This window comes from Triticum urartu, chromosome 4 (genome assembly GCF_003073215.2).
Source record: "Triticum urartu cultivar G1812 chromosome 4, Tu2.1, whole genome shotgun sequence".
Taxonomy (NCBI): Eukaryota; Viridiplantae; Streptophyta; class Magnoliopsida; order Poales; family Poaceae; genus Triticum; species Triticum urartu.
This window is the reverse complement of record NC_053025.1, coordinates 53356896-53428984: the sequence shown is the minus strand read 5'-3', so window position 1 is coordinate 53428984 and position 72089 is coordinate 53356896. Positions and strand designations below refer to the sequence as shown.

At 46.1% G+C, this 72089-nt stretch overlaps 1 protein-coding gene across 1 annotated transcript; it reads left to right on the top strand.

Moving 5' to 3' along the window:
* The first annotated feature begins 24483 nt into the window (after positions 1-24483).
* On the top strand, positions 24484-37422 carry LOC125550606 (exocyst complex component SEC3A-like). The gene is made up of 25 exons (XM_048713629.1): positions 24484-24798; positions 27633-27709; positions 28081-28161; positions 28253-28320; positions 29136-29238; positions 29431-29597; positions 29898-30015; positions 30180-30284; positions 31774-31875; positions 31962-32099; positions 32445-32573; positions 32667-32747; positions 32843-32917; positions 33215-33388; positions 33470-33620; positions 33708-33772; positions 33954-34124; positions 34230-34309; positions 34951-35032; positions 35287-35384; positions 35520-35628; positions 35717-35785; positions 36165-36230; positions 36812-36901; positions 37025-37422. Exons 1-25 carry the CDS (start codon positions 24627-24629, stop codon positions 37133-37135), a joined length of 2682 nt encoding a protein of 893 aa, XP_048569586.1. The 5' UTR covers positions 24484-24626; the 3' UTR covers positions 37136-37422.
* Positions 37423-72089: the final 34667 nt, after the last annotated feature.

Sequence of the window (72089 nt, the reverse complement as noted above, 5' to 3'; positions counted from 1 at the left end):
ACGAGGCATTGCATGACAAACTAAGCATACACCCAGCAAACAGACATGACATAGAAGCTAGACATGGCAAGAACAACATCATAGCATGCACGTATCAACAACAACAAGCTTGGCAAAATTGCAAAACATGTTAACAATCTGCCAGGAACATTTTATAGCAAAAGTAGAGCTCGATTGACTCAAGCTAGGGTGCTCCATAATTGCAAACAAAGACATGGATGGATAGAGCACCACAATATCTACAAAACATCCTTACTGATCATGCTCAAAAGAGGCACGTATCACTCGGAAACAACATGAACATATGGCATAAAAATAAGGACAGGGCAGAGACTTAGAATATTTCTAAGTCCTTGAAATCAGCAACATTAAGTAAGCTACTTTGCATGCTTGTGCTAGTCACCACAAAGATCACAAAAATACATGGCATACACCCCTATAAAGATGGCATGGCATTCTTCAAAACACATGTAGAGCTCAGGATCATAGCGTGCACACATAAATCATGGCAAAAATGACAAAAGAGCAAATGTTGATACGAATCTGAAACTAACATCACATAGCCCTCTTCCAACAGCATTTCGGGATCAAGATGAGCTCAAATGAAAATGATGCAGTGAGATGAAATGATGTACTCGTCGAGACGAACATTTTGATATGCTACACGCACGAATCGGAGCTACGATGAGGAAGTTATCGCATGCCAAAGTATGCAAAAAATATCAGGAGGAGAGGGGGGAAAGTCAATCGGATCTAGGGTTACTGTAGCTCCCGATCGGATCCGGCGACGGGCACTGTAGCTGCCGGAGTTCGAGGATGCCGGAGGTTTGGCCGGAACAGGGGCACGGTGGCCGGCCTTGGAACCACCGGAGCGAGGGAGGATGGATCCGGCGTGGCGGGGGAGTTGCGGGCGTCGGGCGGCGCTGGAGGCCGGCGCGGTGGCGCGAGCTCGCCGGCGAGGGGCAGCTCCGGCCGGTGCAGGCGGCGAGCACTCCGGGCGGCGGCGCGGGGTACGGAGGAAGCGGCGCGGTGAGGGGCGCCCAGGCGACGGGCAACGGGGCGCATGTGGGCCGAGAGGGCTCCGCGCGGGCTGTGGCGGGCCGTGGCGGTGGAAGACCCAACGGGGGACATGTGGCAGCCCCTCAGTGGCTGCAGGAGGCGGCGACTGGGGTGTCCGGCGCGGCGGACATTGTCCGGCGGCGGAGAGGGGATTTTTCTAAGGTTAGGGTGGTAGGAGACCCGGGATTTTCGAGGGGAGGCCTATTTATAGAGGTAGAGGGAGCTAGGAAAGTCCAAATGAGGTGCGGTTTGCAGCCACGCGATCGTGATCGAACGGCCTAGGTGATGGAGGAGGTTTAGGTGGGTTTTGGGCCACTTGGAGGGGTGTTGGGCTGCAACACACATGAGGCATTTTCGGTCCCTCGGTTAACCGTTGGAGTATCAAACGAAGTCCAAATGGCACGAAACTTGACAGGCGGTCTACCAGTAGTAAACCAAGGCCGCATGACAAGTCTCGGTCCAATCCAAAAACGTTTAACACCTGCACACAAAAAGAGGTAGAAAGGGACACCGGGTGACATAGGAGCGCCGGATTGCAAAACAGACAACGGGGAAAAAGCTCAGATGCATGAGACGAACACGTATGCAAATGAAATGCACATGATGACATGGTATGAAATGCGTGACACGCAAGCAATGACAAGGCAACAACATCGAATAACTGGAGGACACCTGGCACATCGGTCACGGGGCGTTACACCTACCCTGCAGAATAATAGCTCGGTGAATTCGGAGCAGGACTAGCAGTTCCGCCTCCGTCACTCGCCCCATGTAACCGCAACATATGTACCACGTGTGCATAACTACAGACTTAAAATACCTTGGGCAACAAGAGAGGCACAATGCGGGCAGGGTCTATAGCGCGGTTTAACCCTATTTTGACCTCAACCCCTTCCTTTTTCTTCCTTCCCCCCCCCTCTTATTATAGGTTCGTTAAAACCTCATCTCCTGACAGTCGCACAAGGGCTCCTTCACATGCCCCTTCTATACATACGATCATCGATTTTTTTCCTCTCAAAGGATTCAACACCAAGGCGATAGTGGCGCAGACATGCGGCAGGGCGTTAAGGGAATCTTCAAGAATACCTTTTCTTTTCGGCCCTGTATACAGCTTCCCCTTGTGTACAAAACTCTCGGCATGTAAAATAGCTTGATCTTTATGACATTATCTGTAATAGCACGTCTTGACGTATCAATCAGATTATAATGGAAACAGTTTTTCACAAACCCCTATTCAGTATTGGTTTATTTCATAAAATTTGTATCCCTTCTTTGTCGCCAGATCGCCATATATACTTTTGTACGGCTTAAATGCCAGGGGCTCTATTCGGCCATACATATTTCCAAAAAGTCCAAACACTTCTAGAGTATACTTCGGCGTCCCGAATATTGAATTATATGCATTAGCTTCGAATTATGTCTTTGGTCAATAGTTGGGTTGCCCGGCTCCTGTGATTACTACCTTACGTTTTGCTTGTTCGGCTAGGGTAGTAAAGGGAGAACTACTGCGATTCTGTTTCTGGTTCGTCCGGTCAAACACCTTAGTAGAGAAAGCCGAAAACTGACTGTCATGATACGACGAGAGTTGGTCGGCGATTCGGGGACTTGCTATAAATCTCTTGAAATTTATTTAGTATTATACGAAGGACTGGCCTTCGTCCAGTCACACGCCTAAGGCATCCCAGTTCGGATGGCCTCATACGCACCAGGGGCTAGTACTTAGCCCCACCGTCAAACTCCTATGGCTAAGTGAAAGTAGTAAAGCCGCATAGTCTGATTGCCTGGTTCGCCGCGTAGACACCTCCTTTATGGACCAAGACATTGGTCAAGTGTGATCATGCGCTACCCCGAACACCCCTGTAATATCTACGTGGGGGCTGAAGCCGACGACTGGCAAACTTTCAGAATTAAAAACGGCCGCACAGAAGGAAAATAATTTCAAATAAAGACATAAATATATTACCAAGCCTTGGATCATAAAACAAAGTCTGGACAACCCGGATAAATTCATTCAAACATGATATCCTTCGAGCATTGGCCCTCTACTATTTGGACACCCTCCAGGACATCATCAAAATATCACTCCGGCTTGCGGTGGTCCTTGCCTTCGGGTGGGCCCTCGGTCGCCACGATGGTGGCCTTCATCTTCTCCCAATGCATCTTGACACGGGAAAAGGCCATCCATGCACCCTGTATGCACGCCGAGCGCTTTACAGCTTCGACTCGGGGTAGTGCGTCAGCGAGTCACTTCACCAGGCCAAAGTAGCTGCTAGGAATGGGTTCGGTTGGCCACAGTCGGACTATAACGTCCTTCATGGCCAAGCCGGACATCCTATGCAGCTCTGCCAACTGCATCATCTGGTTGTTCAATAGCGTTGGACGCTCCGATGCCAGGTATACTGTGACCAGAAGAGCTTCTCCGTTGTGCTCCCCTCCCGGGCCCAGAAGAACTCCACGGCATCGGCAGCGCTCTTTGGAAGATCCGCAAAGGTATCTAGAGAACTCCACAGTCGAGTGAGCAAGGCATATCTCTGACCGCCAAATACACTCTGCAAAAGAAATGGCTTACCAGCCACTATCTGTTCGGCCTGCCGGATCTCCTCCCGAGCTGCCCGGGACTCGGTCCGCGCCTCCTTGGCCTAATTGAGGGCTTTGGCAAGTTCGGCCTCTTGGGTCGAAGTCTTCTCCTCCAAAGTCTCGCATTTTTTTTGATAGAAAGATTGTAAGGGAACCCCATATAGTATAATTGGTGCAACAAACCCAAATTGCAAGTACCATGCCTTGAACCTGGGTGGGTGGGAAGGCATCAGCCCCTTCCCACCACTAGGCTACGCCTTAGTCTCGCATTTACTGATGGTGTCTTTCAACTCCTGCTCCACTTCGGCCACCCTCTCTTCGTGCTGGCGGTGGGCGACCTGTTCGGTCTTTAAATCCGCAGCCGCTTATCAGCGGCTGCTTTGCTCGCTTTCGCCTCCTCCTTGGCTTGGGCAAGGGCGCTCTTGAGGGTCTCGACCTCGGCTGCGCTACCTGCAATCATAATCATAGTAGTGCATGAGTTTAACTCTGAATTTGCATATCACTTCAGGCATATAAGAGCTCTTTTAAACATACCTTGCGCCTCATCGAACCGCTTATTAATGCGGTCGATCTCATCATCAGCCAACTTCAGCTTCCGATTGAGTTCGGAAACTTCAATGGCATGGGCGGTCGCTGCCAACAGGGAAGCCTGTCATCCAATAGACAAGTACGTCACCTCCTGCGATTACTACTCGATCCTTTGTTCGACCTTTTTCAAAACCAAACAGAGTCTCAGGGGCTACTATCTACATACAGGCATATTTCCTTCATATGAAAAGTGTCTAAGAGTATTACGTCGCATACCTTGAAGCCTGTTAGTAGGCTGGTCAAGGCTACGTTCAGCCCGCTCTTTGCGGACCGAACCTTCTCAACCACCACACCCATCAGGGTGTGGTGCTCCTCCACGATGGCAGCACGTTGCAGTGCCTCCACCAAAGTATTCGGTGCCTCCGGATTGGTGGAGGTCGTCGTCAAAGCCGACGCTCCCCCTCCTTCGAAGGGGGTTGCTTGCTCGATTCTAGAGCCGCATGGGTCTCCGAAATAGTGTTCGGCTGGGGGGCGGACTGGTCAGGGCCCCTGCCGTCGGTCTCCATGGAGGTTGCACCCCCCATGTTCTTGGCAGCCGAGGCCTCACCCTCGGGTGCCGTCGTGGCAGCCTCGCTCACCCCTCGGTGGCCTGGAGAGGTCCTTCGGGACAACACCTCGGTGTCATCCGTGGTGGTAGGCGGAGAAGCTTGCGGAGGCGTCTCGCTCTCTGCCATCTCGGGTGGCAGAGAACTCCCCTCAGATAATGAAGGGTTGGGGAGTTCGCGAGCAGGGCTGAAATACACATAACATGATATGTTATATTAAAAGCATAGAGGACCGAATACTCGTAATGAAACCTTTGGTACTTATGATTCGGTCAGGGGCTTCGTCCTGGGGCGCCTCTCGGGGATGTGTTCGGCATGTGAATCCAAACCATCCGAGAGGGTTATCTTCCCCCTCTTGGACACCCCCTCCTCCGAGTCTATGGAGGCTGCCCTTTTCTTGTTCCTCCCCTTGAGGGGAGAGTCACTTTACGCCTTCTCCTCCTCTTCATCTTCATCTCCATCATGGGAGGAGGGGACTTCGGTCTCTCCGGACATCGCGTACAAAGTACCCTTACGACGGGGGCCGCCCTTGGCCTCCTTGCCCTTCTTCTTAGCCTTCTTCTCCGGTGCCTTATGATAAGGCACCGGGACCAGCATCTTCGTTCGCTGGGGAAGGGCCAGATCTTCAGGCAGCGGAGCTGGACACTTGATCCGCTCCGCCTTCGCTATCCAACCCTGTGAGAGGGACGGAGAATTCATTAGGCCTAAGGATTCATGGAACAAAGGTATGTTTGGGGAATAATACACTTACCGGAGTGGCTGGATTCTCGCTGTCAAGGCCGATGTCGTCGGTCTTCTTCGGCCACGTCTCCTGGGCCTTGAAAAGCAGCTTCCAGATCTCTTCGTGCGTTGTGCCTAAGAAGTGATGTAGGGTCCGGGGACCTTCCGGATTGAACTCCCACATATGGAGAGGCCGGAGTTGGCAGGGGAGGATCTACGGAAGAGCATCACCTGAATCACATCAGTGAGACCGGTGTTCTTGTTTATCATGTTTTTATGTGCTTTTACAGCATCAACACTTCCGCAGTCGACCCCCAGTCCAGACCCTTGTTGGTCCACGATGTAAGCCGCATAGGGGGTCTGGATCTAAACTCAGGAGTGGCTGCCCATCTGGCGCCGCGGGTTTCGGTGATGTAGAACCACTCCTATTGCCAGACCTTGACGGTCTCCACAAAGGCCCCTTTAGGCCAAGTGGGGTTGGGGAGCTTGCTCACCATGGTGCCACCTCAGTCCGCATGCTGCCCGTCGACCACCTTCAGCTCCACATTGAAGACTTTTAACCATAGGCCGAAGTGTGGGGGGATGCGGAGTAGCGCCTCGCACACGACGATAAACGCCGAGATGTTGAGGATAGAATTTGGGGCTATATCATGGAAGTCTAGCCCGTAGTAGAACATGAGGCCACGGACAAAGGGGTGGAGGGGAAACCCTAGCCCACGGAGGAAGTGAGGGATGAACACAACCCTTTCGCTGGGCTTCGTGGTTGGGATAACCTACTTCTTGAAGGGAGCCTGTGTGCGGTGTCCGCGGACAGGTACCCCGCCTCCCGGAGCTCCTTGATGTCCTTCTCCGTGATGGAGGAGGCCTCCCACTTGCCCTTCGAGCCGGATCCAGACATGGTTGGTGCGATTGGTGGTGGTGGGAAAGATTGAAGCTTGGGCGCTGGAGCTTGAGGATGGGAAGCAGGAGAAGGAAGAAGGCGTGGGGAGGAAAAGAGGGATCTTTATCCACTTATATAGGCAGTGAATATCAAGCGCCCCCCCCCCACCTTGAGCCTTAAAACTCGCCTGTTCCCAAGGGGTTGTGCGAATGGCACGATTGGATTACCCAAATCCGTATTGATGAGGATCCCACGATAGCGGACACGATCTCTGTTTTGATAAGACGTGTCAATAGAGGCCGCGCCTCGAAACGCGAAGCGGGAGGCGAACGGTTCAAAATGTTAAAGAGGCCAGATGTGACGTTTCGCCGAAAAGTTGTCAGTTGATAGACATTATTTTGATTAGATATTTTGCCTTCGTGGTTGAGGGTTGTGACTGTCATGTAGAGCTGGATACAGTTCTTTTGTTTGAAAGATTGCTTTGATATATTCGGAGGAGGAACCCACCTTGCAATGTCGAAGACAATCTACGTGCCGAACATATCGTCATTGAAGACTGATTCAGGGGCTACTGAGGGAGTCCTGGATTAGGGGGTCCTCGGGTGTCCGGGCTACGTGATATGAGCCGGACTGATGGGCCGTGAAGATACAAGGTAGAAGACCTTCCCCCGTGTCCGGATGGGTCTCTCCTATGCGTGGATGGCAAGATTAACGTCCGGATGTATAATTTCCTTCTTCTGTAAACCGACTCTGAACAACCCTAGGCCCCTCTGGTGTCTATATAAACCGGAGGGTTTAGTCCGTAGAGGCTATCAAAATTCATATAGACCGGACATCTAGGGTTTAGCCATTATGATCTCGAGGTAGATCGGCTCTTCTAGCCCCTATATTAATTAAATACAATCAAGCAGGACGTAGGGTTTTACCTCCATTAGGAGGGCCCGAACCTGGGTAAACATCGTGTCCCCTGTGTCCCTTGTTACCTTCGATCCTTAGACGCACAGTTCGGGACCCCCTATCTGAGATCGGCCAGTTTTGACACCGACACAAGGTGGCCCAATCCTTTTTATAGCAAAGGTAAAGATGAACATTCTCTTATATTAAGCAAATCGTTCTTGAGGACACATGGGAATTCTCATCTAGTCACATTCATCATGTTTAGTTGATTCACGTTCGCTACTTTGATAATTTGATATGTGGGTGGACCGGTACTAGGGTGTTGTTCTTACTTGAACAAACAACCCTCTGATGATTATCCCCTCTCGCAAGCATCCACAACTACGAAAGAAGAATTAAGATAAATCTAACCATAACATGAAACATATGGATCCAAATCAGCACCTTACGACATAACACATAAACTAGGGTTTAAGCTTCTATCACTCTTGCAACCCATCATATACTTATTACTCCCCAATGTCTTCCCTTAGGCCCAAATATGGTGAAGTGTCATGTAGTCAATGTTCACATGACACCACTAAAGGAAGAACAACATACATATCATCAGAATCGAACGAATACCAACTTCACATGATTACTTATAACAAGACTTCTTGCGTGTCCTCAAGAACAAAAGTAAACAGTTATAAATCATATTCATGTTCAAGATCAGAGGGGTATTGGATATGCTTAAGGACCTGAACGTATAATCTTTCACTAAATAAATCAACTAGCATCAACTATGAGATGTAATCAACGCTACTAGGAACCCACATGTACCGGTTTGAGGTTTTGAGACAAAGATTGGATACAAGAGATGAACTAAGATTTCAGAGGAGAAGCTGCTGGTGAAGATGTCGATGAAAATTGGTCCTCCCAAGATGAGAGGATCGTTGTGATGTCGATGGCTTCGATTTTCCCCTCCCGGAGGGAAGTATCCCCGACGGAATTGCTCCGCCAAAGAGTAAAAGTGCTCTTGCCCGGGTTCCACCTTGAGACAGCGGCGCTTCGCCCCGAAAGTCTTCTCTTGATTTTTTTCTAGGGAAAATAGCATCATATAGGAGAAGATGGGCCACAGAGACCTGCTAGTGGGGCCACAAGCTCAGTAGGCGTGCCTCCCCGGAGGGGGCACCCGCTGAGCTCGTCTCTCTCTAGTGGCCCCCTCCTGGTATTTCATCTGCCAGTATTTTTTTAATATATTCCAAAATAATTCTTCACAAATTTTCAGGTCATTTGGAGTTGTGGAGAATATCCATCTCAGTTGTAGCTTTTTCATGTCCAGAATTTTCAACTGTTGGCAATCTCCCTCTCCATATGAGACTTGCAAAATAAGAGAAAAAATGCATTAGGATTACATTATAAAGTGAAATAATGACCCAAAACATAATAAATAACAGTAGGAAAACAGATGCAAAATGGATATCAATGGACGCCACAAGATATGGTATTTCCGCTGCATAATGTATCAAGTTAGCCTTGAGCTGGCAGGTATGTACTGTATTAAAGATTGGATCTGCGATGTAATTCTTTGACAAGTGATATTTTCTGGTATTTCATCGTGAACTGTGCGTGCCAGCAATTGATCCATGGTCTGGCACATAGACCACAAAGATTCAGGGCCCCTCTCGGGACCAGGCCGTGACATTTAGTCTGCATGCGTGCGTTCATAGATGTGAGTGCCTGCGTCTGTACTGTGTTTAAAAATGATTGTCAGGCGATGCTACTTGAAAGATCTCACATGGAAGAATTAGAAAATGGGTATAGAAAAATATAAATACTTGAGGGATTTCAAGTTGCTTTAGGGCTCAAACACCAATGCTGTTGATCATTATCAAATGTAGGCTTTATGATTAGAGGCTCATGATTTGTGAATAAGTTAAAGTTTGGTTGTGCACGATAACAAGCCTATTCATTCGGGGCAAGAGCAATAAGTTCAAAAAAAAACAATTGTTAGGTATGTCATGCGAATGTGGACCCTAAAAGTATATGTTTCATAACATTCACATTAAAGTGATATAATGTAGTGATATTTATGCCCTGTTTCAACACACGGGCAATTACCTAGTACTATGGCCATGGTTACTCTTGTTATTATGCACAATCAAAATTCAACTTATTCGCAATTATAATTAGAGGCTCATGATTTGTGAATACGTTAAAGTTTGATTGTACATGATTTATACCGAGTACGAGATAAATAAGAAGTGCTCATAGGGGAGACGGCTGCCCGGTTCCACCGCAAGTCCCACCAAGTGAACAGCTAGGGTGAGTGTGGAAGGAAAAACGTGTGGAGTAATAATAGAAAAAAGAGGAGGGGGGAGATGGAAGTGGACAGCCAGGGGTCACCGAAGAAAATCAAAGGGAACGAAGCAAGCACCCAAGAAATGGAGGGAGTACACACCGTTTTGAACGCGGGACTATCGGGTCAGTCCTGCGAGCAGAAATGAGAACCATCACATGGAATTGTCGGGGTTTGGGGAATGGCCTGGCAATTTGAGGACTCCTGGATATCCGGGAGAAGGAGGACCCCGACGTACTCTTTTCGTCGGAGACGAAATTGGTACGTAGTAGGCTGGAGTGGCTGCGGTGGAAGTTGGGCCTCACAAATATGATGGTTAAGGACTGTGAAGGTCAGAGTGGAGGCTTGGCTTTATTCTGGAAGAATGAGGTGAACTTGAGAGTGGTGGGCTTCATGTCTAGATATCACATTAACTCGGAGATCACGGAAGAGGACGGGTTTGTGTGGCGATTCACAGGGATATATGGGGAGCCGAAACATGATAAAAAAGGATAAAACTTGGCGTCTTATGAGCAACCTGAAGGTACAAAACAACAAACCGTGGCTTTGCTTGTAACACCCCGAGACCGATGTGTCAGGTGTCCTCCAGTTATTCGATGTTGTTGCCTTGTCTTTTGCTTGCGTGTTGCATCTTGTCATGTCATCATGTGCATTGCATCATCATGTTTTCGAAACTTGCATCTGTCCCGGCCTCCCCGTTCCTTCCGTTGTCCGTTATGAGTCCAGACACACTTGCACGCGTCCGCGGCACGTCCGAAATATTATTTTATAAGTGTCCAGAAAATGTTCTCAGAATGGTATGAAAGTTGGCGTGCGGTGTTTTTATGTTGTAGGTAGGCCGCCTGTCAATTTTCGTCGCATTCGGAGTTCGTTTGACGCCCCAACGGTTAACTATAGCGGCAATATAGTCGGTCTAACGTCGGACGTTTTCGGTCTCCGGGAACAGTCGCCGGGCCTCCCTCTCTTCTCTTCTCTCAGCTCGAGAACGTCTACATAGCCCACTACCTACCGCCATGTCCAACCTAACCTCTCTCGTCAGCCCGCGGCCCTCCTCGCGCGCGCATCCGAAAGCTATCCCGGACCCGACCCGGACTGTTGCTACCGTCGTGTCCGGATCATCCCCAAACATCTACAAAACGTCTCCATTTTGTTAATTGGACTTCCTAATATTTTTTTTTGTGATCGTCCGATTGCGATCGGAGGGACAAGTTAGCCCCTAACCCAAAAACTCATCTAATATCAGATCAAACCCTAGCCTATCCTGTCCCATCCTCCAAATCCCTCCGCCGCCACTCTCTCTGGTTCCCCTCGGGATCATCCCAGATCCACCTCTCCAATCAGCCTCCGATCACCTCCCTGTTTTTCCGCGCCGCCCAATTTCCACCCGCACGCAACCAGCCACTCCCTCCTCCCGATCTGCCTCCGTGCCTCCTCTCCCTCCTCGGCACGATCCCGAACGGAACACGAACACCGAGCGGCTGAACCAGGCCAGTCGCGCCACCTCCCTGTTTCGCTCCTGATCGAGCAGGACAACGAGCACCTAGCGCGCACCCCTGCATCGTCCTCTCCACCAAGCTCCGTGCATCGGCTTCCCCGTGCGCCGCAGGAGACCAGCGCCACCGCCAGGCCATTGCCCTCTCCCTGCTCCCCGTGCTCCCTCCTTTCTCTTCTTCCCCGTCCTCACTCCTCACCATCTACTCCCTCTCGCCTCTCTCTACAGGAAGCCACCAGGACGCCGCCACCATGGATGGGTGAGCCCCGTGCCGAGCCGCAAGCCCCCGCACCGCCCGGATCACCTGCAACCTCGGGTCGCCCCTGCTTCGTCCTCGCCGCCGTTGGTGCTCTGGCCGCCGCCATGGCCTCCAGCTCCGCCCGTGCGCCTGCCTCGCGAACTGCAGCGCCACCACGCCTCGACTGCCGGATCCACCGCCGCACCATCCTGGAGCCCCGCCAAGTCCCTGGAACCGCCGCCCCAAGTCCAACTCTGCCTCGCGCCGGCGTTGACCCAGCCGAGCGCCTCCTCTGTTGACCTGCGACCCCTACGCTCTGCTGAACCTGTCGGCTCGCCAAGGCCAGTTTCTGCTGCTTGTTCCTCTGCATCGAGCGAAGCAGGTTCATCTGCTTCGATTCCGCGTGGTCAACGCAGCGCAGCGCAGCGCCAAGCTCCTCCCGCAAGGCCCAGTGACAGGCCTTCTCCGTTTCAGGCCATGTGGACCAACGTGAGCAGTCCAGATCAACCTAATTCGGTCCCTGTTCCAGATCCGGCCTGTGTAGTTTTTTTAGGTTCTGTGTTTTAGCTATTTTTCCAGAGAATGCAGTTTTGCAGAAAAGTCCCTCAGCAACATGCATTTAATAACTCACAAACCATGCATCATTTGTAAAAACTTTATATATGAAAAATGCTTAGAATTTTGTGTAGATTAATAATATGCCACTTTCATCCATGTTTGAAATGCTCAAAATGGTGTTTGTTTAAATTTGCTCAAATAACTTGTTAACAATGATTTATTCCATAACTTAATAACCGTAGCTCCAAACCTAACAAACTTTATATGTAAATGGGGTAGAAAAATGCCTAGTTTATCATGGTGTATTTACTTTGCATGTTTAACAACTATAAAATATGGTTTAGGGCAGAACAGTACCAAACCTAATATATGCATATGAGGATTTTCCGGAATTGTTGTTCGTTGTTTCCGGCCTCATTTAAACTTGACTAGATAGGTAGTTTTACTTTGCTTCACCCTCTTGCCATGTTTAACAACATTTAATATTGTTGGGTACATAAACGAGATCAAACTAAATACTTGAATGTGGTGTTTCGTCAATATGCAACGGAGTTGCATATTGAGCTCCACTTAATTTGTAGTGTTGTTTGTTGCACTTTGCCATGCCATGCTTCATTAAACCGGACATGCATCATACTTGGTTGTGCATCATGCCATGTTATGTGATGGTTGTTTACTATGTTGTTTGCTTCTTTCCGGTGTTGCTTCTCCAGGTTGGTTCCGATAACGTTGCGTTTGTGAGGATTCGTTCGACTACGTCCGTTTGTCTTCTTCATGGACTCGTTCTTCTTCCTTGCAGGATTTCAGGCAAGATGACCATACCCTCGAAATCACTTTTATCTTTGCTTGCTAGATGCTCGCTCTTTTGCTATGCCTATGACGCGATACCTACCACTTGCTTATCATGCCTCCCATATTGTTAAGCCAAGCCTCTAACCCACCTTGTCCTAGCAAACCGTTGTTTGGCTATGTTACCGCTTTGCTCAGCCCCTCTTATAGCATTGTTAGTTGCAGGTGAAGATTGAAGTTTGTTCCTGGTTGGAACATGGAGATATCGTTCCTTGTTGGAACATGTTTACTTGTTGGGATATCACAATATCTCTTATTTAATTAATGCATCTATATATTTGGTAAAGGGTGGAAGGCTCGGCCTTATGCCTGGTGTTTTGTTTCACTCTTGTCGCCCTAGTTTCCGTCATATCGGTGTTATGTTCCCGGATTTTGCGTTCCTTACGCGGTTGGGTTATAATGGGAACCCCTTGACAGTTCGCCTTGAATAAAACTCCTCCAGCAAGGCCCAACATTGGTTTTACCATTTGCCACCTAGCCTTTTCTTTCCCTTGGGTAGGCCTGCCCAAGGGTCATCTTTTTAAACCCCCGGGCCAGTGCTCCTCTGAGTGTTGGTCCAACTTATCAGCCGCCGGTGGCCACCAGGGGCAACTCTAGGCTGGCCTACCGGAAGTTTGGACAATCCGGTGTGCCCTGAGAACGAGATATGTGCAGCTCCTATCGGGATTTGTCGGCACATTCGGGTGGCTTTGCTGGTCTTATTTCACCATTGTCGAAATGTCTTATAACCGGGATTCCGAGCCTGATCGGGTCTCCCCGCTAGAAGGAATATCCTTCGTTGACCGTGAGAGCTTGTGATGGGCTAAGTTGGGACACCCTTGCAGGGATTTGAACTTTCGAAATCCGTGCCCGCGGTTATGGGCAGATGGGAATTTGTTAATGTCCGGTTGTAGAAAACCTGAAACTTAACTTAATTAAAATGCATTAACCGCGTGTGTAGCCGTGATGGTCTCTTTCCGGCGGAGTTCGGGAAGTGAACACGGTGTTGGAATTATGTTTGACGTAGGTTGTTCTAGGATCACTTCTTGATCATAGTTTCTCGACCGCACTTTGCCTTCTCTTCTCGCTCTCTTTTGCGTATCTTAGCCACCATATATGCTAGTCGCTTGCTGCAGCTCCACCTCATACCTTTTACCCTTCCTATAAGCTTAAATAGTCTTGATCGCGAGGGTGTGAGATTGCTGAGTCCCCGTGACTCACAGATACTTCCAAAACCAGCTTGCAGATGCCAATGATATCGTGCAGGTGACGCAACCAAGCTCAAGGAGGAGCTCGTTGAAGATCGTGTTCATTATGTTGTTCCGTTTCCAGTTGATCAGTAGTGGAGCCCAGTCGGGACGATCGGGGATCTGTGTAGCATTCGGGGTAGTCTTCTTTTATTTTGGTTTCGTAGTCGGACCTTGAGTGTATCTGGATGAGTGTAATATTTTATACATGTACTGTGTGAAGTGGCGATTGTAAGCCAACTATGTACCTCTTTCCCTTATTGTATTACATGGGTTGTTTGCAAAGACTACCTCACTTGCGACATTGCTTTCAATGCGGTTATGCCTCTAAGTCGTGCTTCGACACGTGGGAGATATAGCCGCATCGAGGGCGTTACATTGCTCAGGAGACTTCAATGAGGTTTTACACCCATGGGAGAAGGAAGGGGGGCACCTAGATCACAGAATTGCATGGACAAGTTTAAAGCTGCACTTGAGGCGTGTGAACTTGGAGACTTGGGCTTCATAGGAGATGCATTTACATGGCGAAATCACAGCCATACTACAGTTAATTACATAAAGGAGCGGATTTACAGAGCAGTGGCTACACAATCATGGTGCAACCGGTTTTCTGCTTTTAAGGTCACTAACGGAGATCCTCGACACTCGGACCACAGACCAATCATCATTGACACACAAGGAGGAGCTAAGAGACATCAAGGCGCGACTCGGAGCTCTATGTTGAGGTTTGAGGCGAAGTGGCTGGAGGAAGAGGACTGTAGGGCGATGGTAGAAAATGCTTGGAAGAAGGGAGTGCAGTTGGAAGGAAAGGGGGTGGCAGCAGCTGTTAAAGGAGTCATGGGTGAGTTAGTGGACTGGAGTAGAAATATTTTGGGGGACTTGGAGAAAAGAATTAGCAAAACAAAGAAGGAGTTAGAGAAGTGTCGAAGGAGCAGCATTAGTGCAGAGTAGGTTTGGAGGGAGGAACTACTTAGATTTAAACTGGGGAGGCTCGAGGATCAGAGGGAGTTATATTGGAGACAGCGGGCACATGTCCATTGGATGAAGGGAAGCGACCGAAATACGAAGTTCTTCCATGCAGCAGCCTCGGGTAGAAAGAAGAAACACCACATTAAGAAATTGAGGAGAGAAGATGGTACTGTAGTGGAGGAGAAGGAGGCCATGAAGGAAGTCGTGACTAACTATTTCCTTAATCTGTTTACGTCCCACACAGCAACAAGAATGGAGGAGATGATGAGTCAGGTTGATGCACGTGTTACCCCGCAAATGAATGAGGTTTTAAAGGAGCCCTTCTCTGAGAAGGAAGTGTTTGAAGCTCTCCAAAGTATAGGTGACCTGAAGGCCCCTGGACCCGATGGCATGCCATCTGTGTTCTACAAAAAAATACTGGGACATTGTAGGAGAAAAGCTGGTTGCGGAAGTGCTTGAGGTGCTGAATGGGGGACCCATGCCCGAGGGGTGGAATGAGACTTGTGTTGTGCTGATTCCTAAGGTGCAAAATTCAGAATGCATGAAAGACTTGAGACCAATCAGCCTCTGCAATGTTGTTTATAAGTTGGTCTCTAAGGTACTTGCAAATGGGTTGAAACAAATCCTTCCAAACATCATCTCACCTAACCAAAGTGCCTTTGTTCCAGGCCGATTGATCACGGATAATATTTTGCTTGCTTATGAATGTACACACTATATGCAGAGAACGAGAAGAGGAAAGGAAGGGTTTGCTGCAGTGAAGTTGGGCATGAGCAAAGCCTATGATAGGGTGGAATGGGATTTTCTGGAGAAGATGATTTATAAACTTGGCTTCGAGGAGACATGGGTCAAACGGATCATGCTTTGTGTGTCCACGGTGTCATACAGATTCAAAGTGAACGGAGAGTGTACCGATGTGGTGCTGCCCCAATGCGGCCTCCGTCAGGGTGACCCCCTCTCACCGTACCTCTTTCTCATTTGCGCAGAAGGGTTCTCCTCCTTACTGAACATGACAGAAGTGAATGGAACTCTGACTAGTATTCGTATTTGCAATGCAGCCCCGAGTTTCAACCACCTATTGTTTGCAGACGACTCGTTGGTACTGATTAAAGCTACAAGCGAAAGTGCCAGGTATCTGCAAAGTATACTACATCTGTATGAGGTGTGCTCGGGACAAATTGTTAATTACGATAAGTCATCGGTCATGTTCAGCAAAAACACAAGGAGGGAGAGGAAGCAAAGTGTCCTGGCTGAGCTACATATCAATACAGAGGCTAGATCCGAAAGGTATTTGGGGTTACCTGTTTATGTGGGATAAGATAGAGCAAAAACCTTTCAGTATCTCAAGGAATGAATCTGGAAAAGAATCCAAGGTTGGATTGAGAGATTGTTGTCTAAGATGGGGAAGGACGTCCTAATTAAAGCTTGTGCTCAAGCAATACCTACATTTGCCATGTCATGTTTTGACCTTACTAAATCCTTATGCGAGCAGATGGGGAGCATGATATGCAGATTTTGGTGGGCAAAGCAGGAGAAGCAAAACACTTTGCATTGGTTGAGTTGGGAGACTCTGACAAAGCCGAAGAAGGATGGGGGCCTTGGATTCCGAGATCTATATGGGTTCAACGTCGCTATGCTAGCAAGACAGGCGTGGCGGCTCCTCCATAACCCAACCTCCCTTTGTGCACAAGTTCTTAAAGCACGTTATTTCCCATCTACATCAATTCTTGAGGCTGCACCAGCACCTGGTATCTCATATACTTGGAGGAGTATCCTGAAGGGTGCGCATCTTTTAAAGGAGGGCCTAATATGCAGAATTGGTGATGGGACTGAGCTCAATATCTGGAAGGATCCATGGCTGAATAGGGAGGGCCAGAGATTTCCCATCACGCCAAGAAGAAGGTGCCTTCTTACTCAGCTTTGTGAACTAATTAATCCAGAAACCGCGAACTGGGATAGGGAGCTGGTCAGGAATATCTTTGCTGACGCAGATGCCAAGGTCATCCTTGCGACACCAATCTGAGAAGAGTTTGAAGATTTCTATGCATGGTTCCCTGATAGTAAAGGCCAATTCTTAGTAAAATCTGCATACAAATTGTACGTCAAAGCAAGAGATGCTAGCTCAGCCTCGTCGTCAATCTCAGGTCAGCAACTCTGTTTCCCATGGAAGAAAATTTGGGACATCCCCAGCCAACCAAAGATCCAACAGTTCATGTGGAGATTAGCACACAACAGTCTACCTTTGAAGCTAGCTCTAAAAAGGAGAGGGGTTGATTGTGAAACACTCTGTGTATGTTGTATAAGGTTAGATGAAGATGGGGCTCACTTGTTCCTGAGATGCAAACAGGTTAAAAAGATGTGGCGTAGTCTTGAGCTGGATGAGATTCGTGAAAAGTTGTGTTCTTGCACTGATGCAAAGGAAGTAATACAGGCTGTGCTGGATCTACCTGAAGATCAACGGGTGCTTGTTACATGTATGCTGTGGAGGTGGTGGGACTGCCGCAATAAAATTAATGCTGGGGAGTCTTCAGACACAGTGGAGAGGACTGCAGTGTCCGCCAGGTTCTGGGCTGCTGAATCACTACAACTATGCAGTAATCCCAAATCCCAGTCACAACCCAAGGAACACCGTTTCTGGCAGAAACCGCTCGGCGACTTGATGAAAATTAATGTGGACGGGGGCGTTCAATGTCTCTACTGGGTGTGGCGGTTGGGGATTCGTGGCCAGGGACGTGGCCAGAGACAACATTGGCGACATAAGGGGATCAGGGACTAGTAAGCTTCAGCATGTGGCCAGTACTTTCCAGGCCGAGGCGACCACTGCTTGGGAAGCAATTCACGTAGCATCCTCCTGGGGAATGACGGCTATCCAAGTGGAGTCTGATTGCCAATCTTTGGTGAAAGCTTTGCAGAGTACGGAGTACGACTTGGCTCCTGAAGGTGTTCTTCTAAGAGGGTGTTTGTTTCCAGGGACTTTTTTATGTAGAGACTAGAAAAAGTCCCTCTTAGAGACTTCTTTACCAAACGAGAGGGACTTTTTAGGGACTAAATTAGGCATTTGGGACTAAATGAAGAAGACTCTCAAGGAGAGTCTTTTTGGGACTTTTCCAACAATGCCCCTCCATGCACCCATTGGCCCGCCACCCCATGGTGTTGTTTAATTTTTTTTATATATAATAGGGGCAACATGGTCATTTAATAATCTCTAGGAAGGGATTAGAGACTTTTTAATCTATGGAAACAAACAGGGAGGAACTTTTTAGGGACTAGGGACTTTTTAGTTGGGACTAGAAAAATTCCTAGGACTAGAGAACCAAACACCATCTACTAAAAGATATCCGGTCTTTTGCTCGATTGAACTTTAATTCTGTTGAATTTATGTATGCCCCCAGGGGCTGTAATAAACTAGCACATGCATTTTTTTTGCGGGGGAAAAAGGATTTGTATTAATCAACCTGAATCAAGCTGATCCAGTACACAAAGATTTACAATCCCTTCAAGGCCAGAACCCAGCCAAACTACAGTTTTTATGTCTGTACGAGCTATACGAGCAAGCTCGTGACTAACCTGATTCCTCTCACGTTTAATAGCCTTCACCTGGACCCTCCTATCACCCCTGGTTAGCATTTTGATCTCCTGGACTAGTGCAGCATCCTTAGATCGATCAACAGCAGCTTGGCTGATCATCATTGCAGCCACTGAGCTGTCCGTTTCAATGATAAGAGGCAACGAACTCCATTCCAGCGCAAGAGAAATTCCCTCTTTGCACGCCTCCAACTCAGCTCGTAGTGCATTATCACATGCAAACAAGTGTCTGCATGAAGTGAAGATAATGTTGCCGTCGCTGTTCCTCAGGACCATACCAGCTCCACCATTACCTGCGTGCTCGGAGAAGGCACCGTCGACGTTCAGCTTTAGCCATCCATCAGGGAGAGGCTCCCACTTCTCTGTTGGTCGCGGATCTGCGCCTCTCGTGCTCGGCGCCGGCGCAGCAACTACACCAGCTAGGCATGCCGGGTCTGTGAGCACCATTTTACCTTTTACAACATCTCCCATTGGGTGCTGCTGAATACAGAGAAGTGAAGAAATATAGCTATGCAAGAATCTGCAGGAAACTTCTGTGGGGGGCGGTTCCTTGTCATGAATGATCTCATTATGAACGTGCCATGATCTCCAGAATATCATTAGGGCCACCATGCGAGAAGTATCTGAGAGGGGCTCCAGAACACCGAATAACCACTCCGGCCCCGTGTTCTGGATCAAACTGATGTCCGGAAGAATCCAGTCCTTCGCCATCGCGCCCCATAGGTCCTTTGCCCGTGGACATCTGCACATAGCATGGAAGACATCCTCGCGTTCCACACCACAAAGTGGACACATATCATTAGGCTCCAAAGTTCTAGAAAATTTATTAGCCCAAGTAGCAAGGGAGTTTGAGACCAGCCGCCATGCAAACACTCGTACCTTTGGGGGAGCAGGGCACCCCCATATGGTCTTCCAGATGGCGCGACGACCATCCGGTGCCCTGCTCGAGGCGCTTGCCGATGGACGCTCGCGCTCGTCCATGGCAAAGCGGTAGGCTGACCGAACGGAGAAGACACCAGATTTCTCCGGAGCCCAGGCTAGGACATCCTCCGTGGCGCGTGGAGAGGTCTTGATGCTTGTGATGATGTCGATGTCGACTGGCAGGAAGTGACGACGAAGAAGGTCCAACCTCCAAGCACCTCTCGCATCCATCAGGTCCGAGACCCTTCGAAGTCTACACGTGCCTTGCGAGGTAATGAGCTGGCCTGAGGGTGACCGAGGCAGCCATCGATCCCGCCAAATGCGAATTTGTGTCCCACTGCCGACCCGCCACACCAGCCCCTTTTTGAGGAGTTCGAGGCCGTGTTGGATCGCTTGCCAGGTAACAGATGAGTTCCCAGAGAACACTGTGTCCTCTAGCCGTCCGTCGGGGTAATAGCGAGCTTTTAACACCTGCGCACAAAGACTATTGGGTTTAATTAGAAGACGCCAAGACTGCCTCGCTAGCAGGGCCTGATTAAACACCCTGAAGTCACGGAATCCTAGACCACCGCACTGTTTATGCCTTTGGATCTCTGGCCAAGCCATCCAGTGTGTTTTCTGCTTACCCTCCTTCAAACCCCACCAGAAATTTCTAACCATTCTGTTCAGGTCATCACATATAGACATGGGCAACTTGAAGATCCCCATCATATAAGTGGGAATAGCTTGGAGAACAACTTTGATCATTGTTTCCTTCCCTGCGAGAGAAAGTGTATCTCCCCAAGCAATAATCCTTTTCATTAAGCGTGCCTGTAGGTTTTGGAATTTACCCTTGGACATCCTACCTTCAGGCGTCGGCAACCCCAAGTACTTTTCTTCAAAAGTGGTGAGCTGAACCTGTAGAGTCATACGCACATTTTCCTTATAGATCTCAGGACAATGCTTCCCAAACAAAATGCTGCATTTAGCCGGATTAATTAGCTGCCCCGTGGCCCCTTCATAAGCCAAAATAATATTGCGGATATTCTTTGCTTCTTGTGGGTCAGCCTTGAAGAAGAGCAAGGTGTCGTCCGCGAACAGCAAGTGAGATATTCCTGGAGCTCTTCTGCATACCTTCAGGGATGAGAATTTTCTCTTTTCCTCTCCATCCTTTAACAAAGCAGACAACCCATCAGCAATAAACAGGAACAAAAATGGTGAAAGGGGATCACCTTGTCGTAGCCCGCGCGACGGTGCAAACGAATCCAAGAGGGTGCCATTAAATTTGATAGTGTATCTAACCGAGGTGACACAAGTCATAATCCAGTTCACCCATCGGTCAGCGAAACCCAACTTTTGCATCGTCCGCCTCAAGAACCCCCAGTCAACCCTGTCATAAGCTTTAGACAGATCCAGCTTATAGGCGCAGAAACTTTTCGCTGGGTCTTTCTCCTGCTGAATATGGTGAATGCACTCAAATGCAACGAGAACATTATCTGTAATCAGTCTACCTGGAACGAAAGCGCTCTGTTCTGGTGATATGATGTCCTCCAACATAGGTCTTAGCCTGTTCACTAGGCACTTCGACACCACTTTATAAATAACATTGCATAAACTTATGGGCCTAAAATCAGTAAGCTTTACCGGATTATCAATTTTTGGGATGAGAACAATGGCAGTGTCGTTCACCCCCTCTGGCATAATCCCTGACCGGAAAAACTCCTTTACAGCGGCAGTGACTTGGGCCTTCATGACCAACCAGTTTTTCTGGAACACACAGGCTGGGAAGCCGTCCGGCCCTGGCGCTTTCAAAGGACCAATCTGAAAAAGCGCATCTCCTATCTCCTTATCAGAGAACTCTGCACATAGTTTGTCATTCATACCATTAGTAACACGAGTGCCAAGAAGATTAACTATTGGGTCTGCACAAAGGGATGGATCGGCAGTAAAAAGCTTGGTAAAATACTCAGTGACCATATCAGCCATCTTGGTGCTCTCCGTCTGTACTTCCCCAGACTCATCGGCAAGAGATTTAATACGATTTTTCCGTGCCCGCCAAACCGCCTTACGATGAAAAAAATTAGTGTTCCGGTCGCCTTCTCGTAGCCAGTCAATACGAGACCGTTGCATCCAAATCATTTCCTCCCTATAGAGTAATTCATTCAGGCGGTCTCTGGCTTCCCTGATGGTTCTTTGATCTGCATTCATAGCCATTAGTTCCTCAAGGTGGGTACGTGATTTATTAATCTCTTTTATCACGTTACCAAATTTTTTCTTACTCCACCCTTGCAACGCATGCATGAGCTCCCCTAGGGCCGCTGCAACGTCTCCTAGGTCCCCCATACTACCAGCCGCTGTCCAAGCCTGTAGGATCACCTCCGGCAGTGCGTGGTCACGTTCCCACGCCACCTCATAGTGGCGACACCTCCTGCCCGCCTTCTCCCTAGGCGGTTCAGGAACCCACTGAAGGAGGATCGGGGCATGGTCAGAGGTTGGTGCCACCAAGTGTTGGACTTTCGCCTCCATGAATAAATCACGCCACAGATTATTTGCCACTGCCCGGTCTAGCCGCACCTTGACATTTGCTCGTCCGGATCGCCGGTTATCATATGTGTACGGCAGTCCTGAAAAACCAAGATCACCTAGTCCACATAATTCCAATACATCACGAAAATCAATCATCTGACCTGTCGGGCGAGGAGTGTCAGAGAAGTGCTCGAATCCCTACATGGCCTCGTTGAAGTCGCCAATCACCACCCATGGCATGTCTACCCGAAGGTGAAGATCCCGAAGGAGCGACCACATATGGTGTCGGTGCTCCGTCCGGGGCTCGCCGTAGACGCAAGTGAGCCTCCAAGGTGGCTCACCTGCTACAGAAGTCACATACGCATCAATGTATCGTTCATTCATATCTTTTACATCAACTTGCACAGATTCGTGCCAATATAGTGCGAGACCTCCACTAAGACCATTGCTATCAACTGCCTCGAAACCACTCAAGCCTAATCGAGGGCGATATCTTTTCATTTTTTCTTTTGACTGTCTAGTTTCGCATAAAAAGACAATACAAGGGGAATGAGTTTGCACCAAACTCACGAGATCCCGAACTGTCCGAGAGTTCCCTCCCCCTCGGCAATTCCAACTTAAGGTACTCATCGCTCCTGACGGGGCGCCACTGATGGCCCCGTCAGTTGACCGGCGGCCCTAGGGTCGGTTGCCTCCATGGTATCATCCCTCTCCTTCTCCAAAGCGACAGACGCCGCACAACCTCCCATCTCACCTAGCCTCTGCTTCTCTGGTGTCCCCTCGGGTTTATTCTTCACGCTCACCCTGGCGTGCACTACCAAAGCAGTGCCCAGAGTATCCTGACAACCAACATCCAGAAGGTCACTAGTGTTGTGTTTATCAAGAGTGGATGTGTCCTCTGGCATCTCTGCATCTGCAGCGCGGGCGTTCGACAAGAGGTATTGCAAGGCCAGGATCATATTGGACCTCCAGGGGACAAGTGAGTTGTGCCACTGTTGGCCCGCTGCATACGACTCAAGTTGGATAGCAACGAACGCCTCCTGCACCTGTGTTGCAGCTGCACTTGCCACACTGGTAGTACTAATCTGCTGTAGCATCTCTGTTAGCCAAGTCCACGAACTCAGGTTGAACAGCAACGAACGCCCCCTACGCCGAACAGTAGCTGGACTGCCAAGTCCACGCATCTCCTGGTAAGCTGTATTGGCTTTGTGAACACCTTGCCGGCCTTCTCTACGGCTGCTCCTACTGAAGGTAGAGTCTGCATCAGAGGCGAAACTGAGGCCCCTGTACACCGCCACGGTGGCCAGCGCACATGCACTACCTACCAGGGCAACCCCGGTTCCACCATCAGACGGCTTCGGGCGGGTAGCGTCCACTAGGGGAGCCCCATAATCGCCCCCACCGCCTTCCGGTTTCTCCATGGTTGCAGCCGGCAGGATCGCAAAGGGGGACGCAGCCGGCGACATCGCAACGCATGGAGCTAGTTTGTCCGGCGACCTGCCTGTTGGAGTGGTGCGATCTGGTGGCTTCCTGACCTTAAGGAAAACTGCGAACCTTGCCTTCAATCTGGCTGCATATGCGGTGTTGCTCCGATGCGTTTCCTTAGCAAACGGGTTTAGGGTTGTGCAGCCGCCAAACTCTATCATAGATGAGAGCTGCGGACCGAGCCGATCAGGGAGTCCCGACGGCAAGCGCGCGGACGGGGCCGCAAGGTGTCCATAGGGCAGACGTCGTCTGCACATGGGACGGCAGCCGGCAGGGGCCGAAGCCACGCCGGACCCCGGTTCCACCATCAGACGGCTTCGGGCGGTAGCGTCCACTAGGGGAGCCCCATAAATCGCCCCCACCGCCTTTCCGGTTTCTCCATGGTTGCAGCGGCAAGGATCGGCAAAGGGGGACGCAGCCGGCGACATCGCAACGCATGGAGCTTAGTTTGTCCGGCGACCTGCCTGTTGGAGTGGTGCGATCCGGTGGGCTTCCTGACCTTAAGGAAAACTGCGAAACCTTGCCTTCAATTCTGCTGCATATGCGGTGTTGCTCCGATGCGTTTTCCTAGCAAACGGTTTTAGGGTTGTGCAGCCGCCAACTCTATCATAGATGAGAGCTGCGACCGAGCCGATCAGGGAGTCCCCGACGCAAGCGCGCGGACGGGGCCGCAAGGTGTCCATAGGGCAGACGTCGTCTGCACATGGGACGGCAGCCGGCAGGGGCCGAAGCCACGCCGGACGGGGGCGGCGGCGCGCCGCCGCCATGGTGTCGTCAGGGTTACCTAACCCTAGAGCAGGTTTGGCCATTAGCACATGCACTAGCAGCCGTAGGCAGCTGTGGACCGACGGTGTCCCTGACGATGTATTGGTGTACCTGGCCAGCTATCCTGCTGTGCCTGTGTGATTTATGGAATCGCAGTGTTCCATCTCAAAAAAAGAAGTGAACCAACAACCAGACCCAATTCCGACCCGCCTCGCCCGCTCCTCTCCTGCCCAGAGCGAAATGTAATAAACCGTAAAATGATTGTTGACTACTCGTAGTAATAATCCGAGGCGACACCAGCGCAGCAGCACGGTGCCCGCCACCAACCTCTCCCCTCCCCTCCCCTCCCCTTCCCCACCACCGCGTCAAGCCTCCCCCCTCCATCCTCAGATCGCCGGGAGCCAGGCGCCGGCGAGGGGCGCGCGAATGGCCAAGTCCAGCGCGGACGACGCGGAGCTGCGCCGGGCATGCGCGGCCGCCGTGGCGGCCTCCGGCGCGCGCGGCGAGGAGGTGTCCTTCTCCATCCGCGTCGCCAAGGGCCGCGGCATCTTCGAGAAGCTCGGCCGCCTCGCCAAGCCCCGCGTCCTCGCGCTCACCAGTCAGTGCTTCCTCCTCCCCCCTCTCCTCCCGCGTAGTGGCTGCCGTGCAGCTTACTACATATCGCTGCTTCGATTTTGCTTGTTCTGTGCTGCTGCGGCGAGGGTTTGACTTGGTCGGGGCAGCCTCCGGGCGGTTAGTTCGGTGCTGGTTTCGTTGACCGGAGAGCCCTGCTGCTTCAGCGAGGAATTTGTTTGCAGCCGAATCTTGTTCTTCCCCACTTATGACCCATGAGACCGTTGTTATGGTTCGGCATGCGAGAGTTGGGATCTCGGTAGCTTGGATCCAACTAATGATCGTAGCTGGTTTGGTTGGTTGACTAGGTCACTACACGTTCGCTGGTTTTTAGCTGAATCGGCAGATCCATTTTTTTTGCTTATTTCACGCGGTTAGCTCTGAATGTCCAAAATTAGTGATCTTTCTTGCACGTGGCACTGTAAGCCTAAACAAAATATCACTACATGCTGCAAGGGTGCACAATTTGAAAATAATAATCGGAAGCTGGAGCTGCAGCCGATGCTGAAAGTAGCTTAAATTCACTAGTCGGATCCTTTTCAGGGTGCATAAATACGGATAACTTGTCAGCTAGAGCTCCCACCATGCAGAGCTGAGATCAATGAAGTGCAAACACTGGCACCTGGAGACCTAGTACATGGATCGTTTGCAGAACTTAGCAATGGAGCAGGTGACCTATGGCTAGACTTGACCAAGCGGTGCTAGAGCTAATTGGGTATCTCCTTGTGATGCGGTTGATCAGAGATGACAATGAGCATTCACATCTCATGAGGGCCATCATTGTAGGGCGCAGCCTATCAGGTGTACAAGCCTCAAGAGCGAATCAGTACACAAATTCATCCAAGGCCATCTGATCCCATCCCACCGTACCCCCGCATGGACAATGGCTGCTGCCTGCTCTGCAACAGAAATAAGCAAGTTTTTGCACTCAACTTGCAAAAATCTCGATCATTTGGAATGTGCAGTAAGAAGGAGCAGAATGGCCATGAGCAGAAAACTAAGTGAACGGGAGATGTCAAACTGACCTAGCAGAAAGGAAAATTTAGAAGAGAACTTCTAAGTCAATCCATGGAAGCAATCCAATAGAAAAGTTCTATATTGTGATCAAACTCGCAACGCGTGGATGAAGTGTATCAGTCCATAACGCCACGAAACAAAAAGCAAAGCATGAAATTTGTGTGAGACCCTGGCATTGGAGTAGTACATGCCATCGTTGGTCTTAGGATGCATGGGATTGGATGGCATCAGTAAATTTGTTGATTTGTCATCAACTAGGCCTTGTGCACCTCATGTGTCGCGCTGTTGGAGAGAGACCTCCATAACTTGTCAAAGGACAAATGGCTTAGGACTTAGGAGGTACTTATTTTCTCCCTGTGGATTTAGTGATTTACTTAATTGACCCAGGAGTTCTCCAGTTCTGGTTAACCAGGCAGTCTCTTTCAGCAATCTGTAGTTTTCCCATGCATGAACGCTAGCATATGACGTCCCCAAACAGGCCTTGAAAATCTGTGCATGTAACTCAAGGAGCTGAGATATGTTTTCTCACATAATTTATGTGTTGATCTTTTAGCAGAGATTGCTGGGCTGCTTGTAGGATTGTCAGTAGAGTTTACATTTATGCTTGCTGGGTTGACAATTTTATTTTGGGATGTAACTGTTTGAATGGAGAACATTATCTAGATGGCTCTGATCCCAGTGGTAATGTCTTCTTTTTTGTCCGAAGCACACTATGAGTGCTCAAATTTTCTTTGGATTGGTCCAGTTTCTATTTGGTGCACTACGCCCTTTGTTGCTACTCAATTGTTGGTGCAAGGAGAGGTTCGCTGCAACACTGATTAATTGGATCGATTGAGGAACATAATCTAACTGGAAGTAATTTTCTTTTGAGAGTTAATCCTTTCCTCCCTGGTTAACTAGAGTCAATTATAGTTACATATGTTCGTCTTCAAGACGCCATAAAGAAAGCAATAACAAACTCGAGAGTCACAAAACAGCCTAAGGTTCCTCTGACTCCTGCCGGCACTGACATCGGTCCTCCTCGTCCCTGGTGGCCTTAGGGCCATGGCGGCGCGGTGGACCCCGGCCCTTGCCGGCAGGAGGGCTTCATTTTTAGACGTTCCTTCGAGTTTTGTTAGGGTTTGTGTCCTGCTCAGGAATACGAGATGGCAACGGCTCCTTGAAGATGGAACAAGGTTCTCCCAGCCTAGGCCCCGTCCTGGTGGGGTGAGTCTAGCATTGTCGGTGGGTGTGTGGAGGTGTGTCTCCGGCGGATCTGTCTTTGGTGGATTTGCTCGATCTGGTTGTCGTTCGTCTACGTGTGTGTCTTCGGGTTGGATCCTTCCGATCTATTCTGGTGCGCTGGTCCTATGGGGCCCTAGCACGACGACTTCCCGACTGTCTACTACAACAAATTTTGCCCGGCTCCGGCGAGGGAGGGGCGATGACGGCGGCGTGCCTTCGGCTCGCTTCAGTGCCTATAGTTGTTGCTAGGTGGTCTACAGATCTGGATATAATTTTTATTATTTCTGGTGTTCGTTGTACTATCATGGTTGAAGATGAATTGATCGAAAGTTTTCCCGCAAAAAAACCCTAGTAAATTATAGTTGTATTTTGGTCACCATTGTCCACCCAAACGATATGTACACAAAGATACATGTTAGCTTCTTCAATGGTGAAGATTTACTATTTTTATTTACCTGCTGTAGCTCGGATGACAATCTATTATGGCTCAATTGTTCTGTGCTCGGAAACTATTAGACAATAACTGTTCTATTATACAAGATGTTACAGCATGTGCTAAACAGTACTAACTTCATGCAGCTAAACATTCGTCAAAAGGCGAGGCAGATAAAGCTTTTCTCCGAGTATTGAAATATTCATCAGGGGCAGTACTCGAGGTTTGTTTCCTATATACTGTAAAATCTTCCCTGTTAATACTTCTCCAGTTTGTAACAGGAGTTACAACATTGGCTTGTCTAGTGGCATTAATTATGTTAAAGCTTTCACCTATGTAGATATGCGGTTGTCAACCAGATGAAAAAACTGTTTGGATTTGTGTAGTTTTATTGGCTAATGCTGCATATGCACTTCTATATTTCGATCATTGTCTACCTCATGAATCATCATCATGTCTGCATAACATCCCCAGTATCTGAATTTTACATGCATCGTCAACCGTTCAGATAAAGGATTTTCACTACGTTCTGTGGTACTTTTCCTCTGCTTTTCAGTCTCCTGTTAGAAACTTAACCTGATCCTTTTGTTTCAGCCAGCTAAACTTTACAAGTTGAAACATCTTACAAAGGTTGAGGTTATTTCAAGTGACCCTAGTGGTTGCACATTTGTTCTGGTATAGTTCCCCTTGCATTCTTCTTCTGTGCAGTAGTTAAAGAAGCTATTTGTTATATCCACTTCTAACCATTTAATAAACTGCACTGCAGGGGTTTGATAACCTTAGGAGTCAGACTGTTGCTCCTCCACAATGGACCATGCGAAACATTGATGACAGGTTGTTCCCTAGAAAGTCTGCTTTGTGGTGTTAGATCAGCTACTTTTGGTTAGCCTGTTTTCCTTCCTTTTTTTACACGTTTTTTGAAGTCTATACATTTAGCAAAATGATACTCCCTCCATCCATATATATATATAGGGCCTAATACATTTTTCGAGGTAGCCTTTGACCAATGATAAAATTATTAGTATATAAGATATATGATACAAAATTATATCATTAGAAACTCCTTTCACATATGAATTCGATGGTATGCTTTGTATAACATGCATGCCATATATTATTGTGCTAACCCATGGTCAAAGGTGACCTTAAAAAACGTATTAGGCCCTATATATGTGGATGGAGGGAGTAATAATGTTATCTTACATGCTGTCTACTCTCCTTTGATTTTTTTTTTGCAAAAACTTTTTGTATCTTTTCTGCGCTGTATTTGCCCAACATATGTACAAGAAAAGTTAACTGTACACATGTAGTGCCTGCTTTGCTTTCTATTGTCATGTTGAGTTCTTCAAAAGATTTTTTGCATGCTGTTCTCGCTGTGTTGTATTGCTTTGGCTTGGGCCCATGTTTTAAGAAAATGCCTGGAGCACTGCCTTTTAACTAAAAACGAGAGATTAACCAGAAACAATATTTTGAAGCTACCCAGTCCTTTAGCAGATCTGGAGTAGCAAACTAGTTCTATGTATATGTATTGCAAAAAACTAAATGTAACAGACTAACACTAATCTGTTTGGATGGTAAAGTTAAGGCAGATCACATTGATGTGGTGACCTAGGAGACTTTTAACAATTGTTTGTTTATTTATTTTGCAGGAATCGTCTACTTTTTTGTATCTTGAACATCTGCAAGGAGATACTTAGTTATCTTCCAAAAGTTGTTGGAATTGATATTGTGGAGTTAGCTCTCTGGGCAAAGGTGCATATGGAAACTGTCTCCCATTACCAAGACCTGCTTTTACCTTCCCCATACCCACACCCCCTCTATGTCCCTCAAAAAAAAATACTACAAGTGGACTAATTTTTTCTACAAGCGTCCGATAGATTTATATACAGATTAAGTGACTCCAATTGCCCGTTGGCTTGATATTTTGTAATTATCTCTTTTTAGGAAAATACATTGACACTGGATAACCAAGAGAATAACAACCAAGAAGGGCGAGAAACATCTGTTGCTACTCAGACCGAGAGGAAAGTAACGGCAAAAGTTACTGTTGAAAATGATCTTGTATCTCAAGCAAAGGACGAGGAGGAGGACATGGAGGCACTTCTTGACACGTAAGAAACGGCCATATTACTAGCTATTTCTTGCTGTATTACTTCTTTTAGCAATATTTTCTCGTCAGCTTAATTTATGCTCTTTAAAGCTGCATATTTACTACTCCCTCCGTCCCATAATATAAGCTGCATATTTACACTAGTGTAGTGTAAAAAATGCCCTTATATTATGAGACGGAGTGAGTAATTAATTTTTGTTCTGTTAGTGGTATTTTTTGTTCTGTTCTGTTGCTTGTTTTCAACCTAGCATTCCTGGCATGCTTGTTGGTAGCAGATATTTGACAAATGTAGATAATGCAGGTATGTTATGGGCATTGGTGAAGCCGATGCTTTCTCCGAGAGATTGAAGCAGGAGCTTGTTGCTTTGGAAGCAGCTAATGTCTATCAGTTGCTGGAAAGTGAGCCTTTAATAGAGGAGGTATAACTTTCATTTTGCCGTATCAAATTTCTATGCAATGCTAATGGATTTTCTATGATATCAAACCGCGTTGCTGCCTGCGTGCCACTTTTTGTTAAAATCATGAGTTGATTCTTTTGTCACACTATTTTATTCCATTGACTGGCAACTGCTTGGATTTGTAGGTTTTGCAGGGTATTGATGCTGCTAGTGCAACCATAGATGATATGGATGAGTGGTTACGAATTTTCAATCTGAAGCTGAGGCATATGAGAGAAGATATTTCGTCGGTATGCTTCATAAAAATCTACTCCATCCGATTCATATTACTTGTCGCTCAAACAGATGTATCTAGCACTGAAATACGTCTAGATACATCCGTTTGGTTGACAAGTAATATGAATCGGAGAAGCTGTAGATGTCTTTTCGAAGTAGAAAAATATTCCAATCCATTAAATCGACATGTTTCACAACCGCTATATTAGTTTTCTGAGTTCAAAATTGTAGCCCTTGTAGTGTGACTCTATGAAATAGTGGGGTATGTTTTTTAGTGGCTACTAGCACTAGCTGGAGTATGTTTTTTAGTTACCTGTTGGAACTAGTACAAGACCAACATTGTTTGGGCATTAAATCATCTCAAAGCACACTTAGCGCTCTATCAGAATATAATATGCCCTGAAATTGCCTAATTTTAATCAGTAGCTGGCATGTTCTGCTGATTCCCCCCCTTTAATTTAGGTGTTATGGTTTGGCTTGGTAAGAGTTCGAAGACCGGGATAGGGCAGTCGTCCTCATCTAGTTTCCGCATAGCCTAATCCCTGTGACAGTAACAAGACTCGAAGGTCTAGTTGAACTATTGATTCTTCATTCCTTGATTGAAAGGCTATGGCTTACATGGTAGCCCTTCATTTATATGATTGACTCGATCCACGATCACAACTTGACTCCTAATGAAACCAGAAACCCGAGCTTCCTAACTTTTTTTTTCTATAAAGGAAGCTTTTATTGAACTCAGATCATTACATCAAGATGATACAATCATGCTGAGATCACTCCCGGCCTCTGCATAACTAGGATGCACACAGCCCCCCCACACACACTAGAGTTTTATAACAAGTGGAATAACAGGAAAATACTATGGACCGTCAATCCTTAGACTAGACCAGCTTCCTAACTGAATAGTACTCTTTATAATTTGAATCATGTTCATACAGATGCAAAGACCAACCAACAAGGCATTTGTACACTTAATTTAATCCCTTTCCTATGATACTTTTCGAAGACACGTATAAGGCAGAAATACACGAGCCCACTATGAGGCAGCGGCCTCACATGTGTGCCTTTCTTAATGCACACAAATGGGGTTGCTACATAAACCCATGCTGAGCTCGTGCTATTTATTGTCGCTGCGGGCTTGCCACATGCCCATAGCACTAGATTGTTTCTAGGTCATGGTACTTATGACACTGAAAATGTGATTCTACCCGAAATATTTAGTATCAACGTTTTTTTTAAGGATAGCATCAACCTTATTATACTCACAAATCACAACTGGCAGTAATCTGTTGAAATATATGAGCTGCTTTAACTGCTTTGATTGTACCAATTGGTATATCCTGTTACTGGCCGTAACTGGCCACTTGTAATCAGTTTCAGTCTGGGTAGGATTCTTTCTTGGGTATGACACCGCGATACTTGAAATCAGTTTCATCTTATGCTCCCTCAAAATGTGGAGAGCATAACTTTCTTTGACGAAGTCATTATGCTCATATTTTGCAGATTGAATCACGTAACAATGGCTTGGAGATGCAGTCTGTAAATAATAAAGGACTTGTTGAGGAGCTGGAGAAATTGCTTGAACGGTTGCGAATTCCGCAGGAGGTATGGTTCAGACAGAGAGGATATTCATCTCCCATAGTCAATTAGTAATCCCTAATACTGTGTTACTTTATTGAAATGCAATGCAGTTTGCAGCATCACTAACTGGAGGATCATTTGAGGAGTCACGTATGCTGAAAAATGTTGAGGCTTGTGAATGGTTGACTGGGGCCATTCGCTGCCTCGAAGTGCCAAATTTGGACCCATCCTATGTTAACATGCGGGCTGTAAGCTATCTTATGAACTCTTGTTTCGGTTATTACAACATTAATTCATAGTTTTATACCAAATCCACACATGTATTTTTTTTGTCATGTTAATAATGTAGTATGGGCAACCTGAACGTTGAATAAACCGTGGCTACAACTTGAATTGGTTATATGGGTAAATGAACAAACTGGTAGAAGGTTCTGCTACTAAATGTTTTGTTTCAGAGTATGGTTAATAGATTGAGTCACTGGGACATAATAATTCAGAAACAGATTCAATTTAAGTTCTGCTTGTGATTGCTTTAAATTCAGTCATTATTCTGCAACTCCGAGCCAGAAAAGAAGTAAACTTCATTCTATCAGGTTAGGGAAAAAAGAGCAGAACTGGAGAAGCTGAAAATAACTTTTGTTAAACGAGCATCAGAGTTCTTGAGGAACTACTTCTCTAGCTTGGTGGACTTTATGATAAGTGACAAAAGCTACTTTTCTCAGGTTTAGTGATAGTCCCATTGTTTGCAGTAATTTATCATATTTTTCACTTTTTGGGTGAAATGACTTAGATAATTCACTTTGAACTGAAAGTAGCGAGGGCAATTGAAGCGGCCTGATCATGCAGACCTAAGGTATAAATGCAGGACCTATGCTCGACTTCTTCAGCATTTAAAGGTCATATACCCTTAATTTGTATTCCTAATATGTCATATTATTACATATTGGCATCATTCCCATTTTTACATTTGTGGTTGCTCATTTGTGCGCAGAGTCTGGACAAGAGCTGTTTAGGCCCCTTAAGGAAGGCGTATTGCCAATCTCTTAACTTGCTACTTCGTCGAGAGGTCAGGACAAAGATAATTAAATTCTATTGTTTGATATGCTGCCTATGCGCTTTTACATCCTTCCTATTTGTCCAGTTAACGGCATTTTTTCTGTTCGTTTTGTTCTCTAACTTACATTCGGTGTTCAAAATGACAATAAGTTAACGGCAAACTTGGGAATGATATTATATAATGACACTGGTGTACTTAAGCTTTATTTATTCGCTTTCAGTTATACCTGACTTTTTAATATGCGTTAGCTCTTGTATTTCATGAGTTGTATAATTTAGAATGGTTTTTTCATGTAATTTGATTCAGGCACGTGAATTTGCAAATGAACTTCGTGCAAGTACGAAAGCACCAAAAAATCCCGCTGTTTGGCTTGAAGGTTCTAATAATGCTGGCCAGAATGGCAGTAGTGCTGATACTTCAACAGTATCTGATGCATACTCAAGGATGCTTACGATATTTATCCCGCTGCTTGTGGATGAGGTTATACTTATTTTCCTTGAATGCAGCTCTTATTGTACTTGTTTGGCTCTACAGACAAACTAATGAATATTACATTTGCAGAGTTCCTTCTTTGCACATTTTATGTGCTTCGAAGTACCTGCACTTGTTCCAGCTGGTGCTCCTAACGTTAACAAGCGTAGATCTGGAGCAAATGACCCTGATGATGACGACCTGAGTCTTATGGATCCGGATGGCAATGATATCAAACCAGGTACTGTTCTTATCTTGTGTAGATGAATGTATGCTCATTTTCTCTCAAATAGACCTAGTGTGCAATCTATAATGATTCTGTTTCCAGATAATACATCTGTGGAGTTGGGTACATTGAATGATGCTCTTCAAGAACTGCTCGATGGAATCCAGGTATATTTTAGTACATGTTGACACAGAACCAACACAAGAAGAATCAGTTTTATAATACCAAAAGGGAGGAGTTCTATTATGCAAGTCAAATGTACAATCCTTTTGACATAACCAACTGGTTATGAAGTATTACACTCCTTTTATTGATCAAGGAATGCACTTTTATTTCCATCACTTTCAGGAAGACTTCTATGCAGTTGTAGATTGGGCGTACAAGATTGATCCCCTGCGTTGCATTTCGATGCATGGTATTACAGAACGTTACCTTTCTGGTCAGAAAGATGATGCTGCAGGCTTTGTTCGAAAACTACTTGATGACCTGGAGTCAAGAATATCAGTACAGTTTAGCAGGGTTAGTGTTCCTATTGAGGCTGAAAAGCTTCATTATAGCTATTTAGAAGAGATTCACTTGCTTCCTCCCTCTCACTTGTACCTTTTGATTCTAATCTGATTCCAGTTCATTGACGAAGCGTGCCATCAAATTGAGCGTAATGAAAGAAATGTGCGTCAAACGGGAATTCTAGCCTACATCCCGAGGTACTTGATGAATTGGCATTTAAAAAATGCATAATACATTCGTCATCCCTTGCAGCATGGTGCTATTATTTTATGCTACTTCGGAGGTGGCTCTGGAGATGTGTAGAATTTTAGAGTTTTTCTTTGGAAAAGCTTTAGGGAATGATTGAAGGTTTGGCGATGTGGTCATCCCTAGATTAAGTAGTGCCCTTCTTGACAGTACTGTTGTCCTTGAGACTCAATGTGGAAAGTTGATCCACCATAAGCCTATAAAAAATTACAACCAAAACTCTTCTTCTCATTTTTAGGGGTCACCATTTCCAACTAGAATAGGGACTTGTCTTTTCTTTTCTCATTTTTAGGGGTCACCATTTCCAACTAGAATAGGGACTAAACCCCGAAATACTTGATTAGAACATTAGTCCCTTAATGGTGTTATTAATGAACTGAAACCCATTAGGGGGCCTAAATGCACTTACACAGCCTTGACAGTGTTGACTATGTTTCTATATTAGAGCTGTTGAGAAATAGAAACACTCAATGTGCACTTGTGCAGATGTTCTGTCATATGATGATTGTAGTGTTTGTTTTGTATCAACCATGGTGTTTGCAAATATAAATATATTACGGTCTGATCATTTTATGCTCATCACTTTATTTAGATTTGCTGTCCTTGCATCACGGATGGAGCAGTATATTCAAGGGCAATCTAGAGACTTGATTGATAAAGCATACACAAAGCTAGTGAGTATAACTGCCCTTCCAATCTTGCACCTGTTTGCCTTTTTGGTATTCCATATGTACTAGTACTAAATTTGTGACTTATTGATTGAACTAATATGTTAGTCCTATTTTGCTTTTATGGACATCACCAATTTGTACTAGCATCTTTTGTAGCTGCTAAGTTTTACTTCCTTGATAAATATACATTTTAACTAGGCCATTGATCTTTCTTTAACCTTCTCTCTGAACGAACTGCTCCTTGTACTCTGGAATAGGTTAGCACAATGTTCACAACTTTGGAGAAAATTGCACAAAGTGATCCTAAAACTGCGGATATTGTACTGATCGAGAATTATGCTGCTTTCCAGAACAGGTTATTTTTCCTTGTCTCGTAAATCATAGTAAATTCTTCTTAGCATCATATATTTGACTTGTCCCATTGTTACTTTGTCATTTTTTAATGCATAGATTGGTCTAGGAGACTAACAATATGCATTGTTTTATGCAGTCTTTATGACTTGGCTAATGTTGTGCCAACTCTTGCAAAGTTCTACCACCAGGCTAGCGAATCCTATGAACAAGCTTGCACTCGCCATATCAGCTCACTCATTTATCTTGTATGTAAATATAGTTAGATTCTACTTGCTGTGGATATGTTTCTTCCTTTCAAAAATCTGAGATCTTTCTTGCTTTGGCCTATGGCAGCAATTCGAGAGGCTGTTTCAGTTTTCTCGAAAAGTCGATGAATTGACATACACAATAGCTGCTGAGGAGGTGAGCTAACTTTACACATAGTATCTGTGTTAGACTTTGAGGTGTTGTACTAACCTCTATGGTTTGGTTTCTAGTCCTTGCTAGCAATACTGAATTGAACTTTTTTTGTAAAAACTGGCAAAATGTGCCTTTTTCGTACGCTCTACAAAAATTAGTTACAAATTTGAAACATTATTTTTTGCATTTATAGATTTATTTTAAAAAAAATCTTGCACCATTTTGTTGTTATGGGTTCAGTAGAAGAAAACAAAGGCAGCGGGTATCATTACATGTTCTAGCTATTCACATGCGTGTACTACATTCTGTCAAGTGGCGATTATTTGATATCCAATATCCCTGTCATTTTCAGCAACGACTAATTTTTATGATTTCTCCTCAGATACCTTTTCAGCTTGGGTTGTCAAAAACTGATCTAAGGAGGGTGCTGAAATCAAGTTTATCTGGGGTAAGTAGACACAAATTGTTTCATGACTCCAGTGTATTTCTGTGCTTTCTAGCAAAAACATTCCATATGCAGCAGAAGTGATCTTGTCATGTTCGTTCAAAAAACGACCGAACTTATGGCTCAGTGGTAGATAGGGTTGCCCTTCTTGTGTGCAGTCATACAATATAAGATTTTTAGTTTCCTCAAATAAAAATAGCTCAAACTCTGAGCATCTTTTCATTGTGATTGGGGTCAAATCTTTTTTAGACAAATGAAACTGGGTCTGTTGTTTTCGCATTTGAGATGGTCGATGAGATACCTTTTTTGACGCCTTGCCAGTTCAATATCTTCACAGGAGCGTGCAGTGTAATTCCATTGATTTGGGGATTTTGGTTGTATTGTGTCAGGGTCCAACTCATTTTGTATGCACTTAGTGCATGCCACTTTTGAATGTTGTCTCAACATAGCTTCATATGGATCACAGTGCACATTCGCCATGCCATCTTTAGTTTTGAGATAATGATCAGAGGGTCACCCATAGCATTTTGTTCTGTTCAAGATGCTGGTGTAAAGTGAACTCATGAAATTTTGAAACTGTGCAGATTGACAAGTCAATTGGTGCCATGTACAGAAGATTGCAGAAGACATTGACTTCGGATGAATTGTTTCCCTCGCTATGGGATAAATGCAAGGTATGCGGCCTAATCACTCTTTATCAATTTGCATTTGCTTGTTTGAAGTCGTGGTTGGTTTATAATTTTCTAGAGCAGCAAGTTCACACGTTAATTTAACGATTCCTGCTTGGTCGTTTGCAGAAAGAGTTTTTGGACAAGTACGAGAGCTTTGTCCAGATGGTGACACGGATCTACGGAAACGAGCCTATAATGCCGGTTGCCGAGATGAGGGACACCCTTGCTAGCTTCTAGATACAATGAGTGCAGCGCCATGTATCATTTCATAGTGCTGTAGCTTATATCTATATTCAATTCATTCTATTGGATTTTGCAGGTTCTCCTTTCTCTAGGCCTCTTTAGGGTGGGTTCTACATGTATGTTGTTTACTTGCCAAATTGTATGTGTATAGAAATGGATGTGAGCTGTTGTCTGGTCGCAAACCAGCTCCTGTTGGCGCAAAGGAATGTGAATGTAACAAGTCTGAGAATTGTGTGCATGTGATCATCTAAACGCTGAAAGGTTTCTTGTTCATGTCTCAATCTTATTGCTGTGAATTTAAAATGTGTGCGCATTCCGCATTCGGCTTTGTTCATCTGGGTCACGCTGATATATTTGAAGACTGCCTGTTTGCGGCAAAAAAAGAAAAGATTGGCCCGATGACAGCGAGATACCAATCACTGAAACAGATCGGTCACATATTGATAGGGGTGCAAGCGGCGTCCCGCAAACTACTCCCTCCGTCCTGTAATATAGGATGTTTTTAACTACTCTCTCTGTCCCGTAACATAAGATGTTTTTGTAGTGATGTGGTGCTTTCATTCAACGAATTATAAAGACAACACAAATTGGGACAATAAAAATGAGAATGTGACGTCAAAACTCAAAATGTGAAGCGATGGAGATGCAGCTCAACAGTGCTTGAAAGTAATCATGGTTTGTTATTACAGAACAAACCTCATGATATTACGAGTCATTTTTGTCTATCACTGCTGCATGGCTCCCTCGGTCATGTACTCATCTTAAGCAAAAACATGGAGTAATTCCGTTTGAAAACTGGAAGAAAAACGATTGCCCTTTCACAACACAAAGCACGATACAGAAAATCTCTAGTACACTTGAAAGCACTTGGCGAAGAAATCAAAGACGGGAAGCAAAGCGGAAGCGGAAATTCGGCGAGAAACAAGATTGAGACGGCAACAGGAGGAAGAAGCAAAGAAGGATAACTAGAAGAGAAGGGAAGAAAGAGGGAGAAGCTGACTGGCAGATGCAGATCTGGAGCCTTTTATGTAGAAGAAGAAAAAAACTGGTGGAATCTAGGGCTAGTGGCAGTTTTCCTCTCTGAATTTACGTTTCTGTCCCTAACTGCATGATTGCTAGTTTAGCCACTTAGTTTTTCTTTCGATAAATAAGAAGGTAGTAAGCCGCAGTCTACCTTATACGTGATATGTTCCAAAACCAGCCCGAAGTCTGAGGATTGTTCGATTACAATTTACAAAGGATGTTGGCAAAGGAAGTCCATCAAAATGGGAAAAAAAAAAGAAGCAGATGAAAAGCAAGATCAAAACAGAAGAACAACAAGACTGAAAACTGAATACCAAGTTGCAGACCCCATTCAGCCTCTTGACCATGTGTACCCTCACATGCAGCCAACCTCGGCACGCAGGCCAAAATACACTCTACATTTTTTGGGGATTTTCTTTTTTTTAAAGGAGGAAGACCTCCGGCCTCTGCATCTAGGCGATGCATGCAGGCACTTTATTAATTATTCACAGAAGACCTTACAAAGAAATACAACAGAAGCCATCGTCTAGACAACATCTGTCGCTACTCCTATCCAGTTGATGGAGGGAAGCTGATAGTCTGGGTCTAATACCAAACAGACCTCGCAGCCAAACCTAACATCTAAGACCTGAGACCCCAGCCAAGCCCCTTGCCGGGTATGGGGCACACACCGGTCCGACGCACACACAGAGGCCATCGCCACCAACTGCCACCAATCCATCTTCAGAGCTGTATTGACGCATCAACCTTGCCCGGTCTAGCTGGCATCGACGCCACCACGACGCCAGACAACGCCACCATCTCGCGCTCGTGCATCAACACACGCCCATCAGCGATACCCCGTTGTTCCATGCCGCCGAGACCCGCCGTTGTCGACGTGTCAGATGCAATACCGCTCCTCCTTCGTAAACACCACATGCAGCCACCGGTCCCATCCCCTCCACCTGCAGATCCTCTGCACTCCCAACCGAGCCCCAAGGTCGCTGATGACACCTCAAGGAAGGTCACGACGCGAACAGCGCTGCTGCCGCCAAATCCAAAGAGGATTGAAGGTTTTCACCTGGCAGGAGATCGGGGTGGCTAGATTGGGCCCTCAGCTGCGCCTTCATGAAGGAAAGCAGCACCCATGGGCGCCGCCGCCGCCGGGCCGGCCAGACTAGCCAAGGTTCCCCCGGACCCAAGGTACACCACCAGGGCTCACAATCACCGGAGCCTGCAGCCGCAAACCACCGGGACGACGAGAGAGGCAGCAGGAGAAAGGGGAACCTCCAGATCTGACGCCACGACACCAACCCGCCGGAGGATCACCGGCCACCCGATCCAATCCCCAGCAGCTCACCTGCCCCGCCGTGCCCGAACGAGGAGGCCAACCCAGGGGCCGCCGCCTCGGATCCAAGACCCTCTACCCCAAATCGGGCAGAGCAGAGCCAGCTTGCCGCCACGGCCGCCACTGAGTCACCGGCCGACCGCCACGCTCCAGATGGAGGCCGCCTTCTGCCAGATCGGCGCCGCCGCCATGGATCGGGGCCTCATCCTCGAGATCGGGGATCCCACGCATCCCGAGCCCGAAGTGAGAGGGCGATGCCTCCGCCGCCGCCGTCGCACGCGCGGGCTAGCCCGATGCTGACCACCGGCGGCGGCGGAGGGAAGAGCGAGAGGGAGGAGGGGGACCGGTAGCGGAGGGTTGGGTCCTTGGTCGCCCGCGCGGTGGGCGACAGAGGGGGAGGGGGTCGCCCCTCATGCATTTAAGGGGATGATTGTAGCGCAAATAAGTTCAGCTGGTTCCAAACAATTCCTAAAGTAAGGAGGCAGTAGTAACTGCTGGTACTAGCTAGCTAGCTTGCCTGAAAAAACATCCATCCTGCCATCCATGCCAGGGGGCTTGAACATTCTCAAGTAGCTCTCTCACGTTCTCCAATTCAGTGGTAGCTGTTGGTGAAAGATTGGGATGCAGTTTTATTTCCCACGACCCCTCAAACTGAGAGGAGACTGAGCACAACTTGCCAAGGACAAATGTCACAAGATTTGGTTCCCTGTCTGATCAATATGATCCTACCTTTAGCGAGCTGAGCCACAACCAAATTGAGGCATATAACCTTAGTCTCCAGACCATAAATAAAGTGCACTTCCTTATGCTAGCTAGGTGAGTACAGGTGCAGTGCGTGTATAACCTTAATTAGTTGGCGACAAGAGAAGAGAGTGCACATAATAAACCAGTGTCAAGTACTCCCAGTGATCTAAACGCTCTTATATTTCTTTATGAAGGAAGTACCGTACTAGTTAAACATGATGACATCACGTACGGTCTCTTATCACCAAATCGTTTTTGAATTTGCCGCTTTACTACCTAGCTAGAGGGTGACAAGAGAACTCGGCCCTGTCAGGCCTCCTTTGGTTCGCATTTTTTTTAGGAATTTCATAGGATAAGATTTTTGTAGGAAATTTTTTTTAGAGCCTTTTGGTTTGTAGATGAAATCATATTCCTATGAAGTAATTCTTCTTGTCCTCCATGTTTCATAGGAAAATAAACATTAACCTGAACTCAATAGAAAAAATCCTATGAAGTGAATTAAAGGACATCTCCTTTTCTATTTCTATTCATAGGATTTGAGATGCATGTCATCTCCTTTCCTATGACTTATCTATTCATAAAAAATTTCTACCCTATGAACCAAAGAAGGCCTGAATTTTATCTAGTAACATCATTCTGCAGTTTTGCGGTGGCTCGGTGTCAGGCCCGTCGAGAGGCATGTGCGAGCTGTGCATGCGCACAGGGCCCCAAAAAACTGAGGGCCCCAAATCGTTGTGCCATTACTCATTACTAGTCGAATGCCCGTGCGTTGCCACGGGATAAAAAAATGTTTGTAGAAAAAATGCTTTAACAAGAAAAAAATAATGTTAACCCATCCCTATTTACAAGAAGATACTTATTCTCCTATATCTTTACAAGAAGACATAGTTTCACACATGCCATTGTAGATGGCATGATTCTTGTAAGTTAAAAACTCCCAGAAAAAATCCCGCGAGAAAAGAAACAAGTTAAAATGTCCTTTTACAGTTCAATTCCCTTCATAATCTCACAATCAATGCGAGAACATATGTGCAAGTCCTTAATGTTCTTTTACCGGTTAGAGATCCATAATTTTGATCGGAGCCCTTGCTCTTTTCTTTTTGAGTTGGGGCCCTTGCTTTTAGTAGCCAAGCCTCATGGCTGAGATTGCTTGGGGTAAAGACATATAGCTTACTTTGCATTTCTAAATGTTGGGGAAATTAATCATTGTTTATTATTTGAGATTAACAAGTCATCTATTAAGAGTTTTGCAATCGTGAATGATGGGCATTGTTACCACCTAGCATATTCTTCCACCTAAATTGTTGTCCTCCAGAAATTATTATGAACAAATCATAAAAGAATATATCTGCAGACAGACAGTAATGCAAGTACCATTAAAATGGAACAATTAAGGATATGAACAAATGCCTTGTGTTAACTATTCAAAAATTGCAAAGGATTATATACAATTCGCAAATAGTAGTTATTCTGAAAATTAAGTCGACTGAATTTTATTTTTCTATAGGAAAGGCATTTAAACATATACAGATGAAAATGCTGCCGAAGACTGCCATCACCTCACAAGCTATATGGATTTGAATCATCCACCGGGTCAAAGAAACCGCCATCGACAAATACAAAAATTCACAAAACTACCTACTTGATAACAATACAAAAATAATATTGGAACACTTTAACACAAAGCCACACAGATCATGAGTGCATTCACATCAGTAATAAAAATTACTTAAAGCATGATCATAGTTACACCATGAACAAGAAATGTTGTCGTATCAATTAGAAGAAGAGTCGTTACACGACCAAGAGCCATGTGTGTAACACTTCAAATAAATATAGTACATGTATATGAAATCCAATCCATATTACAATACATCATAGCATCTATACACAAGCAAGGAAGTGAAAGAGAAGTCCATACTTGTTAGGAACAGAGAAGCGACGAACGGTAAAGGCGGAGATGCAGAGGTTATGAGGGTATATGTGACGCCAAGGTGCATGGGAGGAATACCATGATATTTTTTTAACTTGCAGATCTCCCATCCACTTTTGTGTACGACAGCCAAGGCATCAAGAAAGAAAAACATGCATTCCCGGCGTCTCCCATCTGGTCGCTGCACCGTCGTTCACCTTGCTCCAGTAAATCTCTCCTCCCATGGCTCACATTTTCTTCAGCCCGTCCTCAATCTATGTAGTACCAGATCAATGGCTTCCCAAAGAGTATACAACAAAACCATCAGTTAACTACTTTATATTGGTAAAGAAATATAACCATTGGAAACTCAATGTATTGGCGGCGTACCTTCATGAGGTAGGCACATGAGAGGCCTGATATGGCGAAGAACCTGTGCCATTGACACCTTTGACACAACCATCTCCGTCCAAAAGGGGCAACATCGACATGGAAATCCATGAAGTAGCATTAAGAAGCTAGCATTCTTCGCTCCGGCCTTTTGTCAAACATTTAAATTATGAACAACGACAATTTCATCTCATAGTCAATATCTGCAGTTTTAAAATGTGGAAAAGAAAGAAAAAGAGAGAGAATCACTTACATAACATCATGCAAACATGGGTAAATAATCATTAGCTACAAAATTTTGATCATTGACAAAACTGTGAAGCTTCCTTTAACGCTTTCTCTCTAGCCTTTCAGAGAAAAAGAAGGATAATGAAAAGCCAATGTGAGCCTTGAAATCACACATCAATTTCTAACTAAGACATGAAATGCTAAGCATTTAAATCCTCTGGTATATGTAACTAATTATTTATTATTAAGTAACATCAGACTGTAAAGATGGTTCTAGGGTTATTCTTGCAGTTCTGCATTATAGAAACTTATCTCACAAATACAGAACTTCCCTTGTACAGCAGTCAGTTTATATGTTGGGTAGATATCCAAACCCAAAAATTGAAGCCAAACACAAGGATTTACTCCAACTTCCTCCCGTAATCCTGAATCAGTCACTGAACAATGCAACATGAGCATCCCACGAAGGACAATCAAATTCTAATTTTTTTCAAAAATTAAAACATGGTAAAACCACACAAAATATTAGTTCTAGTTATGTTCCACCAGCAAGAAAAGTACATATAGAAGTAAGTCATATCTGTGGATCAAGAACATATGGAAGCATTACACTGAACCCAAATATTCAATGATGCATCAAATTCTAATTTTTTTTCAACAATTAAAACATGGTAAAACCACACAAAATATTAGTTCTAGTTATGTTCCACCAGCAAGAGAAATACATATATAGAAGTAAGTCATATCGGGGGATCAAGAACATATGGAAGCATTGTCACTGAACCCAAATATGCAATGATGTCTTTTTTCTTCCTATCCTACTTCAACCTCAGTGACTCCATTGGAGTAAAGACCTGGCAAACAAATGGTGCGGTCGCTAATTTGACACCAACACAACTACCAAATCAAATAAGTCCAAGTTCTTCCGAAGCAAAGAATGTGCATGACGGTGGATGACCTGTTCAACGAGTAGACTCTGGTCATCAGCCACCACCGTCATTGACCCGGAGCTCCTCGCCGGCCGAGTGCGTCACCTCCACAACATCTGGCGTGACCCTCCTTTGACAGGTGATGGCCACCGACATCCATACAACAGTTAGTACACAAGGTCAATTCTATATTTCTTCTGCCCATACAAGAATATGCAAACAAGTCAAGTTCATTCAAAAATCGGCAGCTCACTTCTGTTATTACAACAACAACAGGTCACTTCATTCAGACAACAATAGCAACACAGATCAATATTGTGACAAGGATGTAAAAATAAAATAAGAGAGTTAAAGAGAGAGGGGGGGGGGGTGACAACCTTGCTGACGCCGGCGTTCGTCTTTCCCTTTGTCTAAGAAAAGTGAGGAGTGCGGTGTCGTCACCAACACAGAGAGCGGCGGTAGGAGGGTGCCGACCAAAGACTCATATGAGCTAGCGATGAGCTTGCACTGTTGTTGTCCGACACGGCGTCCGCACCAATGACATACTCGCCAGAGATGAGTCGGATGACCGAGATCGAGTAACTGACCCCCTAGAGACGGGCGGGGCCGCTGACGCCGGCGAGGGCGAGGGCCAGGTTTGGCTCGGCAGACCGCTCGACCAAAATGAGGTGACTTACGCATTGTCTTCACGTGGGTGGCCTCGACTCTTGCACCAGCGCGGGATGGTTCGGGCTAGAAGGTGGAGGGAAGAGCGGCGGGGCCGCCGGCGATGGCGGTGAGGGCGAGCGCGAGGATTGGCGCAAGGGACCCCTTGACCTCGATAAGATGATAACACGGCTTATGCCATTGCCTTCACGTGGGCGGCCTGGGCTCCTGCACCGGCGCTACGGTTTGGGCTAAACGGCGGAGGGAAGAGGGGCGGGGTCGACGGCGATGGCGAGGGCGAGGATTGGATCGAGGGACTCCTCGGTGTGGGCTCGTTCACCGGCGCGGCAGTTCGGGCTAGACGGCCGAGGGATTTTTCTCGGTAGACAGATGGGATCGGGAGATGGGTGAGGGACGTGGGTGCCTGATCGTGGTTGTTTTTTGTACGTGGGTTTCTTTTTATTTTTATTGTGGGGGAAGTGGGAATCGTTTTATCGTGCAGGGTAAGTGAGAATTGTACGAGGGATGTGGGAGGTCGAATCATCACGACGTTCAATTCTTCTTTAATAATAGAGATACCCGGTAACAAGCTAGGCCATCAAGGGATAGCACGAGAGAAAAATGCCTGCCCACTCTTCCGCCCTTATTCACGAGTCGCCCAGACGCCGGTCCAGCCGTTACGTCGACATTTCATCTACGCGCCGCCTGAATTCTCAAAAAAAAAACTGCGCGCCGCCTGCCCAGCTACCCTGTTCTATGTCTTCGTCTTCATCTGCAGATCTATCCTCATGATTTGTTTCCTCCGTTCGTCCATTCTGAGTCCCCACGACATGAATTTGTGACCCGTTAGGCCGTTCATCCGAGCTGCTGATTGCTTGGACAGGGCTGTTAGAGCATTTCTAGTAGTACCCCTAAACCCTCAAACCTTTAAAAATAACCAATTTTTTACGGGTTGAGACGAAAAATTCCCAAAGAATAGAACCCCTTAACCCTTAAACCCTCAAAAAAATTTAGGGGCTCAACCCCTATTCTCCTTCCCAGCCTGTAGAAACAGGGGTTGGCCAGCCCAACCCCTCCCCGACCCGGTTCCCTCGCCAACGACGCGCGGGAGGGAGTTTTCAGCTCCCCCTACCCGGATCCGGCCGCCGCCGGCCTCCGGCCGCCCTCCCGCCGCGCCGCGCCCCGGCGCTCCATCCCCGGCTGCCCCTCCGCCTCCCCGCCCCGCCGCGCACCGCCCCGCCGCCTCCCCGCCCCGGTCGCGCGTCCTCCTCCCCGCCCCGACCGCGCCTCCTCCACCCCGCCTGGGCGTCCCCTCCCGCCTCCCCTGCGCCGCCGCGGCCCGGCCGCCCTCCCGCCTCCCCTCCCGCCCTGACCAGCCGCCCAGGAGCCGGCATCGAGGAGCTGCATCGAGGAGTCGCGCCCCGGTCGCCCCAGGCCGTCCAAGCCGCGCCGCCGCCCTGCCCTCCCGCCGCCGCCCCTCCCGCCCTGCCCCGGCCGCCCTCCCGCCATCCAAGCCGTGCCCCGGCCGCCCTCCCGCCGGCCGCCGACGCCGCCTCCTCCGAGGTGAGGTATGTGCTTTTTTTCATTTTGTTTCATTTTCTTTATTGTTTCATTTTTAGCACTAATTAGTGACTGTCCTTTGCAGATGGAGATGAACAATGAGGAGATTGTCATGGACTCGATGTCCGATTCATCGGATTGGTCGACATCCGACGATTCCGACATTGATGAGTTGTTGCAAGACGACGACGTCGAGATGATGAGCCGCGCGTCCTCCTCCCCGCTCCGGCCGCGCCTCCTCCTCCCCGCCTGGGCGTCCCCTCCCGCCTCCCCTGCGCCGCCGCGGCCCGGCCGCCCTCCCGCCTCCCCTCCCGCCCTGACCAGCCGCCCAGGAGCCGGCATCGAGGAGCCGCGCCCCGGTCGCCCAGGCCGTCCAAGCCGCGCCGTCGCCCTGCCTCCCGCCGGCCGCCCCTCCCGCCCTGCCCCGGCCGCCCTCCCGCCGTCCAAGCCGTGCCCCGGCCGCCCTCCCGCCGGCCGCCGACGCCGCCTCCTCCGAGGTGAGGTATGTGCTTTTTTTCATTTTGTTTCATTTTCTTTATTGTTTCATTTTTAGCACTAATTAGTGACTGTCCTTTGTAGATGGAGATGAACAATGAGGAGATTGTCATGGACTCAATGTCCGATTGGTCGGATTGGTCGACATTCGACGATTCCGACATTGATGAGTTGTTGCAAGACGACGACGTCGAGATGATGAGCCTCCTCATCGACGTGCAATCGTTTGAATACCGCGTGAAGCTGATGGATCAGAGGAGAGGGTCGAAGATGGGGCGAGTCACCATCTACCGGAACCGCGCTCTCGGACACGAGCATTTGATGGAAGGCTACTTCGTGGAGGTACCTACATACCCTCCTCGTCTCTTCCGCAGAAGGTACTGAATGCGGCGTAGTTTGTTTGTGAAGATTGTCACCGATTGTGAGGCCGCCTCCTATTACTTTAAACGTCGTAGATCCGCCGCTGGTATCATGGGGTTTAGTGCATATCAAAAGATATCGGCGGCAACGCGGGTACTCGCTTATGGCATACCCGCGGATTATACCGACGAGTATCTTCGCATTGGGCAAGATACAATCACGGAGTCAGTCCGTAGGTTTGCCAAGTTGGTCATCCAGTTGTACGGTGAGCAGTATCTTCGGGCACCAAACGAGGAAGATACAAAGAGATTAATGGAAATGATGAAAAAAGGGGATGGCGGGGGATGCTTGGTAGTCTTGATTGCATGCATTGGAGGTGGAAAAATTGCCCAAAGGCATGGCACGGAATGTATTGCGGTAAAAGCCGTGATGCTACCATTGTGCTTGAGGCCGTAGCATCTCAGGACACATGGATTTGGCATGCATTCTTTGGGTTGCCGGGAACACTCAATGATATCAATATCCTCAATAGATCTCCTTTGTTCAAAAGATTAATTTCTGGGGATGCTCCAGCTTGCAACTACAAAATCATGGACAATGAGTACTCAATGGGATACTATCTCACCGATGGCATCTATCCCGAATGGGCAACTCTTGTGAAGTCCATCAAGGAGAAAAATGGGGTGCCCTTAACAAGAAAAGAGGCTCATTCCACCAAGGCACAAGAGGCAGCCCGCAAGGATATTGAGAGAGCTTTCGGTGTTTTGCAAGCAAGGTTTGCCATAGTTCGTGGTCCAGCTCGGTTTTGGGACAAAAAAACCTTGGTGAACATCATGAAATGTTGTGTGATTCTATACAACATGATCCTAGAGGATGAGAGAGGGTTAAACCTCCCTTGTTTCTATGTCAATGTTGGTACCTGTGTGCAACCGGAAAGAAACCCTTCTCGCATACACGCTTTTCTTCAAGCACATCGTGAGATTGAGGATGCAACCACTCATGGTCGGCTCATGATGTATCTTTGCTTTACTTTTCTATGTCCTATTTGATTCGAACAATTAGTGTAATTTGCTCAAACATTGTTGTAATAATTTGAATGATTATTGTTTTATTCGGTGTTGTAATAATAACTAGAATGATTATTGTTTTATGTCAAATGTGATGGAATTTGTGATATGTCATATGATGAAATGTGATGAAATGTGTGATATATGAAATGATAGATTTAAAAGTTGGGGTTGAGACAAAAACTAGAACCCTCAAATCCAATCCTTAAAGCAGTTTAAGGGTTGGGTTTGAGAATTCTAGTATTTGCCCCTGTTTTTCAACCCTTAAAAGTGTCAAAAAATGACACTTCTCAACCCTTAAAACTGCTTTAAGAATTTGAGGGTTTGATGGTTCTACTAGTAATGCTCTTAGAAAAGTCAAGAACTTCTCCGCCTCCACGTTTAGTGAGTTCTGTCAACTGTATTGTGATCCACGCATGTTCTAACAGTACTATTACGGAAGCAAACACAAAAGGGATCACTAAAATTTCGTGATTCACGTATATACCGCCACCACGAGCCAGCAGATCAACAGTGAATTTGCGATCCACACATGCATGTACTGGTTTTTAGGCTTTTTAATTTTCTCTCTCTATGTAGTCCATTGTTTATTGCTCAGTGGTTTGATTGTTTCTATAACTTTCCCGGTAGCTACTTGACCTGTTGTTGGCGATGTGCAGTAGAGGAATTTCTCACTGGATCTAGTCTTCCGCATTACAATCCACAGCAGTGGAGAACGGATACATAGACCAGTTGGATGATGCTTTTCAGTAAAACATGAGGTCTGTTATTTTATTTTATTTTATTTTATTTTTAGTACTACCTTTACTCTTTTAGTTATATAATTAAGTGAGAGTATGTTTTGCTAATTATGTTAGTTTTTAGTTATATGATTTGTAAAATAAAAGCAGGGTCTCGTTTTGCATTTCGTACCAGGGCCTCAAATTCCTGGAGATGGCCCTGCTCGGTGTCCCGTGCAAATGACACAAGTCCATCGCGGCATCAAACACGAAGTATGGCCAGTCATGTGTATCTATCAACCGAGAACACTTTACCTACATATATATTGTCACTCTATTATGCACCCCCAATTCACTTTTTATTGCGCTTTACCTTAGAGGGCGACAAGAGTGCCATTTTCTAACACCCTTTTGCGGCTGCTTCGAGCCGGAGCAAATGACACGAATTTGCCCTGAAATTAAACTACGAACCCAGTCAAAAGCATTAGCTCGATGCCAGCTGAATCTTGATTCCTGTCCCCCGTTAATTGACAAATCCAAATCGAGCGATCCACGTTGCAGAGAGCTACACACAGATAGTAACAAAATTAGGGACGCGTACAACTTTACATGTCACGCAATATATGAGCTTACGTTGAGAGATCTACGACCAAAGAGTAAACTAACCACGGGTGATATTAGCTGGCGATCTGAATTATCTTCTGGTACTATCATATTGATCCCCCAGGGTTTAAACAATTGGACATGGTTTGAGTTTTTTTAAAGCAAATTGCATCTTATATATGATTAGCTGAGGAGCTCTTTTACGGTACCCTGGTACTCCCAAACGACACCCAAGAGTACCGTGCAGATCTGTCCGTCCGCACGGAGGGGCAAGGAAGTCATTTCCCAAACTGCAGTCCGCACGCACAGACAGTCCAAAGCGCAGCACGGGTGATTCTGAAGAAAAAAAACAGAACACTTGATCTAAATCCCATTTCATTTCTGTGGTGGCGGCGTGACCCTTGCGATAAGGCCGTGCGGCGCCCCCGACATCCCCGAGCGCCGCCGTCCGACACCACCGCGCGCCACCACCGTTCGCTGCGCGGCGCCGACGTCCCGCCGTTGTACACCCCCGCTTGGGGCCGACGTGCGCCGTCCCACACCCCCGTCCGACCCAGAGAGTGCGGCCGTCCGACATCCCGAGCGCCTCCGTCCGACACCAGCGCGCACCACCGCCGTTTGCCATCCAGGTCGACGTTCTTCGACCCCGCCACCCGAGTCCTGCCCTCGCCATCCCTCCAGCGGTTCCTGCCGCCGCCACTTGCCGACGCGCCCACACGCCGCATAATTTTTGGCTGCGCCGCCACCTACCAGACAATCGCCTGCCGGATAATTAGAGAACAGGTTCGTCGCCCGTTTTTCTCCAGCCATATCTTGCAATCTGTATGGATACATGACCCATAAATTGATCTTTATCAGAGTATACAGTTATACAGTGTCATTCATATTAGTTGAAATCATGGATCACCTTCAATTTGCGTCAGATAAACTAGAATGTCATAAAGGGTGACACTGGTACAGCACAACCTATCCTTGAGATTTTGTATATAATGAATGTTGCAATGTATATAGAAGACATGTTATAATTCCTCTAGAATTTGTGTTAGTTTTCTGTTTAAATTTCTGTTTATCTGAAGAATCACCTAAATTCAGACAGTTTATATGACATTGATAGAATAAATGCGCTAAGTATGATGCTTTAATAATGGCAGGTTTGGAGGATGGATGGTCATAGTGCTAGCTTGGAGGAGATAGAAGAATATCACATGATGGTTAGTCAGATGTTTGCAAGCGAGAAGCAAGGTTACGAGCACTACAACAAATATGCAAGAGCAAAAGGTTTTAGTGTCAGATTGGATGACAAGGAGTACGTGAAGGGCACCAGAGAGGTGAAAGCAAGACGTTTCTGCTGCTCTAAAGAAGGGCACCGATTGGAGAAGTACTTTCAAGCGACTGACCAAAAAAGGGAGCCACGGGCGCTGACCCGTTGTGGTTGCAAAGCTATGCTTGAGATCCAACATGATGCAGGCAGGGGTCAGTGGTTTGTTAAGAAGTTTGTTGATGTCCATAACCACCCGCTAGCCGACCCGGACCAATCTGCTTTTCTACGATCTCACCGTCGGATGAACGATGCTCACAAGGCTGATGCAGTGGAATACGGACTTGGTGGTCTCCGTACGTTCCAAATCATGAATGTGGCAGAGAAACAAAACGGCGGCTATCCTCATGTTGGGTATATTTCCCGAGACCTCTACAATTTCTTCGCCAGGTACAAGAAAAAAAGAATCTTAGGCAGGGATGCTGACTTTGTGCTGAACCATATGAGAGTACAGGAAGAACGAGATGTTGAGTTTTTCTTCAAATACACCACAGATGATGAAGGACATCTTCGAAATTTATTCTGGGTAGATTCACAGTCTCAGATTGATTATGAAGCATTCGGCGATGTAGTTGTGTTTGACAGCACTTATCGGGTCAACCGCTACAATCTCCCTTTTGTTGCATTTGTTGGACTGAACCATCATCGTAGTACTGTTGTTTTCGGGATTGGTGTTGTTTCAGATGAGACCCACAAGTCATACGAGTGGCTACTTCAGACCTTTGTAGAGGCGATGGGTCATAAGGAGCCCATATCTATTATCACATATGGAGACTCGGCAATGAGAAAAGCAATTAGGAAGATTTTGCCAAGGACAGACCATCGGCTATGCAGTTGGCACATTGAGCAGAACATGATACGCCACCTGCGTAATCCAATGCTTGATGACTTCAGAAAACTCATATACTGTCGAATGGGAGTTTACCAGTTTGAGAAATCATGGGCTGAGTTCAAGGCGAATTATGAGATCGAAGAGGAGAATGAATGGATGTCCAGAATGTACAAACTTAGGAAAAAGTGGGCCGCAGCTTATACGAAGGGACGATATTTCTTGGGTATGCAGAGAAACCAGCGTAGTGAGAGTCTGAACTCTAGGCTCCACAATCATCTGGACCGGAAAATGTCCTTGGTTGATGTGGTGGAGCACACTGAGCACTGCATATCACGTATGCGGAGGAACGAGGCCGAGTTGGATGCAATATGTTCGCAGTCAGTTCCTTTCACTAGAATAGAAGCTTGTCTGTTGGAGATAAATGCTGCTCGTATTTATAAACCAAAAAATTTCAAGATGGTAAGAGATTGTATCCGGAGATCATGTGCATGGGTGATTCAAGAGCAAACAACAGTAAATGACTTGGTCAGGTATGAAGTAGTGTTAAAAGATGGAGCGGAAGGAGGGAGCAGACGTCTGTTCTCTGTAGAGTGTTCTTTTGATGGTTCGTTGATGAATGGTGTCTTCTGTCCTTGCCGTAAGATGGAGTGTGAAGCCATCCCTTGCGCGCACATTTTTGCTGTTCTTGTTTTCGTAGGGGCAGCGACCATTCCTCCATGTTGTGTTAGCAAAAGGTGGACAATGGAAGCCAAGGCTGCATTCATGTCAGTGAGAAATGCAAATACACATGTGTGGTCAGAAGAGATGAGTCGTTACCGTGAACTGAGAAACATAGCTAGTATGTCCCTATTCAAAGTATCAAAAAGCGGGGAGCGTTCGCAGCAGGTGAAAGATTATCTCCAAAGTATCATCGATGGGACCATCCAGAATGATGATGACACCGAGGAGACAACATTTGGTCCTATACCCTCTCACTACTCTGCCGCAAGTCAAGCTTCAGCGGAGAGAGTCCTTGATCCAAAAATAGTCGACACAAAAGGTGCTCCATGAAAGAAGAGAATGAAGCCATTTCACGAGACGTTGAGGGAAAGGAACGGGCGGAAGAAGAGAACTAGAAGCTGCGGCCAATGTAAAAGTTCCGAACATGACAGGCGGAAATGTCCAGATTTAGGGAAATAAAATTGATAGAAGCACAGTACCAAATGTAAGTTGATGTTCATGGCCTTTTTATGGATTTGGGTTTGAAGTATGTTTTTCTTTTTTATATATCATACAATATCATATTTTAACTTATATGCAGATGGTATACACGCGTGCACCGAAGTTATTTCAGCTGGCACAAGTGTGGTCACATCAACCAACTGAGCCCCAAGAAGATCGAGAACTATGTTGGCAGTAGACATTTTTATGGACCTGTTAAATCTGTTGGCGTGACAGAGTTTATGTTTTGTTATCATCCATGGCTATCGTTGAACCTTGTTTAGTTTGCTTGCAGACACTTATCACTTTGGTCGTGATACTTGACGACTATTGATTTTTTTCATATCTGCTCGGTTTGTTTTGCTATGTACTGGCTCCAGGTTATTTAATGAATTGTAAGCACAAATTTGTGTTTAGTCTAAAAATCAGCTTCAAGTGTTGAGGGTTATGCATGGTTAGAGTTTGTATGTGCTGCTATTTATGAGCGGGGCAGGCAAGATGATTGGTCGAGACGGAAGACGATATATGCAGATGCACCGCCGCCTGATGAATGTACACCAGCAAGTAGTAGATGAACCGCGGATTGGTTCGTGCCTGGCGCCGTCGAGAGTTGGACGATGCACGAAAAATGCAAATTACGAGATATCCGACGATCTGTTTGGTAGATCCGATTTTTACGAGGAGGCGGCCATGTTAGTGGTCCTCGTCTGTTTGTACCTAAGATTTATTCGGGGGGAGAAGATAGAATAGATTGTGCATTACACTCATTATTTTAGTGAAAAATGGTGCATGAGTCTAGCGTGCAACCTAGACCTATCAAATAAGTCTTTTTTGGTTCTGCATAGAATGTCATGGATGTGGGCAAAAGTGCTTCTAGAATTGCCTTTACCGGTCTACCCGTACGGTCCCGATTGAACATGGTGTACTTGCTGACATGCACGAAACAAAACGTAATTTTGGCAGCGGGTGGGAATGTACGTCGTAGGCTCTGCTGCAAAATATGAACGAATTCGGACATCAAACGCACGTTGCGTCACGACCGGCCAGTATTTTAGGGGTTTTTCATCGGGAAAATGTTACAAAATGCATAGAATGTCAGATATCACCGAAACTTGGCATGCCTACTTGCCATGACGACTCGAGTGTTTGGAAAAAAATTGGATCAGGTTGATGGATGTGGGAAAAAGTGCTTGTAGAATTGTCTTTACCGGTCTACCCGAACGGTCCCGATTGAACATGATGTACTTGCCGGCATGCACGAAACGAAATGTAATTTTGGCTGCGGGTGGGCATGCACGTCGTAGGCCCTGCTGCAAAATATGAATGAATTCGGACACCAAACGCACGTTGCGTCACGACCGGCCAGTATTTTCGGGGTTTTTCATCGGGAAAATGTTAGAAAATGCATAGAATGTCAGATATCATCGAAACTTGGCATGCCTGCTTGCCATGACGACTCCAGTGTCTAGAAAAAATTTGGGTTAGGTTGATGGATGTGGGAAAAAGTGCTTGTAGAATTGTCTTTACCGGTCTACCTGAACGGTCCCGGTTGAACATGGTGTACTTGCTGGCATGCACGAAACAAAACGTAATTTTGGCAGCTGGTGGCCATGCACGTCGTAGGCCCTGCTGCAAAGTATGAACGAATTCGGACACCAAACGCACGTTACGTCACGACCGGCCAGTATATTAGGGGTTTTCATCGGGAAGATTATAGAAAATGCATCGAATGTCAGATATCACCGAAACTTGGCATGCCTGCTTGCCATGACAACTCCAGTGTCTGGAAAAAATTTGGGTCAGGTTGATGGATGTGGGCAATAGTGCTTCTAGAATTGCCTTTACCGGCCTACCCGAACAGTCCCAGTTGAACATGGTGTACTTGCTGGCATGCATGAAACAAAACGCAATTTTGGCAGCGGGTGGGCATGCACGTCATAGGACCTGCTGCAAAATATGAATGAATTCGGACACCAAACGCACGTTGCGTCACGACCGGCCAGTATTTTAGGGGTTTTTCATCGGGAAAATCCTACAAAATGCATAGAATGTCAGATATCACCGAAACTTGGCGTGCCTGCTTGCCATGATGACTCCAGTGTCTGGAAATTTTTTGGGTCAGGTTGATGGATGTGTGAAAAAATTTAGGTCACGTTGATGGATCCCATTTTTATTAATTCTGTGTTCTTTGTATTGTCGTGCCATGCTGAATACATCCAAAGTTGTACTAAAAAAAGAATACATCCAAAGTTTGTCACAATAAAAGGTGTCCATTTTTATAGATTTATACCAAGTATCCTTTAGAAGTAGATTAGTTTTCTTTTACCATTCGTAACAACAAGACGATATATATGAAGTAGATTAGTTTTCTTTTACCATTCGTAACAACAAGAAGATATATATGGTTGCAGATTGCGTTCTTAAAAAAACATCTATATATACACACGCCCATAGAAAACCCTTGCGCTCGTATTCATCCGCCGCCGCCGTCGCCGTCGTGTTACATCGCTTTGATGGCAGAAGAACCATGCTATTTCCCTATGTCAAGAAAAGCTTCGATGGCATCGGCACAACCTAAAGCATCGCCAGCTTCGCCATATCCTGAAGGAAGAAGCAAGGTTCAGGTTACGCAAACATCATCACACAAACTTTTCCATAGGACGTGTGCATCTCGGTATTGCATAGGGAATAGCACAAGGGTACATTACGGACCTAGAATCTTTTTTTTGTTTCAGATAATTGTTTGGAAAACTCTACTTAATTTATGCTATCTTAAAGAGATGAGTATCCCTAGTTATCTATTACCAAGTTTCAATCTCTTAGATATATTTCTCAAGTTAGATTATTTCCTACTGTTTGTTAGTTTGGCTTAGGCCCCAAGTTCGGTAGATCTATCATGTATAGAGAAGAATCTGGCTTCTTTTTGCCTCCAATAATCGTCATCAACCAAAACTTTGTTAGGCCTAGTAGGGTGGAATACAAACATAGATTTGACTCCTTTTTTTTAATTTTTCCCATATGAATGACATGTACCTATGTTGTTGTGCCTTTCATCAGCAAGCATCACCTGCCACAAATTCTTGTAGTAAGAAAAGTGGGATTACCGGTTCACAGACTCCTACCACACCCAAGCTGCAGAAAGCACAAGTATGTACTAATATATGCCGAAAAATAAAATGTAGAACGATACGGAATTTCTAATTTTTGTCATCTTCTAATGTTAGGATGCATCACCCGCCATGGCTTCTGTAAATAAACCTTCTATAAACAAAGCGACAACGACTAGAGAGAAGAAGGTATGCATTTTTTTAATTGGAACAACACACATAATAATAACTTGACAGTACAAAGCCTCTCTTGATCTTTCATCAATTTATCTAATTAGTATGATATTTACGTACAGGAAACAGTGGCCTGCTGTCAAGGTGCTATTTATGACCTTCTTTGGATTGTTTGCGATGATAATCACAGGAAAAAGGTTACAGAATCTAGTCTGCAGGGGTTACTACATCTACATGATATTCAAATTCGTCGCCAAACAGTAAAAAAACTAGCTGATACTTTCGATCCGGAAGTTGAGGCATTTATTGTGAACAACAAACAGTTAAAGATACATCTGGAAGATGTAGTTAATATCATGGATCTGCCTTCGGCAGGGGGGATCCCTGATATTAAACTTAGGTATGCAGACAAGAAGCCTGAGTTCGAAAGAAAACAGAAACAAGCCCAACTGTTCAGATTATACGTAGACCCAAAAGAGCAAGCAATCACCTACAAGGGCCTAGTGCAACAAATAAGAGAAAGCAAAGGATCTACGGACGAACACTTCTTGAGGAGAATTGCTTTGTGTGTAATTTGTCGACTGCTATGTCCAAGTACAAAGTCACAAGTCAGTTCAAAATATTTGAACCTTATGTTGGACGATGGTGATGTAAATAAGATAAATTGGGCAACCCTGACACTTGATCACCTGATTGCGAGCTTGAAGCAGTACAAGAACAATAAGCAAACAAATCTTGCTGGCAACCTCGCTCTCTTATAGGTAATACGTAATGACTATTTATTTCCGCGTAACAATGTACTTGAGCTATGGTTTTGCGTCTCATTTATTTTCACTATGTTGCAATGCAGGTGTGGTACTGGGAGAAATTTTATGTGAACAAAGTTAAGCACAATATAGATATAGATTACTCTCCTCGACAGAAGCCTTTGATACAATCATGGGACAAGGAGAAGGTGGCAAAGAGGGAACATGCCAACTTTGCCGAGGGAGATGTAAGTAAAGGATTGTGTACATGATCGTGCCACATAATTGAGTTTTAATTTCTTTACTATCATGTACTAACTATTCATCTCATATTATTCAAAATAGATTATTGAGCACCTCATGAGTGACGTGGAGTACGTTCTACACAGACCAGTGTATGCTAGCAATGAAGTACGCGCAATCAGAACCATATTTACTGCATTTCATACTACAAAACATATTCTAACTATATTCATCCTTCTATATGCAGGGCCAAACGTTGCAACAAGTTCATAGAACTGTGCAAGTAATAGAGAATAAAGTCATGGAGAAAGAGTACACAGACGAATACAAGTACTTCAAGCCACTTGTTGATGGTCTGGCTGACATTGAACACAACACAAGCCTGACCAACAGAACCCTGCTTCGTGTTGTCAAGTGTTTGGAGGTAAAGTCTTATTCACTAATGCACAATTTTATGTTGCCAAATGATGTGTGATAGCAAGCACCACTTATTTCCCATGCAGGCTAATAAGTTTGTTCTTCCTGACATATCAGATGAAGAAATTGAGGTAATTTAAAAGATAGTTTACTTATCTGTTTGTGTGTCTTACTGCCTGTTAAACTCCCATTCTCCTTTATGTACAAGCCTTTTTGTAAGAAGGGTGACAAGTGCACATGGCACAAGGGACAACACAAAAGACAAGAGGAAGGAGAATCTGAACATGATGAAGAGGAAGGAGAATCTGAACATGATGAAGAGCAAAGAGAATCTCGTGAACATGACAGCGAGACACCTGCCAAGCGGCAGCAAGGGCTTTCAGGCACTAATATAGGTGATGAGGGTGACACAAACAGTAATGCCAAAGGGACGGTGCGTCGGTCAAACAGGAAATCAAAAACCAATAAAGAAGACGAGTATTCATACTATGACCATGAAAAGAGGCAACTTCGTGGTATGTCGCACACATCGTTGCCTGTCATGTAGTTGTATACCATTGTGCTTTCTTTATAACATAGATAAATCCACCTACTAATTGCAGGTCTGAAAGAAACACTACAATGGGTAAACAGACAAGATGATACAGCGCCTTTGGCCCAAATTGGTGATATAACACTAAACAAATCATCCCTGCATTCCCTAACAGCCAATAAGTTGCCGGACAACAATGCCAGATATGTGGATTGCTTGGTAAGTATTTCATGCTTCACTTATTACATCTGCACTGGGATATGCACTAATCAGTGCTCACTTGCAATACTAGGCCATTGATGCTGGCATATATATCAATCGCCCACCAGAGGGAGAGTTTGACATAAGAGATGGCAAAAAAATCTTTGTCGAGAGCACAATTAATGTGCAAAAGCTCGTTGCAGATATAGAAAATCACACTATAGCGAGGAGTTCAAAAATTGACAAGTCTCGCTCAATTGCAAGGATCATTGCATATCTTGATCATGACATGGTACAACACAATAACTACCTGCTGAATTTTATTTACGAATTGTTTGGTCCTTGCTCTAACATATATGTTTATGCAGATTTTTTTACCCTTGAACGCTGGACTACACTGGTATCTGGCAGCCCTAGATGCGCCTAAAAGAGAAGTTCAGATTCTCAATTCAGCCCCTGGTGTTGGTCCAACGGATGAACTGGATCATGCGGTGAGAATATCCTTTTGTGCTCCTAGTACTACTGCAACTTGTAGGTTATATGCATTACTGACTACCAACAAACACTCTTCAGTTGGAAGCGATAACGGCGTGGTTCCAGCAAGCCGAAGAAAGAATTAAACAACTTCCAAACCCAACAAACTGGCCAGACTTCAACGTGGCCACGTGGGACAAGAAGACAATCAAAGGGCTGCCAACCCAGAAAGACGGGTACACACGTTCATCACTATGTTCTTAATTTGTAAACTCGACCAAGGCAATTCAATCCTAATTCATACTTGCAGGAGCTCTTGTGGACTCTACCTTCTCAAGTACATAATGCTTTGGACGGGATCCAAACTATCCAAAACATTTTCAAAGGTGCGCATATTTAGACTATTTCATGGGTGCACTGTACATTACTTCCTTGGTTAAGGAATTACTTTAGATACAGATGGCGTACATCCCAGGATTATCTTTGACTGTTCACCATTTGTATGCAGAAAGATATAGATATGTACAGGAGACAACTTGCACATGACATACTCAACAGTGACAGAAATTTACTCCGGAAAAACCAGCAGCCAGACCAGACAAAGGCAATTCCTGACGATGAAGTTTCTACCAAAAAAAGAAACAGGTCCAGGACGAGCACCAACAGTAGAACTACACAATAGATATGGCTTTCGCATAGACATTCGTCTTAAATCAAACGTTTTCCCATTTGCTCAATAATTCGGTTTGTAAGCAATAATTTGATGTTATTTACCCGACACTTGGTGTGCGACAATTTGCTCAATAATTCAGTTTGTAAGCAACAATTTGATACTATTTATCCGACACTTAGTGTGCCACTTAATTATTTGTATACATAGGTCTCTTTACGTTAACACGGTATCTTGTATTACTACTCATGTTTGGTCACTGACCAAATATGCTACCCGCATATCCAATACGTCAAGAAATGAAGGATTGTTTTCTGGCCTTGCAGTGAGCTACTAAATAATGGAGAAAACATATTTTCAAACATTGCAAGTTCTTACTTGTTAGAGACACTGAGCTACAAAAAAATGGACAAAACATGGTATCTATCATGTACTCAACATCATAATCTATTGTCTGATTTCATCCATAACCAATACAGAGAAAAGCTAAAGCAATTACCAAAGATAATGAGAAGGGCTGGGTGATCTTACGAAAAAGCCATCATATTGACAGAAAAATCCCCTTTCTACATGCTCCGGCGCCCCTAGATGGAGCAGCTGCTGGACGAACGGAGGTTGAGGGGTGGAGCCAACTCCGGCGCAACTAGATGGAGCAGCTGCACGACGAGCGGAGGTTGAGGGGTGGAGCCAACTCCGGTGCACGGCAGCCGGTCGGCGCATCCACGTGGTTGAGGGAGGGGAAATCGCCTGAGGTGGAGAAGGAGGAGGCGTGCGCCTCGCCAAATACGGCCGCGGCCGCGGTGGCTGCCGCATCCGCCGCCGGAGAGGCTCTTGTCGGAATTGGAGAAGGCGGGGTGGAGCCAACTCCGGCGCACGGCAGCCGGTCGGCGCAACCACGTGGTTGAGAGAGAGGAAAGCGCCTGAGGTGGAGAAGGAGGAGGCGTGCGCCTCGCCAAATACGGCCGCGGTGGCTGCCGCATCCTCCGCCGGAGAGGCTCTCGCCGGAGTTGGAGAAGGCGGAGGCGTCCGCCGCCCTACGCCGGAGATGGATAAGGCGGAGGCGCCTCGCCAAATACGTCCGCCGTGGCTCTCGCCGGATTTGGAGAAGGCGGCCTCCACCGGAGTTGGAGAAGACGGAGGCGTCCGCCGCCCTCCGCCGGAGATGGAGAAGGGGTGGACACGAGGGGCGAGCGGACAGGGAGATGGAGACGGGGGGCGAGCGGACAGGCTACGAACGGACTGTACGAAGAGGCAAATGGATCAGGAGATAATTATAACAATTGGTGATTACCCTTTTACCCCTGTCACCGAGGCACTCCACCTCTTTCCCGGTTAGTACTCCGTGGGACTACTGCTGGAGTACCTGATCGCACAGTCCGTTGGATTAAGAAAAATGAACGGTGGCTAATCATTTCGGGGTACCGTAAAAGAGCTCTAGCTGAGGATGAATTAGCTAGTATGATAATCACACACAAGCGCTTTAGACCTACCTCGGATATGTTAGACACTCCTCCCAAAAGAAAAAAAAATGTTAGACATGCATGGTCGATTTTAAGCACGCGCAGTGTCCATCTTTATCTCCCCTTTTTGTCTTCAATTATCGTAACTAATTAACTTGGTGGTAGGCCTGCGGTAACCAAGGCAACTTTGGCAGCTGATCATATTTTGTTCAACACGTATTCGTCTCTAGTGCAAATTGAGTGCGCACCACACTGGTTAAAAGCAGTAGGTGAGAGGAAAATAAGGAGTATCGTGTGTACCTTTTACTTGGTGACCCGAGTTGGAAGTTTTCTGACATGAGAGGAAGTTGGGTTGGAAGTTGAAACCCATGTTCATGTCCTACGACGAGTTGACGATCCTTCTAGAATGAAACAAAAGGGCACCCGCAAAAAAAAGAATGAAACAAAAGGGGCTCATGGCCATAGCAACCCTTAAATTAGGCAACTGATTTCAATAGGGTACCTTAAATATTGACGAAGCAGATCATGGGGGAGATCAACTAACTAAAAGAAGTTCATGAGTGAGATCTAGAAGCATTACGGACGGGCACATGGACAGACCTAAAAGGTTCAACATCTATATATATACAAAACCGACCATAATTATGTTTTTCAGTCGTGAGTTGTGCCATTTTCTATAGTACTCGAAAAAGGCATGCCGAATCAATTGCATGGCCTTTTGTTTGCTTTCTTGTTTAGCTAGACTTTATTTTCTTGGTTCTTCTATTCTCCTTGTATACATAATCCTTTTATACATATTTTTGGAAAAACACCATAGAACAATTGTTATACGGTTCTAGGGCAATAAGTAATGTTTCGGCTTCTACATGGATAGGGAATAGTATTGAAGTGGTCATTTTGTGCTTAGCCCTTACACATCACACGCTTGGTTAACATAATTGAACACAAAAAAGTGGCCTCCTTAACATCTACAATTATACTTTTTTTGTAACGATTAAAAGCTTTCTTACTTTGGATGTTGACGCTCTTACTGATGCACTTTACCACCTTAAGAAAAACATTGACGCACTTTACTTGCACTTAATTATGGGGAGAGTACAGATGTACAAGCTTAGTCTCCTATTTTGTCGACAAGAGAGCATGCACCATGACGCACCACATATACGAATCAATGGACATACATAAAATAAACAACTGTCAAGTAGTAGTTAAACACAATGAACGGTTGGTCGTGCATATCTATCGACCGGGAGTTCTTTACACAATCACTCTTATCTTCAGTTCACTTTTCATTGTGCTTTTACCAAGAGGGTGACAAGAGCATTTGACACTGCCATTTTTCTAAAACCCTTTTCCGGCTTCTCCGCGCCAGAGCGGATGACACAAATGCAGTGTGAAATTAAACTACAAACCCAGTCAAATACGTTAGCTCAATTGGTCACGTTCTTGTTTCCCATCAATTGACAAATCCAAACCGAGCGCTCCACGTTGCAAATCTAGTCACGAGCAAAATAGGGGTATGTACATGTCATGAAATATATGGCCTCTCATTGCGAGATCTAGGAACAGAGTAAACTAAAGGGTGGTGTTATTAACTAGTTGTCGATATGCATGATCTCGCTTTGATCTTATCTTGCATGGCTGGCATAAAGTATATTATACTAGCATGAATCCAGATTAAACGTTTGAGAGAGTTTTTTTAGGAATGTTCGAGAGAGTTTTGAAACAAAAGGCTATTTATATGTGACCTAGGGTACCCACCATGAGAGGCAAGCTCTCATGTAGGTTCAGTCGAGCAGGAAGAAGAGAAAAGAAAACAACGATCCACTGTAAGTTGTGACATGGGCCAGTAAGGCCCCATTGAACCGTTCAGCCAGCAGTCCATCATGTGAGCTTATTATTTCCTGTATCTTGACGTTCCCAATTCCTGTGATCCTGTCAATGAAAACTGCACCCACAATTCATCTGCGCGCATAATGCCGCCATCCACTTTTGCCTTCCCGCTTTGATGTGGTGCCTTCCCCTGCCGCTTTGCCGCGGCGTTCCCCTTGTCCGTCTCCAATTGATGGTGCTGGACAGAGCGGGAGAAGGGAGTCGACTCCTGGTTTTGTTCCATCGAGATATATTTGCTAGGATTGTAGATTAGAAGAACATAGAAATTTTTCATTGAATCATAGAGGGCATCTACCAAATCCTCCACGTATAACTACAACTTAGCGGTAAATACATGTCTAATTTTTTGTTTGAACCATATTATGCTAAGTTTTATATTAATCTGTTTTTACATGTTTGTACCTAATGGACTCGAAGATTATACATTTATTTGGAGTAAAGAGTGGAACATTAGTGGTAAATACATGTCTTATTTTCTTTGAACCAGTGTCATATTATGCTAAGTTTATATTAATCTATTTTTTACATGTTTAGGCAGACTTGAAGATTCAACATTTATTTTGGAATAAAGAATGGAAGATTCAACAAGCAGGAGTCCAAGTTAGAATTTATATGATTTTTTCGTTGCTTTATATACTTTTTACTTAGTTCTTGAGACAAAACTATTTTGAACCATTAATTTTGTTAATTTATTGCATGAATGCATACTATTTGACCAATATTTTTTGTTGATTGACTTCTTGATTGCATTGTGGCTTCAATTTTTTATTTTCTTTAAAAGTCCGCCCTAGGTAACCTCAAATCATGGATCCACCACTGGGTCGTTTGTCCAATCAATATTTTGACAAGGCCATGTCTGGAACACATGAGTTCAAAATGTAGGAAAAGAAAAATATATAAATTGAGATGTCATGTGTTTTAGATTTCTATGAAACTAAAACCACAAGAAAACTGTAAAATTATCATTTGGATGCCACGTGGGAAAAACATGGGAATTGTATACACAAAGGGAAGAATTTTTCCTCCAGAAGTCTTTTGAAATAGCCCATTGCGTAGGAATTTCAAAGGAATGTAATAGCAATACCTATGTTCGAAATGGTACCAAAGGAAAAATTCATACGAGAATCTTATTCTTCAAAACTCCTATTATTTCCCTTTATTTTAAATGGGGCCTAAGTGTGCACCTATCGACATCTTACGAGACAATTACTACCCCACTGTCCAGTTGGTAAATCCTCGAAAGTGTTATAGTGTTTTGTTCATTACTATTCATCTTGCAACTTGTTAATGCAAAATATCTCGGTCTTCCAACACTACATGGATGAATGAGTAAGGGAAAAGTTAAAACTCTATAAGAGAAGCTTGTAAAAGACAATTCATTGGGCAGACAACTATTTATCTGTCAGCAGGAAAGATGTAATGATCAAATCAGTTGCACAAGATTTGCCGATATATGTCATGGAAGTGTTTTAAGTTGTGAGATGATAGTTCAATGTGTTTAATCAGGTTTTTTTGGTGGTTGGAGAGTGGGAGAGTAAGACTCACTAATTCCTTGCGACAATTTGTTAAATCCAAGGAATAGAGGGGGACTGGATTCCAATATCTTGTTTAGCCCGACCCTCCTTGTGCGTCAGGTGTGGTGATTACTTCGGAACCTTGGTAGCCTAGTGGGCAAAGTTCATGGAGCAAAGTATTTCCTAAACTGTGCATTGTATGACACTATGTTTACCGGCTATGGTTCTTCGATGTGGCATATTATTGAACGCGAATTTGATGGGCCTAATCTGGTGGGTGGGCATGGGTGCCAATATCAGAGTGTGGAGAGGACACCAAATACCATGTGATTTTATCTAAGACCAACTGGTCCTTGGGAGGGAAGCAAGATTAAATGTATGTATGAATTGTTGGATTCAAAAACAGCTGGTAGCCACCGTGATACTACACCACATGGTCATCCATCATCCATCACACACTGCCAGTGGCGGAGCCAGAAACTCAATATAGAGAGAGCCAAACTGTGTTATATGATGTTAGACGGGGCCAAATCATCTAAATATTGCTACTTTTGTTTAACAAATAGAGGATGAAGAGCACATGTAGTTGTATTTCTGAGAGAATAGGGGGGGGGGGGGGGGAAGGCCCCTGCCAGCACCCCCTGCCTCCGCCACTGCACACTGCACCATCGGACGGCTGCCCGCTAGACTTAATTAGTCATGTACCGGATCCTAACACATCAACTTTTATGCCTGGAGGCGAACCAATCTGTGGTTGAATGGTTAGTAGGATAGTTGTATCCTCAGCCCACCAGAGTTCAAGTCCTAGACTTGACATTGGTGCGCGCATTTTTCTGGATTTATTCCAAGCCTTTCGGCGATATGCGTTCAGTGGGAGGAGACGTTTCGGTCGACTATGAAGGTGTTTGTGGTGACTTCGTCAATCATCAAGATGATGTGTCAACTCAGTCTCTAGAAGGTGCTCATAGGGGTAAGGTGTGCATGCATGCGTGCGTTCATAGGGGTGAATGTATGTGAGCAACTTCGATTGTAATGTGTTCTAAATTTTTTTGGTGGTGCCAGGAGCCAGACAGTTACGCACAATAGGGGACATGCATTAAATCACATTCATTTTTCTTGCAAAAAGAAAGTTACAAAATTTTCTTGCAAAAATGCAGATTCTCTTGCAAAAAAATTCTTTCAAAATGCATATTATCTTGCAAAATAAATTCTGTCATGCGTTGTTGTTGGTTTGAGAGGGGTGGGGAGGGAGGAAGGGAGGGAAAAGTTGTGCAACATGCATGCAACTCGTTTTTTTGTTTGTGAATAACATGCATGCATGCAACTCTACTACTCAAAAAGAAATTTTTTTGCGCAGAACTCTACTACTCAAATTAATGCTATGTGCTCTATGAAGCTATCTTGCATGGCTTCTGCCATCTTCCTGCTATCGCCCATCCGTCGTTGTAAGATTACCTGCCAATCATACACGTGCGCCAGCTGATTACACTAATGTGCATGTCCTTGCATCTACTCCCTCCGTTCTGAATTACTAGTCACAGGTATAGATGTATCTAGATGTATTTTAGTTCTAGATACATCTGTTTCTCCACAAGTAATTTGGAACGAAGGGAGTAGATCGAAAGCTTAGCCCTGCACCGCACGATGTGCATCCGCCGGTCAGAAATAACGTGCACCCGGCATGGCCGGTACCTGATCCTCACTTTTGTTGGATCAGGTGTTTGTCAACTTGTGAAAGCATAATTGACTCATGAGTAGTACTTCTTGCCACTAGATGCAGATGAATCTTGAAAAAATTACTACCGGATAGAAATGGTTGTGATTTTTTCGCCTAGCATCTGGATAAAAGCAAATGTATTCCTGATTGAGGATAGAAGACATTGTGTAATGTTTTTTTTTCTTTTATGGTTGTGTGGGCAAGAAAAGAAACATTGCTTATTTTTTGTGAGAAACTGCCGATCTATTCATCTTTAATCATAACAGTACAACAAACAGCAGAAAAATAAAAATTATATTCAGATTCATAGACCATATAGCGATGATACAGAAACAAGTGGATGAAAAACAAAGAATATCACTTCATATTAAAGTTTATTAGCAGAGCAGAGTTTATTACTTTGGCAAGACCTTTTCTCCATGCCTCCGACGAGGTCCTCGCAACCAGCGATACCGTAATCGTCGTCGACGTCCTGTTCTCGAGCTCGGGGCCTCGCCCTTCTAGTTGCAAAATCAACCGACGCAAATTCTACTTCCAGGTGGCCCGCCGCCCCAGATATAGCAAATGCGAAAGAGGAAAGAAATTTTCAATATTACTCTATATATGTGAGGACGCTGGAGGACCCTTGCTAGTTGTATGATTGCGAACAAATAATAGAGTTGATGCATGCATGTGCACAGAAACCTTCCGCGGCCACCATGCAACGGTGGCGCGTGAAACGTTGACAGGAGCGCATCACCGTACCCGATCACCTTTGCAGGTATATATGCTCCATGGCCGGCCATTGCCCATACCACATAAGCTTGGACGATAGCGTGGTATAGCCTGGGTAGTGGCTGCACGAAATTAAGCCACGGACCAATCGGCTAACGGATCGAGAAAAAGAAAGCTCCATGGATGCAACGTGGCAGGAGCGCAGGTGAAAGTCGACCCAACTGCCAACGTCGACGTTACGCAACGGTGATGCCGTGATGGGCCAGGTGTCCCCGCCTCCGCGGTAGAGCTGAGCCGTCGCGCCGGAACTGGAATTAGGTCACGGGCGAGACAGACAGATCATGGAAGCTGATGGGATGGATAGTGGTGTAACCCAAAGCTGATGGATGGAATAGAACGTGTGATGGATAATGGTGTAACCCAAAGCTGATAGTGGCACGCATGGCCTGCTTGCTTGCTGGACTCGACACCGGTGCTGGCTAGCCTAGGAGGAGGGACTAGGAGGAGTGGCTATTGTTTGGGCTCTCGTGATTCCACTTTATATATCTAACCAAAGCTGGACGACGTGATTGTGTCAAGGGTCTTCTCTCTTACGTGCATGACAGAGAATACCGGGTAAACCTGCTTAGCCTCCTTCCGGCCACGTACAAGAACAAAAGAAAAGAAAAAAGAACCCTGCTTAATTAGTCTCCTAATCCGGTGACAGAGAAGTGTGTTGGTCACTCATCATGTATGATATACAATCGCATTGGCTTATACTATATGTATCATTGTGTCAAGTACTATACCGGGCATGCATATCTTATCCAGTTTACTTCTAGATTGCTGCTTTAATCTTTATGATATCTTTGCTACCAGGCACTCGCCAACCCACATGGCCAAGGCCAAAGGGTCAATGCCAGCGCCATTTTAGTACAAACTTGAGTTGATTATGTTCTTGTCCCCCGTTAATTGACAAGTACTAATCGAAGGATCCACGTAGTCGAAAAGCTACCGCCAGATCGTAAGTTCGTACCAAGAAAATAGAGATGTGGCATGTGTGTGCATGTCACGAGATATAGGCTTACGTCGGGAGATCTATGCATGGAGACAGCCAGTGAATGGAGAGTAAACTAACGAGCGATGGTACTAGCTGGCGATCTGCTGGATTGCTTTTTTGGATCGTACATATGCAGCAATAAGTTATCACATGAATCAGACGTCACTGTGGTGCGAGTTTCTCTTTGAAAATGGATTGCCGTGATTACTTCGATCGGGAATTCGGGATAAGGGTCACCTAGCTACAAATCGAGTGCAACTTTGAAAAGGAAAAGATAACTTGAAATCGAACGTGGAAGTCCTATATTCAGATAGTCATAACAGAGCGTACGTAGATCTGATGCGCTTTAGACCTACCTTGGCTGCGTTCGTTGTACACGACCCATCTCCTTCTCTCCTTTTGATTAGTTTAATTAATTAATTTACGTGTTGTTAGGCGCGCGGTAATCGCGTAGCATTTCGCAGTTGATCAGCTTTGTTCAACACGTTTTGTGTGTAGTGCATTTTAGTTTTTTTTTCAAAAAAGAGGCGTACCCCGGCCTCTGCATCTTTTGATGCACACAGCCATTTATTGAAAAAAAAAATGGCTCCAGAAGGTTCCAACCAGTAGTCTCAAAACGAAACAAAAGGTTTTAGAAAATAAATAAAAGCCACAACCGGCTAAAAATAAAAGCCACAACCGACGAAAGTAGGATTAGGAGACTAAACGCCTATCCTATTATTGCACCGTCATCCAAACCGATTGTATGTATCCCATGCAACCATCTCCATCGGCTGCACCTAATATTCATATGCGCCCTGTGGTCCGCATGGCTGAGTAAAAACCACGTACGGATTCAAGTAGACGCTCTGAAGATGACCTGTAAAAAGTTGATGATTGTTTGTCCGTTAAAGGCAACTTCATTTCGACGACGGATGAGCGCGAGAGAGGCGTCTAGATGCATTTCCGAACTAGGTTTAGAATCCCAATATGTGATGTGCAAGCTCACCCGCTTCTACTGCCGACGTTGGCGTGTAGATGCTGACATGCATACGCTAATACACTGAGCTACATATAACGTTCCATGCGTATGAGCTAATAGCTGATAACGTGTTGGCCTGTGGGAGATGTATGCATGCACCAGAGAAAGGGAAGCACAAAACAAGCACACATTGGCGCGACGGATGCAACGTGGCGGGTGCATGTAAGGCGACGGATGAAAGCAGACCTAACAACAGCGCGCGACGACGCCTCGACGTCGACGTTGCCTACTGTACTATATGCGCGCGGCGACGGGCCAGGTGTCCCTGTTTGCTGCAGGGGCCCGAGCCATCGCGCCAAAATGAGAAATTGGTCACGGGCCAAGACCGAGACAGATGACACAGAGTAGTGGTGAGCTGGGATAGCTAGGTATACGATCGATATATTGGTTGTTTTTTCCGCCCTCGTGATTGATTGCTTTTGCGTCGAGCTAGACTAGATCGTAGACCGTACATCTATTTTCTTACTCTAATATATGGCGTACAAGCAAAATAGAGAAACGACACACTCCCATCGATCGAGCCTAAGGGGAGATGATTGTCTACCTTTCTCCATGAGTACGTATTACTACAGGAGCGCTGATCCATACGGCTGCTGTGGCTGACGAAAGCAACAATGATCATTGATGTCTAGCAGAAGTTATTGCACATATATATGTTGCTGATGAAATGAAGTTGAGATGTTTGGTCGATGTGTTTCTATGCCAACCACTACGAGAGAGCAACAGATAGATTTCTTTTTTATTTAAGAAAAATGAGGGCATATTTACACAGGCTAGGTAGTTAGGGCATCTCCAACGGCAACAGTGACCTGCAAATTTTCTCCTGCATCCGTCCGCGGACAATTGGAGGCCAGTCTACAAACACCCTCATCCTCGACGATCATGTTCTCAAATTCTAAAGCTGTGGCAGCATCGTCACCCTCATCCTTGACAAACATGTTGTGCATGATCATACAACATGTCATCACCTCTTACAAGGTTTTCGGATCCCATTTTTTAGTAGGTTCACGAACAATTGCAGAACTTCACATGCCCTCTCGACATCCTTTCTAACTGCTTCTTGTCTTTGGGCAAAGTAAACTTTTTCTGGCCAACTAGGTTAGAGATGTTGCTGACAAAGATAGCCCACGAAGGATAGATATCGTCAATCGGATAGTAGCCCATGTTGTATTCATGTCCTCCAAATGGACATCCATTGCTAGAAAGAAGAAGGGAAAACTTTTTTAGCTCCGGCAATTCATCGAACAGTTGCTGGCCATGATGAGTAAGTATAGCAGCGGACGGTACCTGGCAGGGCGGTCGGAAGGTTGAACGGCGACGGAGGAGAAGCAAGGTGGCGCCCTGGTGGAGCGCTGGGGATTAGGGAGACGTAGAGTTCCTGCAAGGCTGTGGCGTGGCGGCCAGGGTGGTGGAGCGGCGGCGAAGGCAAGAGGGAAAGAAGGAAGAAGCGCAAATGGGGAGGATGAAGGCTCGGGTCCAAGAAGGGTTTTGGGTGGGCCGGGGGTGTCGGAGTTCTACGTGTCTAGTGTCCGGACTTCCACAAACCTCCCACGTTTGTCGCCGGTTTGCAGAAGAAAACGCTTCCGGGCCGCCACGCAGATCCATACAGACCCACGTTGAATGGATTCAGCGGTCCGCACAATGTGATTCGGACGGATGTGGACGGTTTGCAGGTCTAGCGGTCCGAATGAATACAGCGATTTACGGGTTCACCTTAGAGATACCTTTTGCGAAGAATACGCAGAACGGCGCCACCCACTTGACCACGTTTTTTTTAAATACCCAGCTAACCACGTGGACGCTGCGAAATGTATCCGGGCAAACCACAGATTACCCGTACGTTGCACCCGGGCTAACGATATTTTTGATCGGCCTCGACCGGCACATGCAGGTGAGCCACAGGTTTTGCCCATCCCCTGCCTCACGGATCCGGCGATGTGCGCGGGCTCAAAGGAAAACGAAAGTGCCGTTGCGATCATCCACGTAAGAGCATTTATAACCGAACGCCCTGAATCGGTGTCAAATATCTGGGCTGCCTGCACGATCACTGATCGGTCATTATTTTTTAATCCAGACGGATTCCTTAAACAAGTCTCAAACATTTGGGCTAACCAGCATCTTTCATACTCCCTTCGTCTAGAAATACTTGTCATCAAAATGAATAAAAAAGGATGTATCTAGATGTATTTTAGTTCTAGATACATTCCTTTTTGTCCATTTTGATGACAAGTATTTTCGGATGAAGGGAGTATTCAGCTTAAATATGAGGTGGTCCAAATAAACCCGGGTGCGTCCTCCTGACAAGCCTGGCCCAACACCGACCCCACGCATGTCCCACAGAAAAATCTCATCCGACTCATCCTCCGAAACCCTACGTCACTCATTCTCCTCTCTCGGTTCGTCCTCTCCTCTCCCCGCACCATTTCCAATCGAACCCGGCGCAATGTCGAGCTCCGTCAGCCGCTCAGACTCCGACCTGGATCCAGACTATGAACTTGCCCTCCGTATCACCTTGGAGCGGTCCAAGGTGGAGACCGGGGGCAGCTCCGGATGTGCAGCCTCGCCGCAGATGCAACTTCCCTGCCGGCGCAACTCGCACATCGGCGTTGGCCCTTCTCGGCCCGTGCGCAGCACTGACAGGCGGCCTGCACTATCCGCGCCTCCCCTACGTCGTCCCCTACCCCCGCCGACTGCTACTCCCCCACATGGGCAACGATGGGTGCTTGTGCCCGCCTCGCTGGCCCGAACGCGCATGCCGGAATCAGAGGTGCGCGCTGCCCGCCGCGAGCGGCGGCGGCAAAGGTAGAGGAGGGAGGCGGAGCAATCCGTGCGCCGCCGCCGCGGGATGGCGACGGAGCCCGACGAGGACGCGCGGCTCCTCGAATGGGTCTACCGCCGGCCGGTTACGACCGCGGGGATGGACGCGCGACAGCTCTGGCAAAAGAACGCCAAGGCGCTCCGGATTGCTATTGAGCAGTCCAAGCGCGAGGCGGCGGAGGCAGGGGCGGAGGCGGCTCGACTCGCGAAGCTCAAGCGACAACAGGACAGGGAGGTCCGGCGGCTAAAAGGGCTCGTCAGCCTCTCCGACACCTCCGATGACGACAACGACCACGGCTCCTCCTCGGACGATTCTGTTGGGGAATGTTGCAGAAAACAAAAAAAATTCCTATGGTTTCACCAAGATCCATCTAGGAGTTCATCTAGCAACGAGTGATCGGATTGCATCTACATACCTTTGTAGATCACGCGCGGAAGCGTTCAAAGAACGGGGATGAGGAAGGCGTACTCGACGTGATCCAAATCACCGGAGATCCTAGCGCCGAACGGACGGCACCTCCGCGTTCAACACGCGTACGGTCAGCGTGACGTCTCCTTCTTCTTGATCCAGCAAGGGGGAAGGAGAAGTTGAGGAAGATGGCTCCAGCAGCAGCACGACGGCGTGGTGGTGATGGAGCTGCAGTACTCCGGCAGGGCTTCGCCAAGCACTATGGAGGAGGAGGAGGTGTTGGAGAGGGAGAGGGAGGCACCAAAGGCAAGGGTGAGAGGTCCTCCCTTCCCCCCACTATATATAGGGGGCCTAAGGGGGGGCGTCGGCTGTAACGCCCCAGATATAACTTTCCATTTTTGTATCCAACTCTTGCCGTCTCCGGCGCTAAGTTATATTTATTTCTCGG

Bases quoted from the DNA above. Each gene is read 5' to 3' on its own strand.
- LOC125550606 (XM_048713629.1), top strand. From the start codon at position 24,627: ATGGCCAAGTCCAGCGCGGACGACGCGGAGCTGCGCCGGGCATGCGCG. The intron at 27,710-28,080 runs GTTTGTTTCCTA...CTTTTGTTTCAG, and splicing joins CATCAGGGGCAGTACTCGAG to CCAGCTAAACTTTACAAGTT. The intron at 30,016-30,179 runs GTATAACTTTCA...TTGGATTTGTAG, and splicing joins GTGAGCCTTTAATAGAGGAG to GTTTTGCAGGGTATTGATGC.